Source organism: Solanum verrucosum, unplaced genomic scaffold, assembly GCF_900185275.1.
Source record: "Solanum verrucosum unplaced genomic scaffold, falcon-dt-bn FXZP01000015.1, whole genome shotgun sequence".
NCBI classification, from domain to species: domain Eukaryota; kingdom Viridiplantae; phylum Streptophyta; class Magnoliopsida; order Solanales; family Solanaceae; genus Solanum; species Solanum verrucosum.
Window position 1 is genome coordinate 2,651,939 of NW_026020070.1, and position 72,089 is coordinate 2,724,027.

Below are 72,089 nucleotides of genomic sequence, written 5' to 3' on the forward strand. Positions count from 1 at the left end.
CGTGAGTGTTCACCAAAGGTGCAATAGAAGTTGAAGATCAGGAAGGACATCCATTTAAAGTAAACGGTGAATGTCTGATATTATAATTTGGGGATTGTCAAGAGATTTATTTGGTTGAGGTGGTGTATTTGGAAGACGCCTGAAGGCGATGTTGCATTGTGCCGCGACGTTAACTAAGACGTTGTTTGAGAGGTAACCCAAAACCCCTTTTATAAATAAAAAATTAATGGTGTGTTGTTTGTACATCTGAAAGTATGAGAAGTGTTTGAAAAAGTGAAAGATGACAAGCAATAGATCCAGTCGGCGAGTCGTTGAAGGGGTCGGCGAATCCAACCTTGTCTGCCGTTTGACTCAAGACATCGTGAACATTGGAGTCTGTAAAACTTAGCGAGCTTTGGAAATTATTGGTGAGTCGTTGACCATGTCGGCGATCACGATGGAAATCGCCGTTTGGACCCTCCCTAAACCAGAGGTCCTCTAAATTTTAGCGAAGAAGCTAAACAGTCGACGTTCCACCGAGTGAGTAGGCGAGCTTGACTAATGTCGCCGAATGGGAAAAAACTGGACGATTTTTGCAAGCCAAAGGTTTAAACATTTCAACTTCATTCACTCTCCCTCACATTGTATCTATCCAAACTCACACCCAAACGTTAATTCCTATATTTTTGCATTTTTAGAATATTGTTTGTGTTGATTTATGCTTGAAGTTGTATTACATTGCCGCCTAGTATTTCAATCTTCTTTTAATCGGCACCAAAGGTTGGCTCCATGCCCTAAGCTTCTTGTATTGAACGTTGTACTCAAATGAAATGGCATTACTTTGATGATGTGTGCTGGGCCTATCTGGTAGGATTAGAATATTTGTTTCCATATTAGGTTCGCAAATTTTGCCCGTACTAAGTTAAATAGTTAATTCTTGAAAGTTGCGCTTTAAATTTGATGAAAATCGTGGGTTGTGCATGATTGTCACTGGGTTTAAGCCTAATTTGAGTTGTGCATGCCTTAATTATGTTTTCGGGGGTTGCAGGGTTGGATTCAAGAAGATGGGTTGAAATTAGGCATGTGGGCCATTTGGCGAGTTAAGTCGAGCTCGCCAAACCGCTCGGCGGTTAGCCTAACATCCACAGTTCACTGCTATTTTAATGCCATATGTATTGTTTAGTTCTGTAACTTTCGGCAAGAAGTCTTTGATCGCCAAAAGCATTCGGTGACTCGTCGAAAGACTTCTTGTTCGCCCTTGTATTCTCTATGCACTACACTCGGCGAACCGCCGAAGTAGCTGCGCACTTTGCCAACTTGTTCAACAAAGTAATTATGCATTAGAACTGCCTTGCTTTTGTCTGAAGACTTTCTAACTTTTTCTTGAAGCTTTGCTGAAATGGCTAAACCGAAAGTAGCTGGAAGAGATGCCACGCCGACAAACAAGAGCGAAGAATTTCAGGAAAAATACAAAGGCAACAAATACTCCCAAAACGGATAATGAGGACAAGAAGCCTAGTGCCAACAAGATAACAAATCCCCAAGACCCCACTATTCCCTCATGGAGATGCTGATTATTCACAGTTATCCACTCCTTTCTGGCGGCTCATGACTTGGACAATCTTAGTAAGTCAGATGTAGCTTAATCTTCTGAAGAAGCTCTGGGGGCCATTATCAAGTTCCAGGCTGACACATCGGGCACTGATACCCAGGCAGATGGAGTGACTGTGTAGATAGGATTTTTCTCTACCTCCCTCTCTGGCCATCTCTATTTTAAAGTCTAGATATTCTGTGTTAATTGCATTTGAAGACAAATTGCTTTTATGTGTGGTGGGGTGAGGCCCACATTTGTGTGCTATTTGATGTTAGTATTTGTTTATATTTGGGCTATTCTGTTTAAAATTGTGTTAAATACTGCTTTTTTGTGGATGTTGTTTGAGATTATGGCTCCTTTTATAAGCTCCTTTTATTTTAAATTGCAAAATGATTTTGACCATTCCGATTTTTTTTTGAATTTTTTGCACATTTTTGCCACCCTCTGTATGCTCTTGAATGTGGTTATTCTTTTGCAATAAAAAATTGAGTCTCGGTTCCAATCAATACCGATGACTTGAATAGTTCTCTCAATCGAACGAACATGAATGTACAACTACGATGAGGCCAAATGAAGTTGCATAGACAATATGTGAACTCTTTGCATCTCGTTGTGATTAACTATTGATCAAATCGATTCTCTTGTGATGATCATTGCACACTAGCGAAAGTGTGGAGTCTTGTTTGACTTATAGTAACAATGCCTAGTGTGATGAGCTTACATGTGAACTATGTATGGTAGATCCTAGAATTTGCCCCTTTGGTCCCGTTAACTGAGTGATGCTATCTCTTGATATGATCTTAGGCAACTTCTATGAGTGTGAGCCAACTTGACATAAACATCTTTTGTGACCTACCTTGTGAGCGTGTGATTCTCTCTTTAACACCCTTTGAGCCTTACCCTTCTTTGGAAGAAACTTGATGAAAACTAGACCTTTCTTAATCCATTACCTATAATCCTTTTGAATTGTGGTTCATTGAATAGCCAACTTAGGCCAAAATTTGGCCTAAGTTGGGGGTGTGGTGAAAAAGAAAAAAGGAGTCAAGAAGTGCAAGGAAAGTCTCCTTTAACCCATGGCGTTGAGAAAAATGGACCCCTTTATATACAAAAAAGAGATAAGAGAAAGAAAAAGAAAGTTGTGGAATAAAGTATAAAAGAGATGGGTTTCCCAAACAATCCATGGAAAGTGAAAAATAGGATGACTTATGAGCAGTAAAGAAAATGATGAAGGAAAAGGAAAGGAAATGTTGTGAGCACCACATTTCACAAGGATGAAAGTCACTACGCCTAAATGACCATACTATTGCACTCAACCCCATTACAAGCCTTGAAAAGACCATTTTGATCTTGAGTGAGCTTAAACAAATGTTGATTGGAAAATACCGGTAAACCTATGGGTGAAATATGCATTATGTTCTTCTATGTGAGTGTGAGCTTTGCATCTGATTCCGAAGCTTTAAATTGTGAAACCATTGTGTGAATATGGAATCATTCTTTGTGTGAGGGCATTTGAACACTATAGTTGAGCTTGAAATTGCATTTAAAGCAAGTATTGTGAGCATGAGATTCGTTGATATTGGTGAGTCACAACTTGAATCTTTGAGTACACATTTGATCTTTGCATAAGTAAATTGAGTCTTGCTGTGTGCATTCATGATTGAGTCTTGTGTAGCACTATTTTTCAACACCCTTTTTGAACGACTGAACTTGTTTTTGATTGAGGACAAGCAAACGTTTAAGTTGGGGGTGTTGATGAGTCCATAAATTGGACTCATTTAGGGCTATATTTAAATAGAAATTATGTCCTCAAATGCTTATTTAATCTCAATATGTGATAAAAACCCTTAATCTTCAAGTATTTCATGTTTGAAGGAAAGCATGGACACTACGTCGCAAAAAGGAGCGAAAAGACCGAGAAAAATGAAGAAATGAAGGCCTGAGGATCACCGAGTTCACTTGGCGAGTCACCGAAAGGTCTTACTTTGCCTTTTGTTCCAGTGTACTGAGCCTTGAAGGAAAGGATCAAGTCGGCGGAGATAGGGAGCAGTCGACGCATTGCCGAGAAGTTCCGTGAAGCAGTACCATGTCGCCCAATGACCTAGAGCATGACAATGCTGAAGGCTGGTGCAATACGGCGATGAACTACACCAAAGGGTGAATCGCCAAGTTGATCGGCGATTCCGACTAACGACGCCGAATGATGCGCTACAGCAAAAATTTGTGAAAACTATAAATACTAGTTAGAGTTGTTGTTTTAAGGGCTGAACAATTATTATAATTTTCATATAGAATAGTTCTTTTTAGTATTTCTGCTCTGAGTTTGAGAGGGTTTTGAAGACTTGAAGACTTGAAGAAAAAGAGGGTTTCATCTCCAAGGATTTGGAGTTGGGTCTTTTGGATTCTTCATTCTTGGCCTGTAGCAAGACTTAAATCTTCATACCCATTTGAATGCAAGATCATTTTGGTATAAATTTCTATCTTTTGTCTTGGGGTGTGATTTAGCGAATATGGGTTAAGATTATTGTTGGGTCTTGTTTGCTGATAGTTTAATCATAATTTAATTGTGATTTCGTTTAGTTGCAAATACAAGTTTATTTATGTGTTTTTGTCTTGCTCGAGAGAGAGGTCGTAAAACTAAGACCACTAGATTGATAGCCAGCAAAAGTGGGTCGACATGAGGTTCAGCTCGAGAGAGTGAACCCTAGTCCCATATCCACACACTTAGCTCGAGAGAGTGAGTGGGTTAAGGCGTAGGCTGGTCTTCATGCGGCAAGTGGGTCTCTGAGAGGAACGCATTTGAAATAGGGTAAGTTGCTCGAGAGAGAGCTTATCCCCCTTAAAGTCTAGCCTAGTCACAATTACTCTATCAATCTTCTATCGAAAGCATGTACCCAATAATCTAGCTTAACTCGTATTCCCGTCACATCCCAAGGATACCCTCTCATTATTTAGAAACCCTTGTTTATTTTGCTTTTTTTTTTACCTACTTGTGATAAAACCCCCCATTGTTAATTGACACTCTTGTGTCCCCTTTTAATTTACAATGTTTTTAATCGTTAATGTCTTTAGCTACGGCTAATTAGAACTAAGTTTTATTTTTCTATTAATTCTCAAAACCACTCTCTTGGGAACGATCCCAACCCTTGGTTGGGTTACTAAACTATTGTATGATCGTAGACACTTGCATCAGAAGTTGTGTCTTGATTACACAAACATCAGCCTTATATGGGAAGAAGTGTAGGTCATTGATTGCTTGGGGAAGCGGAGTTGCTAGGTCCCAATCTAGTCCATCAGGTGTTGAAAAAGGTAATGCTTTTTAGCGATCGGATACATATAACCGATAGTCAAAGAAATTTTATGTAGATGTTCTACCACATGACTTAGAGTTTGAAGTAGAAGATTGGGTTTTTTTTTAAAACTTCGCCTGCGTCATATGATTCAGAAAGAAAGGGAAGCTCACTCTTAGGTATGTTGGACAATATAAGATTATTTAGAAGATCAGTAAGGTGACATACGATCTTGATTTCCCTTCATAATTGGAAGGAGCCCATCCCGTGTTTCATGTATTTATGTTAGTGCATTGGACATCCTACACATATTACGCCCATTGGGAATATTTGCATTTCTAAAAAAAATTCTTACACAGAGGTACCAATAGTTTTTTTAGACTGGCAAGAAAGAAAGCTTTGAACTAATGATGTAGCTTCCGTGAAGGTGTTAAGGAGAAATAACAACATTGAGGAAATGACTTGGGAAGGAGAGGAGGAAATGAGGGCGAATTACTATTTACGATTTATGGTGAGCCACATTTCAATAATTGAAAATTATTTATTCACAACAACTTAATTGGATTTTAAGTGACTTGAAAGTGCAATTTATATCTCATATGCTAGATAGGTATGCGAAGCTTAGTAGTTGGAATTTTCGGAATTTGACTTTAGATTTGCGACTGTAACAAATATAGTGTCGCAAATAAAGTATTCATGGAAAAAACTTTAACCAAGGAATTGTTTTGATCCATTAGTCGGCGAATGTTCTTAAGGAAGGGGGGGAGAGTGTGAGATCTTATATTTTTTCTATTCTTGCATAATACATGTTGCCTAGCGTTATTATTATTATTATTATGAATAATAATAAATATAATAATAATAATAATAACAACAATAACAATAACAATAAAAATACTAATACTAGTACTAATAATAATAATAATAATAATAATTATTATTATTATAGCATCAGAAAAATAAAAACTCTCTCTCATAGACAGTTGTAAATATTTGTAAAGCAATCCCTTTGTAAGCACTGTTCCGATTATAAATAAATATCTAGCCAGTTCTTCAGATCTTGGACTTTGGTGACAACAATCTTTATAAGGTATTTTTATTTTTAAGTCTTCTTTTAGCTCTGTCTCTCCTAGCCAGGACTATGTCCGGCTAAAGATCTCATATCTATGTTGAATAACTAACTTCTCTCCTATATAGACCATGAACGATCTAAGCTTTATTAAAATATAAAGGAATTTTGTTATGGGTTCTTGACTTGGTTCTGGGATCGAGCTACAGTCGGATCTAGGACTACTCTTATTGGCTTTTACTTAGTGGCTCTGTTTGGTCAAGCGTAGTTCACAACCCGATAAGGAGTTGAAAAAGGACGCCTTATACCCGGTTAGAACTATCAGACACATGGGCTCAATAAGAAGTATGTATTAGATCCTGGACAGACCCTTTGCTCAGGTAAAATAACACCATGCAGTCCGAGAAGCTATATAAACATTCTTGTATATTTCAATTCTTATGCAGTGCGGACTACCGGTAGCTTAAGGATGCTGAGATGCTAGATCTGACTGGAGGTAGTCCGCCAGTCGCCGATCCTGTAATCCAGATCTAGCAACTCAGTATCCTTAAGCTAGCGGTTAGAAAGTTACACTGCTTTCATATTCTTGAAGTCGTGCCTTATAGTTTAGGTCTATAAGTGTCCTTTTCCTAATCCCTCTCTTGGGTTTATAGGGAATGACTACAACGGCTAACCCAAGAAGGGTGGAAGATGAGATGGTGAACGAGGGAGTTCCTTCCAAAGGTGATCAAGGTCTTCAAGGTGACCAAGTTCCTCTAGGCAATCAAGAGAATGAAGTTCCGGTGGTTCCCTTGGACATGACTAATGAAAAGACTAGGATGACTTTTCTAACCCTAGCCCGATACATGAAGGCTCAACTAAATAGAGATGTGGGCCTTATGGTGAATGCTAATGAGAGTACCCTGGCTTAAAGATTGAGAGACTTTGTCCGGATGAATCCTCCTATTTTTCTTGGCTCTAAAGTAGGAGAAGATCCCCAAGAATTCTTTGATAAAGTTTATAAGATAGTAGATGCTATGAGAGTAACTTCTATGGAGAAGACAAGAGTTGGCTTCTTACCAATTGAAAGATGTGGCCCAAGTGTGGTTCATTCAATGGAAAGCCAATAGGTCGGTTGAAGCGAGTCCTATAGATGGGAGGAGTTTAAGGGAGCTTTCCTTGGTAAGTACTTTCCCCGTGAGAAGAGGGAGTGTAAGGTTGAGGAGTTTATAAACCTTAGGCAAGGTACTATGAGTGTGGAGGAGTATTCCTTGAAGTTTACCCTATTGTCTAAGTATGCTCCATCCTTGGTGTCTAACCCTAGAGATGAGATGAGTAGGTTTGTTACTGGTGTATACGACCTAGTTAAGGAAGACTGCCATACAGCAATGCTCCATGATGATATGAATATATCTAGACTTGTTGTGTATGCTCAATCTGTTGAGGAGTCCAAACTTAAGAGGATGGGTAAGGATTTGAAGAGGGCTAGACCCGATGAGCTAGGTCAACCTAGGTTCAATAAGAGAGCTCCTAATCAAGATTCTTTGATGGCTAACAATGATAGGGTGTCTAACCCTAAAGCTCAATGAGGGAATGGAAATGGTTCTTCCTCTTTTAAAAGGCCTAGGTGTGCCAAATATGGGAACCAACATTTGGGTAAGTGCCTTGCCGGCACAGATGGGTGCTTTGGGTGTGGAAAGAAGGGGCTTAAGATGAGAGATTACCCAATACTCATGGCAAAAAGAAGGGAAGATAAACAAGATTCTCATGATCGCCCTGATCGTGATGCTCCAAAGAGAAACCATTTCTATGCCCTTCAAGCTAACAAGGACAATGGAGCTAATCCGAATGAAGGTGCTGGTAAGTTATAGTTCCTTTTTGTTGGGATGAGATCCTTATGTTGTTTCATTTTAGCCTTAGTTGGGATTTCCCTTAAGTGGGGGATAGTATGTTGAATACTAAGGTGGTTGAGAGTGTTGATATCCTTATCTCTTTCCTTCTTTTCCTATTCAAGCTTGAGACCAAGAGTTCCTTGTAGCTTGTTGCATGTTTTGGGAGTCTGGTGTGATATTGAGTTTCCATGGCCTCTTTATGCTGTGCATGTTCTATTTGAATTCTTGTTAAAATAAGAAAAATGAGTTTGCAAATTGTGTTCCTCATGTTAATATGCATCCATGATGAGTTGCCTAAATATTTCATGAGTTGACTAGTTGAGCATGCCTAATGTGTTGTTATGAAGAAGTTGTATAATGTGCTTTTATAAGAAAATTGCATAATGTGCTTAATGATGTTGTGATGAGCATGATGTGGTTTGGAGAAGGAAGTTCCTCCAATGAAAAGAAAAATGTGAAGTTGTGATGCATAATGAGTTTGTAGATGTTGTTCCTACTTTCTTGTTGTGTTTTGAGCCTATTGATGTGGAGCTGATGTTTCCTCCTATGTTTATGAATTTATACTAATGTGTTATGATTGTTGGGCTGCTAGTCTCGAGTCGTTTTCCCTTAATGTGTTTAAAGTGTCATTTGAGGACGAATGTTCCTAAGTGGGGGATAATGTAACGACTTAGAAAAATGATAGGTTGAACTAGAGCCTTAACATTTGGGTTAGTGTAACTTTTGGTTGATGTCTAGGCCATTTTAGAACTTAAATAGATCAAGGTGGAAGCCTAGGATGCAAGCAAGGGCCTAGGCAAGCAAGATAGGGTGATGGAAGCCTAGTTCCTAGAGGGGCAGTTTGGCGATGGGCTGTTTGGTCGCCTAAGGGATTGGGCAAGTCGCCCTTGTGCCCTTGCGATCGCCTAGCGGCTGCCCCATTTGGCCAAGATGCTAGAACAAAGGGTGAGCTAGGTCCAAGCTCGCCAACCAGCATGGTGTGTCGCCCTTCTCCCCTTTAGTCCGCCAAGTGGACTGCCCATTTGGTGAGCTCACTGGAACAAAGGGCGAGCCAAGGGTGCGCTTGGTGAGTCGCCTAGTGCACTTGGTGAGCCCAAGTGTTCAAAGGGTGAGCTAAGACGGGCAAGGGGCAAAATTTTAAGTTAAGACTTTGTGGGTCCTTAGTTCTTTTCCTAAATTGAGTCTACCTTATTCTATTCCTTTCCTAGCAACTATAAGACCCTTTTAGACCTAAATCCTTTCATTTAAGTCACTCCAAATAGAATAAAAAAGAGACCCACCTCCTCTCAAATATTTCTCTCACTAGAAATTCTCCATAAGAAGAAGAAGGGAGCCTTTGAAGCTAGGGTTTTGTGATTCCAAGGCTTTTCTTCATCAAATTGCTTGGGGAATCTTAGTAAAGGTATGATGATCCTTCATCTAGGATTAGCTTTCACCCTAAAGTCAATTTCAAAGAAGTTTTCAAGATTTTCAAGTTTCATAAAAACCCTAAGTTTTACTCAATCTCATGGGTTCTTGCATCAAACATTCTCAAATGATAAATTATGATTATGTTGATGTTTAATTGATGATTTAAGTTGAAAATACTCTATGAACCCATGATTTCTCTCAATTCCTAAATTTGGCCTTATGAAGTGGGTTTGATGTTTATGAATGAATGATGATGACCTTATGAAGTGGGTTTGTTGTTTAGATTATTGATTTGTATCATTATCTATGTCTAATCATGGTGAATTTTTGGTGAATTGAGGATTTGTGATCATAGCCTTGAAAGGGCAAGTTTGACCTAATTTAATGTTAATGTAGAATTGTGCTTGAATTGTTGATCCACTTGAAAGGTGGAGTTGTTTACTTACTATGTACGTTTTGATCATGGCCTTGAAGGCATAGTTTGATGAATTGAAGTATTATCATGATGTTGTATATATGAATGTGATGTAAATAATGTGCGTGATCTAAATAAATGAAAGATGATCATGTTTATAAGCTAGTTGTGTTAGGATTGAATATATCTCTATATTAACACTTGTGAATGATGGTGATTATGTGAAAGGCTATTCTCACACACACACACATAAATGACTGAATGAATAAAGTTTAATGATAATGTTAATGAATGTTGAGTCAATTTGAAAGGCTATTCTCATATTGTACTCTAATGAATGTTAATGACTTGTTGTGAAAGGATTTTCTCACAATAAGGGGGTTCTTAGGTGAAAGGCTAATCTCATCTTCGAATCTATGAGCTCCAATGAATGAATGTTGGGTTGGGATGGATGTCCATACGTTAGTTGAGGCGGGGTATCTAGTAACAATCCCTATCCTTTTAAATGAATGTTGGGCTTGAGATGGATGCCCATACGTTAGTTGAGGCGGGGTATCTAGTAACAATCTCTTATCCCTGAATGAATGAATGTAATGAATGTTAATACACCATGGGGAATAATGCTAAGCACCGAGTGGATATGGATTGAGATGGGTGCTCATACGTGAGTTGAGGTGGGGCACTTAGCAGCAATCTCTTGAGATGGATACTCATATGTTAGTTGAGGCGGGGTATGTAGTAGCAATCTCCCTATCCCATAAACTATGTGTCCACATAGGTCTAGCTAGTGGATCCACTTAAGGCTAAACAAACGATGGTCCTACCTTAGGCAAGTAGGAATCCTTGTATCCGGTGAGGGTGACAACGGGATTCCATGTGAAGCTCTCATGGTCTATGTCGGTTAAGGCTTACCCCCACAAAGAATGTTAATGAAATATGGCTTCCTAAGGATGTACTACTTAGTTTAGGTGGTGGAATGGGATGCCATCTATCCATTGCACAGGTAGGCATTTGAGAGAGGCCATGGTGTGTTCCTTATAATGATAATTGAATGAAAGGGCTCTTATGATGATGTTTATGAGAATGTTGATCTAATATCTAATGAATGAAGTTGTTCTTAATGTAATGAAGTAATGAAGAATATTGACTCTTAAATGCTTATATGCTTAAATGTAAGAATGCATGCTATACTTTGATTGTATTATGAGTACTTCCTTGTCATGACTTATTGTATATGAATGTGCCTTGTTAAGGGTGAATTCAAAGATGTACTTAGTGTGAGTAGTAGTATGGGATGCTACTTTCACATTGCACAAGTATGACTTAGAGTTGTCTTAGATGTTGGTCTTAATGTGAACATGTGATTCATGTAATGTTTATGTCTCTTAAATGCTTCATTGTGTAAAGGTGGAAAGGATGAATGGTAAGTTCACTTTTGGTGACCTTAAGGTGGTGCCTTAGTGTGGGTGGTGCTATGGGACGCTACCCATACATTGCACAAGTTATAGCTTGAGCGTTACTTGAGGTGGAGGTTCATGGTGAAGGTAAAGGGTTATATGTGATTTTGCTCAAATGTGAATTATGTGACTTTGTATGTTGGTTGTGATTTGTATTATGCCTCTTGTATCAATGTTCATGAAGTTTTACAAAAATGGCATAAAAGCTTGGCTTTCAACAAAATTCCTTTTTTAAGCATGTTTTTGCATGGTCATCATACTTAGTACATTTCTGTGTGCTAACCCATATTTCTTTACTATTATGAAGTGTAGGGTTTGGCATGCACTCGATTTGATTCTCCATAGTGAAGCTTGGGTTATAGTTCTCTCAAAACCTCTTTTGGTATGTCCTCATATGTCGAGGACAAGGACTTTATGTTTCTAGTTTTTATGTTTTAAGACTTTTGTCTATACTTCGATTGTAAAAGGAAGTGACCCTATCCTGTTAAAGTTTGTCTAAAATGGCCATGTGAGACTTAGTATTCCGCTGTTTTATAAATGAGTTTTTGATAGTATGGTTTTGAATAAAAAGTTTTTAATTCCGCACTATTTCTCTTGTTATGCAATGAATGAGCTAAAAGGCTTGTATTAGACCCCTTCGGGGTCGAGCACACCATGTTATGACTAGGGGTGTTCTCGGGTCGTGATAGTAAATCCTAAAAATTAAAGCATGTCTATCATCCTCGAACTATGAGGACTCACTACTAAAACTACTGAGTACAGACTGGAAGTCGAGCTAAGAGCGGTCTGGATGGTGGGAGCCTGAACCTATATCATACAATGATGTAGCACAAAAGTATGTGTCGGTCCTTTGAATGTACTGAGCATGCGTGATATGTGCTAAACTTAATAATATAGAAAATGAACATGGAAATAGATATACCGAAGGATAACTAAAAGCTGAGCTAGATGCAATGACCTAGTACTAATCATGAAGATATAACATGCCGAACTGAATACTAAAATAAATACTGAATACATGGTCAATGCAACACGAATCTAATTGTGGAAGATCCTAATAACCGATAGACCCTAACATGAACTAGCTGTGGGGGAAACTTTTAACCCCGAATGGAAGGGTGTTCATACCTTGCCAAGGGTACGAACGAGTGTGACGTGATCCACTAACTGATGTTCACAAGGGACAAGGGTGTCAAGCCTAATATGACGGATGACTCCTTCAAAAACTACGGTGGTGCTGTAGTTCTGGGACATATGGATTTGCTACTAAGGGTCTCAACATAAACTGACGGGTGATCCTTCAAACCTTTGTTCGCTCGGTGCTAAGTTTACTCCCAATTGAATATAAAGCTAAAAATGCAACTCAAATACTATATAGATCAAAATGTTGATAGTTGTCTGAGAATGCATAATACATATACTAAAAGATATGTCATTCAGATTTTGAAGCATGATTTTTTGACTAATAAGCCTAGCAAGTATAATTAATGAAATATGAATGATTTACACAAGCTAGGGTTTCTGAGCTTTATACATGGGACTATACTAGTTCTCCAAGAAACATATAATTAATATCATAAAAACTATAAAAGCTAAATTACAATGAATCCCTAAGATTTAGGAACCCTAGGTGTGAAATAATTATGGAGAAGCTGAAGAACTAACTGAATTCTATGGACCTAATGGGTGACAGGAACCCACTAGTGATATCCCACATACCTAGTGATGTAAACTGTGGAGAAATCATTTGGATTTTGGGGCTGAACTTGAAGGAGAGCTTTGCTTGTTCTTGAGAGAAAACTGTCTCTTGTTTCTCTTCTTTACTTACTAAGTCTGACGATTTTAGGAGAATGAAGGTTTTAGGTAGTTTTTGACTAATTAATTAGGCGTAGTCAAAGTAAACAACGTAGTTTAATGACCAAACACATAGGGGAAAGACCAAAATGACCCTCACTTAAAACTAGAGAGGTGCCTCTAACGAGAGGCTTCACAGGCCATTTAAAGAATCATGACCCGTCTAGTGGGTTGTGATGTTGCCCTTCCCAATAGGGCTTCAGTTACACAGACAACTTCTTAATTTAGGCTCGGAATTAGGCAAACTTGATGGCGTTGGAGAGAGGACTCAAAGACCTTTAATTTGATAGGTCATGGGCTACCTAATTAATTATGTGATGAAAGATATGATCGTTTGAAGTTGACCAAAAACTCAAAATCTGATAAGTCCCTTTCAAGGAAGACTTCACGGTTCGTGTGAAGATTCACGGACCGTCTAGACATCCTTGTTCCTTCATAGTGGCCTTAGGGGTTTTGTTCCACTTTCATGGATGACTTCACGGTCCGTGTGAAGTTTCACGGACCATATAGTCATCAATGGTCCTTCCCAGAGTCTGGGTGCAACTCCAAAAATCGCCTAGTCATCGTGGACCTCTTCACAGCCCGGGGACTACCCTTTTCCCTTTTTCATTCCAAGTTTAAATTTCCATGTTGTTACACAAGATATCGTTATTGGACAAAATCGATCCTCGAATATTAATAATGAATACACAAGAAACAACAATCATTTCACCAATCCAAAAAATCACGAGGCAATTGATAGAAAAACGAAAAATGAAAACAAAAAATTAAAAACCAAAAAAGACAATAGCTATGTCTTCAATGAGAAAATAAAAGTACGAGATTGAAAATAGGTGAAAAGTCCCCATATTAGGCTATGTCTATGAAGAACTCTGGCTTCGTGTCTTGGTAGGAGTAGTATCAGCTCGGGCATCTATACGCGACACAGCTAGAGGGGGAGTCAAGAGTGTAGCATTAACTGAGGTATCAATTCCCGACACCTTGGAAGAGGATGAGTGGAATCCAAAGGAAAAACTCCAATAGTGCCTATCTTAGAGGTCTCCAGATGATATCTCTCCAATGTAGCATGCACAATTAAATCCTCGACACTCTATAGCTCTGCCTTTGCCTTAACACTCACCTGGTCATCAGCCCTCATCGGTCTTAGTATTTTAATAATCATCAGTCTCAAAATCTATATCCTCATCAGCCTCATCATCATTGTGCTCTTCCATCTGATCAGAACCATCAACAACTAGCAGTCCAGCTGCCCCTAAAGGACCATCTTCTCTAGTCTCGGTCAGAGGCATAACTATGGGCATCTTGGGCAATTCTACATCACCCCATAACATAAAGATATCTTTAGATTTCAACTAATCAATGTCCACCCTCAAAGCATCTATATTACCCTTCAACTTAGCGAATGCGGCAGAGCTACCCTCACTCTTTTTACAGTCCTCAACCCAAACATTAACGTTATCCAACCTATCCCTAGAAAAAGTTAATAGAGTCGTATGACTCAACAGATCAACCCATAGGGGTGGCATAGCAGCCTCAATCGATGTAGTAACCATACTCAGTACCATCTTCTCAAGTAGAGATGCCCTAATATATGCAAAATAGGCAAGGTTGCCCATTAAGTGTATCGAGGCCCGTGTAAATAGAGGCTGAGGTATAGGGGAAAGTTACATAGATTGAGGGGGAGAAGTAGACCTAGAGCTATAGATAAAGTATAAGGGATAATTCAAGGCTCCACAGTAGGAGTATGATGAGCAATGTGTGACTCGAAGGTAATAAGTCCCACTATTAGTGTGGTATCATGTAGTGGCAGTTTTCATTTGCTCGCTTCATCTCTCAAGTAATCAACCTCGATCCTCCAGATATCGTTGGATGATGCAGGGTTCACTCTCATATTCGTGCTCTCCTTAAATGGAATTCCTGTCACCTCACATAATTGAGTGATCAAAACAAGAAAGGGAAGTGAACTTTGCTTCTACTTAGTCCGCATGAGCATTTCCTCCTCAATAATCAGACCCACATGCACCTCTTCTTGATCAATAATCATCCCAACCAAGACTACTTTTGGGAGCTGGAGGATCGAATGATTCTTTGATTGTATGAGGTTGCTACGGATAAATCCAAACCAAAAATGAGTCACCACATTCATTTCCTTCTTTTAAATTTTTACCCCATCAACCAACCACGGGGGAGTAATGTCAGAAATCAAGGGTGCCAACCACCCTTTCAAATCATCAAGCTTATATTTCATCCAAAGCTTGTATAGATCTTCCTTCTGCCCTTCAATTCATAAAATATCGTTGATTGTTACCCGACCACACTTCACCATTTTGCCCTGGATTTCAGCTTCCTCTAAAGGCCTCCAAATCACACTCTTTCTCTTCTTTTGGATTGCCTTAACGTAGTCCTCGTAGAACTCACGGAACCATGACAAGACATAAAGAGGTCGAGCTCTAGTGAATTTCTCGAAGTTGTGAAATTTAATAATGTCCCAAATCGTTGGGTAGTCAGTCATGACCCCATCTGTAGACAATCGACACTCCTTCTAAATAGTCCTCTCATTATCCATCAATGGTGGAGAGATGTCAGATATGAGCGGTCCACCCATCCTTTCAGTGCCTCTAAACTTTTATTTATTCAGAGCTTGAAATATGCAATACTAGTGCCTTATGTACACAATTTCTGCTTTACTTTTCCTGCATGGCATTGCGGCATCTTTCCACAAACATTAACTTCTTCCAAGGGCTTCCAAATTGTACGCTTCCTCTCCTTTGGCAAAGTTTCTGTGTAGGCTACATAGAACTCCAGTACCAATGCAAGCACATTAGGAGGCCTGGCTCACATGAACCTCTCAAAACCATTAAATTTAATCATATCCCATATGGCCGAATACTCACATATTACCCTCTTAGTACAAAGTAGTCTCTCCTCTAAAATTTTGTGTTCTCTAGGAACCATAAGATTTTTGAGGGCCCTTGGAGCATTAATCGGGAGAACTCGAGAAGTATATCATTGGTCTTTAGGATGCTGAACCAAGTTGGACAAAATATCAGTCATTTTTCTAACATCCACTTTCCTTGGTTGCTCACTCTCACGCATAAAGGAGCACAATGTGGTTTGTTGTTGGCGTGGAGCCTCAGATGGCTTGTTTATGAGTATTCATTTTTGCCTTATTTGATGAAGAGGTGGAGAGGATTCTCTGTCATAATCTGTATCATAGGTCACAACTCATTTTTGTTTTGTTTTAACCATTTCCTGCAAGGCATAAACATTCAAACATAAATTCACTTAAGGTTAATTGAAATCAAACCGAAAAGAGATACATCTCAAAATTATGTTGTGAAGCTCGCCTATTGGGAAGGTGGTACACTTAACAGGTTAGGCAAGCTCACCAAAGTTAATAGTGCAAAATGATATTGAACTCAAGCAAGATTAGCAGAGTCATCTCCAACTCAGCGACACACATAATTGGTTTTTGCGATGTCACAACCCAGGGTACCCCTAGATGTAACAAGGTGTATAAAACCCCGAGAGGCCTCATACAAGCTACTTAGCATATCATAACATAAAGTAATAGAAAATGGTGCAGAAGTTTAAAACCTTTTCAATAAAATCAAAGTCTTTAGAAAACGAGTGGAAGTCTAGTACAATTGTCTCAAGCCAACTAACCAACATTAATAAATCTCGGGACACAACCCACACAATAGTTCAAAACATAAAATAAAGATATAATGTAAAGTGGTGATCCGATCCTCGAATGTTATGAGGACTCACCAAATCTTAACTCCTTAATCAACTATAAACCTAGCCATGAGTGTGAGAATCAATATTGCCGGACCCTACATTATGATAAGAAATGTAGGCAAGAGTATGCGTTAGTACAATCATTTACTAAATACGATAGCTTGCATAAACAACATAAACATAGTTAGTCAACGTTAGGCATAAAGCATAATCAATACATATAAAGCATCATAATAAAAGAGGAATACTTCCTTAAGTAATCTCACCTGAGCTTAGCCAAGAATTAGGTCATCCGCCTCTAGTAAAACTTACATCATGGAAGGCACATGTAGCAACACTCCAAGCTAATCATCTTCATAACATAATCACATTATTCATACTTACTCTTAAAGACATAGGGATTCACCTCCTTAACTAACTTATATAGGCTAATGGGTATTCACCTCTTGCCTTACTTACTTTAAGATCATGGGTACTCGCCTCCACAATCACATTATATGACACGAGTAATCTCCTCCACATCATTTCATAAGGATCATGGGTATTCGCCTCCATGTCCTTTAATCATGATAGGAACATGGGGAATCATCTCTTGTTCTATTCTAAGAAGTATGGGAAATCACCTCATATCCTTATCATATGAGGTCAAGTGTAGTCGTCTATAGCCTCATCATTTACATAGCCTTTTAGTCTAGATTCATTTTAGGTAAGCAATGATTTCAACCTAGAATCGTTCATTTGAGTAAACCTTTCACATTCATACAATCATGCTTAGCAATTCATTGTGGGAAGTATCTGTTCCATGCTACAACATCAACAATCAATAATTCGTAGTCTAGACTTTACTCTCAAAGCACTAAATCTTATGATCATCATCTATGCTTTACTCTCAAGAAATTAACATCATATTCATCATATATGCTTCAATCGCAAGCAATTCTAATCATAATTCATCAATCCTATAGGTAGATATCTAAACCCATAAAGTTTCTCTTCAATGCATCAAACCCAATTGCATCAATTCTAGGTTAGATACATGGAATAGGCATAGGTACATGTAATTTCATCCTAAAAACATGTAATTCTACCAATTCAATCATAAAAAAATCATAATCCACTCAATTGGATAAAAAATCATCATAACCCACAACATTGATAGAAACCCTAACTAGAATTGGGGATTTAGACTTCACAATTGGGGAATTCAAGGGGCTCCATGGAAGAAAGGATACCATGGATGAAAGGCCATCATACCTTAGTCACAAAGCCACAAAAGCTTTAAGATTGGGCGACTTGATCTTGACCTATCTTCAATCTCTTCCTTCTTCTTCTTCCTTCTAGAGATAGAATATTGAGAGAGAATTTTGGGTTTTCTTTTGGAAGTTGAGAGAATGACTTAAAATGAGTGAATTTAGGGGTCTAAATTACTTATATAGGTGGTGTAGGATTGGGTAAAACGACACCACTTTGATTTAATTAAAACCAGAAAAGACCCTTAAGTCTCTTAAATAACTTCTAGCTTAAGACCTACGGACCCCCCACCGATGGACCATAGATAGGACGACAAACCATCCTGCACGGCCGTCGTTCGGTGGTCAAAGACTCGTTCTGAGGGCTTGACAAACAGACCCTAGACCACGGACCGTTGTCTGACTGATGGTCCGGTTGTCAGGCCATGGTCCTGAGGTGTGAGTCAAGTTGAGGTGCTTGATGAGTCTGAGATTTTGACTCAATTACAGCTTTGTTTATATAGAAATAGTACCCTCAAATTCTTAATTTGTGCCAATAACTGATGTAAAACCCTTGATTTTCAGGTATATGGATTAAGGAATAAAGAAAGGACACTAACAACCAAAAAGGAACAAAACAGCTGAAAGGATGCATAAAGGCAGCCTGGTGATCGCCAAGTTTCCTTGGCAAATCGCTGAATGGCTATTTGACTACCTAAAGTTCCAGTGTACCAAGCTCTAAAGGAAAGAACCAAGTTGGCGATGGAAAAGAGCAGTCAGCGGGTCGCCGAGTGATTCCGCGAAGCCAAGATAGATCGCCCAAAGTTACAGACCTAGAGGATGTTGAGTACCAAGGCAAAAGAGTGATGTAATAGACCAAAGGGCGGCCCGCCGAGTGGTTTGGCAAGACCGGCTTACTTTACCGAGTGACTCTTTGCAACACATTTTTGGCGACTATAAATACATTTTTTAACATTTAGTTTAGTATGTTATATCATATATATATTTAATCTATTTTTGAGTTTTGAACTGTGAGATAATTTTCTCTAGTTTTTCCTAATCTTTGAAGAATTGAAGTTTTTCACTTTTGAGAAGTTGGAAGTGGGTCTTTGAGATTCTTCGAATTGGAGCATTGTAAGGACGAATCTACTCTTAACTAGTTGATTGATAATCAATTTGGTAACATTTTTACCTTTTTATGATGTCTAGCTAAAACCCCAATTATTGGGGTGTGATTATGGGATTATTTAGTTTATGGGTGTTGCTAATTGTTAGTCTAAATGCTATTTAGAAGTGAGTTTAATCATTAACTGTGGTTTAATTAGGAATTGTAGTTGCAAATGCAGTTTCGGGTTTGTGTTCTTGGCCTGCTCGAGCGAGAGGTTTTAGAACTAAAATTATTGGTTGATGGTCAGTAGGTATTGGGTTGACTAAGGTTCAGCTCGAGAGACTGAATCTTAAACCCAATCTCACACATTTCTCTCGAGGGAGTAAATGGACTAAGTTGTGGGTTGTTCTTATTTTGCCTACTTGTTGATGTTCGAGAGAAATCAACCTGATTTGGGGTAAATTGTTCGAGAGAAAGTTTACCTCCACTATACCTAGCTTACTCATTAATATCTATCTAATGACTAATAGTTGCAGTTACCCATTTGTCTATATTAGCCTATAATCGATCATATCCCAAGAACCCGTCTCATTATTGTTAATTTTCATTGATTGTGACTGTTTGTAGCTGTTAATCAAAACTAAAAACTCCCATTTGACATTTGTGTCATCCGTTAATTTGAATGATGTATTTTTGCGATAAATGTTATTCCTATGATTGATTTGACCATGTTCATACTTCCCAATTGAATCTGAAAAACGTACCACTCCCAGTGGGATTCAATCCCAACTCATTTAGTTAGGTTTTATACTGATTAGGGTTTGTTGACACTAAGAATTGGATGAAGTGCCTTTGAAACGTTAAAATAAAAATGGTGCCGCTACCGGGGAATGGTGTTGTTTGAAATTCTTTTGGTGAAGTTGAATTTTGTTTTTGTTAGTCATCGTTGAATCTACTTATTTTTAGTTTTGGTTTTTTTTGTTGCTGTTTGAGACAGAGGAAATAAGTGTTAATGGAAGCAATGATAGCCAAGTGGGTCACCAAGATGACATCGGAAATCTTAATGATGTCAATGAACAAAATGTAAATGACCCAAATTTTGTCGGTTGAGTTGGTGCCATTCGCTTGCCGCCAACTGAAGGGAACACTGTGTTCCACATTACATGCACCATGGTGTAGCTCTTGCAATTCAAAGCGTTGTTTGGTGGGTTGTCTCATGAGTATATCCATGAGCATATAAGAAACATTGTTGATGTTTGCGGGCCGTTCTCCTTTAAGAACATATCCCAAGAGTCGGTCCGGTTGAGGTTGTTCCCATTTTCTCTAATGGGAGAAGCATGTAAGTGGTTGGTGGAGTTGCCAATAGATTCTATTACTTCGTGGGAAGAGCTTGTCACCGCATTCCAAGTGCGATTTTCACCTCCTTAGAAGACGATGACTCTTTGGGACAACATCCAAAGCTTCAGGAGTTTCGAGGGAGAGCCAATCCATGAGACTTGGCTACGATTCAAAACGTTAGTGCTGCAATGCCCAACTCATGGTTTGCGTGACAATATTTTGCTGCAATACTTTTACCGAACCCTTGACTCGGTGAACAAGGGAGTGGCTGATCAAATTTCTTCGGGAGGTTTAATGCAACATCCTTATGTGATATCAACCCAACTATTGGATGGCATGACCAAAATTAACCGGGCATGGTACACCTGTGAAGATCAGGTCTCCCCTCTCACTTTTAAATTGACCAAAGAGCATATTGAAAAAGTTCAAGAGAGGGACCAAAACATGGAAAAGATGATGACTCTGCTGGACATTTTGACCAAGAACGTCATGGGTGCTGGTACTAGGAGTGTTAATGCTATTGGTGTTAGTGGTGTAAACCCTGAAGAAGCCTTGTTAGAAGCGCTGTACACTGAGGAAGTAAGCTTCTTATCCAACCAAGAGATGGTTATCGTGCAAACTACCAAAGGCCAGGTGGTAATCAAGGTTGGAATAGAGATGAAGACTGGCGAGATCGTGATAGAGAGTAGAGGGATCGTAAGCCCACTTGAAAGGAAAAAGATGGGGAGAAGGATATGTATGTTCCTCCAAACAAACGTCCACAGCCCAAAGATTATGAGGATAGCTGGGCTGAGGATATGCTCTCTCGTATTCTCAACAAGGTTGAAGGGTTCGATAAAAATTTGAAGGAGATAAAGGAAGATATATCGACCCTTAACCAGACGGTTACCTCTCATTCCGTCTCTATCAAGCAGTTGGATACCCAAATGGGTCAACTTTCTTCACATTTAAACCCGAGACAACAAGGGGGGTTGCCTAGAGATACTATGGAAAACCCTAAGAATGAAGTTTGAGTGAGGACTTGCATCATGCCAAGACATTAATTAAGGCGCTTTTTGAGAGGCAACCCAAGTGTTTATTTGCTTTCGTTTTGTTTTTGAATAAGGTGTGTTGATTGTTCAAGTTGAAGTGTAGAATGTGTTTCAGAATAGCGAACAAAATGACTAGTCGGTGACTTGCCAAAGAGGCCGGCCAGCCCAACTTGGACCGCCGCCGGGCTCAAGAAATCATGAAGATGGAGTCTGTAAAACTTCGCAGGCCCATGGATAAGTCTGCGGATCACCGAACAGGTTGGCGAGCCCGACTTTGTCCACCATTTGGACCCCCAAGTTAACTAGAGGTGATGTAAAACTTGGCCAGATGAGTAACTACTCAGCGTGTCGCCTAGTGGTTCGGTGAGGTAGACTAATATTGCTGAAAGGGCTTGAATTGGACGGTTTTTAAAAGGCCAAAGGTTTAAAATTTCAAACTCTTTAACATTCCCTCACTTTTAACTTCAATACAATCACACCAGCACTTCAAATCTCCTATATTTTTGCATTTTCTTGCTTTTGGTCGTTGATTCTGTGATTGGAGTTGGAATTCTTTGTTGTTGAGCATTTCAAATCATATTTCGGCTTAAAAGGTTGGTTTTCCGAACACAAAACTCGTAAATAGCGATTGAGCTCAAATGCTTTGTTATAGATTGTATTGATGTGCGTTGAGCCTCTCTGAAATATTATATGTGTGCTTGTATGCTTATTTTAATTTTTATATCGTATCTTGATTGCCTAGATTGTTGATTCCCTGATTTTCATGCTTTAAATTTGATCGTTATCTTGTGGGTTGTGTTTAATTGTGGTTGAGTCTAGTTGGGTGAAGTCTGAGTAACCCAATTCCCAATGATGTAGCGTTTGACGTCATTCTTAAAGGCTAAAGTGGTTAAATGGCCAATTTTGGCACATTTGGGGAAAGGCGGAGTACCCTGGTGGCATGGGTGATATGGAGATGAGCCTAATTGAGAATGTGTGTTGTTTGATTTAGTTGTCGGGGGATGCAGGTTTGATTTTTGAAGATGGGGTTGAAAATGGCACGTTGGTGTCACGACCCAGGGGTTCCCTTAGTTGCAACACGGTGTACTCGACCCCGAAGGGGTCTAATACAAGCCCTTAGCATCATAACATAGGTAATATAAAAATATGGAAAATTTAAAACTTCTTTAAGACCATACAAACGAAAACATTTTCATAAGCAAACAAAAGTCTTTACTAAAACCTGTCTCAAACCATCTATTTAAACTCATGAATAAAAGTCTTGGGACGTAGCCCATACAAAGTCTAAAACATAAAGTAAAGAAATAAAGGGGATAAAGGTTTGTCGTCAAAGCTATGAGGACTCACCAACTCTTCAACTCTTCTAGATCATTGAAACCTAGCCTCCAAAGCAACTCAAGCCTCTCCAACCCTACATTTGGTTAGAATGTAGGCAATATGCGTTAGTACAAAATGTACTAAGTATGAAAGCTAGCAGAACATCATAAGAGCATCTCAAATGGTTAGTGAACATAAGACATAAGCATAAGAGACAATAACATAATCATAACATAATCATCATAGTCATAGCATGGTCTCCAACACAAGCATCATATAAACATAGGTCAACATAACACATAGTTAATGAGCATAGGAGATAAGTCATAACCATATAAGCATAATTGACCCTTAGTCATCTATACCATAATAGCAGCATTCTCAAGTAACCTCAAAAGCATACAAGAGCAAAGCAAGAATAGCATCCCATAATACTACCCAAGCAAAGTATCCCTTTTTGGTCCTCTTAATCATAGTCTATATACATGGTTATGTCATAAGCCTTTCTACCATAAGGGTACTATACTTCTAAGGATCCACTTGTGCAATGCATGAAAGGCATCCGATACTACTCTTCATACTAAGCATAGCCTTGAAGTAACTTTAGTCAAATTCACCCTCCTTTGGTCTTACTTAATAGCTTGCTTCATAAAGACAAGGAATCACCAACTTAGCCAATCATATCTTGGAAGGAATCTATGGCAACAACCCAAGCTAATTCATACTACATAAGGGAACCCTTCACAACTAGCCTCAAGTCATACTTGTGCGTTGTATGGATAACATCCATACTACTACCTACACTAAGTACTCCTTTAGACTATCATGAAGGTTCACTAGTTGGGGCCTAGTCCTTCTATTCTATTTACCTCTTCAAGGCTACCAAGGAAGAACCCCATATTAGGCTAGACCATGCTATCATTCTACTAATATAAATAGGTTAAGCTAATCTAACTACCTTGGAAGACACACTAACATGAAAGTCCAAGCTACTCTAGGAAAGGTACAAGTGTCCTATCCTAGCTACCATGAAATAGTCCTAAACCAAATAAGTCATGCTATATCTACAAGTGTACTAGAATACAATTGCAAGCTATCCATAGGGGAGTATGATTCTCAAACCTAAGCTATCCTTAGGAGAGTATGAGTACTCAATTCCAATCTACCATGACTAACCTAACTCAAGCTACCCTTAGGAGTGTATAGATCCTCAATCCTAAGCTACCCTTAGGAGAGTATAAGTCCTATATCCCAAAACTACCATGAAATGGTCTTGGCCAAACCAAGTCAAGCTACCATGAAAGCATCGTAGCAACGCTAGTTCCAGCTACCCATAAGAGAGTATAAATTCTCAATCCTAGGCTATCATCACTACACCTAACTCATGCTACCATGACATTCATTCTACAATGAGTCAAGCGACCCTTAGGAGAGTATGGGTCCTCAATCCTAAGCTATCAACCTTAGTCTTATCCTACTAAGCCAAGCTATAAATGAAGGAAACATATGCCTCAACTTCAAGATATTCTAGACTAACATGATTTGATTCATATTAGGTTCTTAATTTAACCTAGAATCATTCTATTTGAGAGAACTTGAATCTCCTAGCATATTCATGTCTAAGTGTGTAAGAGCAAAGCTATACTATACATAATCGTACAATAATGGCTTTACTCCTGAAGCCCTAACAGTGATGGGTACAAGCCCTACTATCAAGCTTCACTTCATTCTATCATGATGCATGTCTAAATTACAAGCTATTCAAGTACATTATTTACTACTAAGTGATTGTAGTCATAATTGATTCATACAGGTTCAATTCTAACTTCTTAATTCAAGATCCTTCCAATTCAATCAAGTGTAGTAAAATTCATATTTAGATGATCCTAACTTTGAACAATTACTATACAAGACATTGAAATAGGAAGATCGCTTTCGAACCTTCAACTTTGCCTCTAATGGCATAAACCCACAAAGATCGCATTCATCAATTTAGATTAGGGTTTATAATAGAAATAACATGAATTCATCCTAATATGACTAAATAAAGCTAAATTAGTCATAATTGGGTGATATCCACTAGATTGGAATCACACCCAAACCCTACCCATAATGCAAGCACAACCCTAGCTATAATGGGGTTTTTGATTTCACAAGTGGGGCAAACTATGGGGGACTCCATGGGTGGAAGAACCCATGGATGATTAAGATTCACATACCTTGCTTCAAAGCCCTAAACAAAGCTTGAATCCATGGAGAAAACTCGACCTAGGTGCTGCCCCAACTTCCTCTTCTTCGTTGCTTCTAGAGAGAGAATTTCTTGAGAGTAACTTGGGAGTTCTAAGATGAATGGATTAATGAGTTAGTTTTGGGGGCCTAATAAGCTTATATAGGAGGTAATTTAACAAACTAACCGACCTCCCTTAACCCCTAATTAATAACTAACTTAATCCCCAAACACCTAACTTAAAACTGGCAGCGCCTACACCCCTCCACCTACGGACAGTAGATGAATCTACAGGATGTCACTCACCTCCGTGGTTTGCTTCTGAGGATCAGCTTTACAGGACTAGTGCAGGTCTTGACCAATGCCCATAACCTACGGGTCGTGGATTTGTCTATTGGCCGTAGATGGCCATCTGTAGGTCACAAAAATTTCCAGATTTAGGGTCTGTTTTGGGGTCCTCCTCAAGGACCCCTTGGGTGGTCCTTAGGGGGTTGTACCTGGACGTTTAAACCCTAAAACCCCTATTCTAAGTACGGGAACCATTTCTTTTGATTTTAATCCTCATACGATACTCCAAAACTCTTACGAAAGGCTCTAGAACTCACTAGTTCAACTTACTAGTTTTTGGGGTGTTACAATATCTCCCCCTTGGGATCATTCGTCCTCGTATGATAATCCTAAACACTTCTTAAAGTCATAACTCTAAGCTAATAGCCCATCATGCATGCACTACATCTAAATGCACACATCCCAGGAAGAAAAAACTTCAATTCCAAGCTAAACATATTCAATGCAACACAAGGGAGTAGGAACTACTTCTACTAACCCAAAATGCATGAAACTCTATATCTACTCATTTTCAAGGAGGAACTAACATCTCCTAGATAAAACATGCCCATACTTAGGGAGCCTAAAAATGCAATTTACTCACAAAAGTCATTTATTCAAGGAGGAAATCTGTAAACTCCAAACTAAGGCATGCTCAAAACTCATCTCGTGAAGTCTATATGCAAATCTACTCAAATGCATTACAACATAAGGAAAACAATGCACATACGTCATTTCTAACAAGACCTAAGCATTTTCATGAACATGCATCACATAAGAAAATCATGGGAACATACTATTCACACATGACTTCACATAAAAGCAATTCAAGAGGAACCTATCATCTCAAGCTTGAATGAGAGCAGAAGGAAATGATAAGGACATCGGGACATCTCATTGGCCCTTGGCCTCTGAAGTAGCACTCTTAACCAAATTCCTTACCAAAGAACAATCCGTACCACTTTATGGAACAACTTCCTTGGTCTTCTATTTCTTAACTTACCGGTCTAAGATCTCTACCAGTACTTCTAAATTAAAGAGGTTCTCCTTAAGCAACTATAGCTCACAAGCAACCTTACTAACACCACTCAAGATCTCACATGAGCCTAACAAACCGGGATTAAACTTCTCATACTCACTACACCTTCAAGGTGAAAATTTCTAGTAACCCTATTTCATGAACATCAAGGATACTCAACATCCTTGCTATTTAAGCATATTATCTCCTCCTTGGGAGCAAATCTATACAAACTCTTTTAAGCATCAATTCTTTCATTTCTAAGGTCGGAGCAAGTCATCACTAGGATTTCACATCATCACACCAAATGATTCTAAACCATGATGAATTACACTTCTACCCTTCTTAGAGGAGTCTATTCACTCAACTCATCTAGGCATTACTATAACACCCTATTAAACAAATCTATCAACATACCTCAAAACTCATCAAAACTAAGTCGGGTTCTACCAACAACTAAACATAACCACAGAATAACCTTACTAGGTAGGCACCCTATCTCCCCTTTGGGAGTAAGCCTACACAAACTCTTCTAAAGATCTTTCATCACATAAAGGAAACTATAAAGCATCATTCATACTAAAGGTAACATCACAATCTATCATCTCAAATCCAAGTCACCTAGCCATAATTGGCATCACAACCAAACTTTCTCCCTCACTCCTTGTAGCATAAACCCTTCTAATAGTCACATGCTAAAGACCATCAGATAAGGGATAAGGGAGAGAGCTTATAGATCTATGGCACGACTTGGAGAATGAAGAAGTGAAGTTTCCTAAGCATCCAATAGCATCCTATTAATAAATATGGCGCGCTTCATATTTATGAACAAGACTCCATTAGACGTGGTTTGAGATAATCCTAGAACCATTCTAAACCTTGGGCTCTGATACCAAGTTTCTCACAACCCAGGGGTACCCCCTAGACGTAACACGACATACTCGACCCTGAAGGGGTCTAATACAAGCCCTTAGCATCATAACATAAGTAATAGAAAAGTATGGAAAATTTAAAACTTCTTTAAAACCATACAATCGAAAACATTTTCAAAAGCAAGCGAAAGTCTTTACTAAAACCTTTGTCTCAAACCAACTATTTAAACTCATGAATAAAAGTCTTGGGACGCAGAGCATATAAAGTCTAAAACATAAAGAAAAGGCATAAAGGGGATACGGGTTTGTCCTCGAAGCTATGAGGACTCACCAACTCTTCAACTCTTCTAGATCCTTGAAACCTAGCCTCCAAAGCAACTCAAGCCTCTAACCCTACATTTAGGTAGAATGTAGGCAATATGCGTTAGTACAAAATGTAGTAAGTATGAAGGTTAGAACAACATCATAAGAACATCTTAAATGGTTAGTCAACATAAGACATAAGCATAAGAGATAATAACATAATCATAACAGAATCAGCATAGTCATAGCATGGTCTCCAACATAAGCATCATATAAACATAAGTCAACATAAGACATAGTTAATGAGCATATGAGATGAGTCATAATCATATAAGCATAATTGACCCTTAGTCATCTATACCATAATAGCACCATTCTCAAGTAACCTCAAAACCATACAAGTGCAAAGCAAGAATAGCATCCCATAATACTACCCAAGCAAAGTATCCCTTTTTGGTCCTCTTAATCATAGTCTATGCATGGTTAAGTCATAAGTCTTTCTACCATAAGGGTACTATACCTCTAAGGAACCTCAAGACACACTTGTGTAATGCATGAAAGGCATCCCATACTACCCTTCATACTTAGCATAGCCTTGAAGTCACCTTAGTCAAATTCAGCCTACTTTGGTCTTACTTAATAGCTTGCTTCATAAAGACAAAAGAACTACCACCTTAGTCAATCATATCTTGGAAGGAAACTATGGCAAAAACCCAAGCTAAGTCATACTACATAAGAGAACCCTTCACAACTAGCCTCAAGTCATACTTATGGCATGTATGGATAACATCCCATACTACTACCCACACTAAGTACTCGTTTAAACTATCATGAATGTTCACTAGTTAGGGACTAGTCCCTCTATTCTATTTACCTCTTCAAGGCTACCAAGGAATAACCCCCTAATAGGCCAGACCATGCTGTCATTCTACTAACATAACTAGGTTAAGCTAATCTAACTACCTTAGAAGACACACTAACATGCAAGTCCAAGTTACTCTAGGGAAGGTACAAGTGTCCTATCCTAGCTACCATGAAATAGTCCTAAACTAACTATGTCATGCTACCCTTACAAGTGTACTAGAATACAATTGCAAGCTATCCATAGGGGAGTATGATTCTCAACCCTAAGTTATCCTTAGGATAGTATGAGTCCTCAATCCCAAGCTACCATGACTAACCTAACTCAAGCTACCCTTAAAATGCATCTAACAATGCAAAGTTAATTTACCCTTAGAAGATTATGGATCCTAAATCCTAAGCTACCCTTAGGAGAGTATAAGTCCTCTATCCCAAAGCTACCTTGAAATAGTCTTGGCCAAACCAAGTCAAGCTAACATGAAAGCATCCTAACAGTGCTAGTTCCAGCTACCCATATGAGAGTATAAATCCTCAATCCTAGGCTTCCATGACTATACCTAACTCATGCTACCAGACATGCATTCTACAATGCTAAGTCAAGCTACCCTTAGAAGAGTATGGATCCTCAATCCTAAGCTATCAACCTTGGTCTTGTCCTACTATGACAAGCTATACATGAAGGAAACATATGCCTCAACTTCAAGCTATTCTAGACTAACATGATTTGATTCATTTTAGGTTCTTAAGTCAACCTAGAATCCTTCTATGTGAGAGAACTTGAATCTCCTAGCATATTCAGGTTTAAGTGTGTAAGAGAGAAGCTATACTCAACATAATCACATAATAATGGATTTATCCACAAAGCCCTAACATTGATGGTTACAAGCCCTACTATCAAGCTTAACTTCATTCTATCATGATTCATGTCTAAATTACATGCTATTCAATCACATCATTTACTACTAAGTGATTCTAGTCATAATTGATTCATAAAGGTTCAATTCTAACTTCTTAAGTGAAAATCCTTCCAATTCAATCAATTCTAGTACAATTCATACTTAGATGATCCTAACTTTGATCAATTACTATACAAGACATTGAAATAGGAAAATCACTTTTGAACCTTCATCTTTCCCTCTAATGGAATAATCCCACAAAGATCACATTCATCAATTTAGATTAGGGTTTATAATAGAAATCACATGAATTCATCATAATATAACTAAAATAATCTAAATCAATCCTAATTGGGTGATATCCACTAGATTGGAATCACACCCAAACACTACCCACAATGCAGGCACAACCCTAGCTAGAATGGGGTTTTTGATTTCACAAGTGGGGAAAACTATGGAGGCTCCATCCGTGGAAGAACCCATGGATGATTAAGATTCACATACCTTGCTTCAAAGCCCTAAATAAAGTTTCAATCCATGGATAAAACTCGACCTAGGTGCTGGCCCAACTTCCTCATCTTCGTTGCTTCTAGAGAGAGAACTTTTTAAGAGTAACTTGGGAGTTCTATAATGAATGTATTAATGAGTTCTCTTAGGGGCCTATTAATATTATATAGGAGGTAATTTAACTAACTAACGTACCTCCCTTAACTCTTAATTAATAACTAACTTAATACCCAAACACCTAACTTAAAACTAAATTACTTAAAACTGGTAGCACCTACGCCCCTCCACCTACGAACCGTAGGTGGAGCTACTGGACGTCACTCACCTACGTGGTTTGCACCTGAGGCTCAGGTTTTCAGTCCTGCTGCCTTGACCTATGCCCATTACCTATGGAGCGCGGATTGGTCTACATGCCATAGATGGCCATCCGGAGGTCAGCAAAATTTCCAGATTTAGGGACTATTTTGGGGTCCTCCCTAAGGACCCCTTAGGTAGTCCTTGGGGGTTTGTACCCGGACATTTAACCCCTAAAACCCCTATTCTAAGTACGGGAACCATTTCTTTTGATTTTAATCCCCATACGACACTCGAAAACTCTTATGAAATGATCTAGAACTCACTAGTTCAACTTACTAGTTTCTGATGTGTTACAGTTGGGCATTTTGTTGAGCTAGGTCGACCTCGCCGAACCACTCGGCGGTTCTCCTAAATTCCCCCAGATCCCCTTTAATTTCATGTTTTGGTTGATTTTGATTATGTAATTTTGGGTGAGAAGCCTGGGCTCACTAAATGCACTCGGTGACTCATCGAAAGTCTTCCTTGTTCACCTTTTCTGCGCCCCTAACCCTTAAAACACACTGTAACTTTTGGCGGGCTAGTCGAGCTCGCCGAATGAGGTCGGAGATTCACCGAAAGGCCCTTGTCATCGCAGACATGCCATTTCTCTTGAATTTTTTTGATCCAGTCCTTTCGGCGAGACCGATCTGACTCGCCGAAGTGACTCGGTGACTCATCGATCCGTTCAGCGACTCAACGATTTATTCGGTAAGTCTGTCTGCAAACTATTTTCTATTTTTTTTATTTATTTGTTCTAACTCATTTTGGTGTATTTTGCAGATATGGCTAGAACCAACCTAGATATGCTGTCCCACAAAAGAGCACGGGGCATAGTTTTTAATGAAGGGGCAGTTACTGATGTTTAAAGACGTAATCAACTGACACTAGTTCGGTTCAAGTGTTATACAATCCAGTGTAGTGATATAACCGAACCAAGGGTTGGGATCGTTCCCACAAGGAGTGGTTTTGAGAATAAATAGATAAAATAAAATTTAGTTCTAATTAGTCATAGATAAAAACATTAACGATTAAAAACATATTAAATCTAATGGGGTAACGCAAGCGTCAATTATCAATTGGGGGGGGGGGTTGTATTAAGCTAATAAACAAAAACAAACAAAAATATAAGAAATCAAGATATAGAGACGAGATTCTTGGGATGTGATAGGAATACGGGATAAACTAGACTATTGGGTACATTCTTTTGATGGTAGATTGTTGAACATCTGTGACTAGGCAACACTATAGTGGGGTTAAATACTCTCTCGAGCAACTTACCCCGAATCAACTCGATTTCTCTCGAACACCGAGTTGCCGCATTAAGAAAAGCCTCCGCCCCTCTTGAGCTGAATGTGTGGGAAAAGGACTAGGATTCACTCTCTCAGGCTGAACTCATGTCGACCTAATACCATCGGCTATCAATTTAGTAGTCTTAGTTTTACGACCTCTGTCTTGAGCAAAAAAAAAAAACTAAGATGAAATCGTATTTGCAACAACAATCCTATTAAGTTTATACACAACTACTAAACGAAATAACATTTAAACAACAAATAAACCATTAACAAGCAAGACCCAACATATAATCTAACCCATATTCACAAAATCACACTACAAGTATTGGGGTTTTAGCTAGACATGTAAAAGAGGTAAAAAATCAATGCCAATATAAATTTCCATCAACTGGGTATTAATAATTAAGTCTTAAAACACGTCAAGAGTGAAGAATCTTCGAGACCAACGTCCAATTTCTTGGAGTTGAAACCCTTTGAATCTTCAATGTCTTAGAACAAAGTCTCCAAAACCCTCTAAAACTTGGAACTGAAAATATTCTAGGTCTGAATAATAATTGTCTATGACTTCATTTCTTTTCTTTTCTTGATTGATTACAACTTCAACAAGTAGTTATAGTGTTTGAAAATTTGTGCTGTAGCGGATCACTCGGCACAGTTAGTCTGGTTCACCGATACACTTGGCAATCCACCTTTTGGTCGATTTCATCACCTTCTTGCTTTAACCTTCAACCTCGTCGCGCTTTGAGTTGTTGGGTGATATGGCACTGCTTCGCTGAACTACTCAGCGACACACCGACTGCTCCATTTCATCGCCAACTTGATTTTTCCCTTCAAGGATCAGCACACACTACACCATTTTAGGCCTAAGACAACACTAAATTTGGACAACACTTGTAAAGTGTTGCCTAAAACATTTTTGGCTAAGCTTTTAAAGCATATCTTTAATTTTTACCATTTGGCTACGGTAATTTTGGCAACACTTATAAAGCATTCTCTTTAGTATTATAGGCCACACTTTATAAGCGTTTCCACATGATGATATAATTAGCAATGCATATTAATACATATGACTACACTTTTAAAGTGTGATAATTTTATAATTCTTAAAACAACACTTTACAAATGTGGCCTTACAATTTTCCTATATTTTTCACCAAAGTAATGTATTCCCCCCAATATATTTAACTCTACCTCCAATTTCTAATTGGCAAAAAATAACTTCAATATAAACATAACTCTAAAAACGTTTTGCCCCAAATTAAAATACTCTCCTAGTTTCTCTTTGCCTATATCACTGCTCAAAAGTTAAACCCTACCTTCTCTCCTTCTTATTTCCACCCCAAAATTTCTCCATTGTAACTTTATCGATGTTTGGTTGTGTTTTCCTTAATCATTCTTCACCTTTATGGGAGAGACTAGAGAAATTATTCGAAGAATTCCAGATCTGGAGGAATCAGAGACTCTACATGTTGTGGTGATGGAGATAGATTCAGCCACTCAGCTCATATATGTTAGTCTTATTCTCGATATCATTCTCGCCCTATTGTATATCGGTTTTTGCTAGAATTTTGCATGAACGTCAGTAATTTTGAACTATGTTCTTCGTCTTTTGCTCTATTTGTTGGTCCTGGTGTTGATTACTGCTTTTGACATATTCATTCTACTTCTGAAGTTCTTAAATTTATACTTTGTTTTCATTCTACTTATGAATTTTTGAATTTTTACTTTGTTTACCTCTTGGGCTTCTTAATTGTAGTTTGTTAATTTTGACGAATTTGATTGTTTTATCACACGCCTCTTATAAGAATTCATGTGCATCGGTGTAGGTTCTATTTTATGTAACTGATATGTCGATCATTGAATAGAACAAGAGTTACATTATTTATTACTACTAGACAATAATTGTAAGCAATATGTCATAACATTAAAAATGATTTTTGATATAATTTCAGTTTCCAATCTTGTATATTTCTATTGTGTAATATCATTGTCTAATACCTAAGAATAATCCACCATAAAAAACAAAATAGCTAGCAGAAAACAATGAAGAACCTGCACAAATATAGTAAAAGTTTGCTTGCAAAATTTATTAAGAAGAAGCCAACATTTATACGGTATAAAGAGATTTTTTATGTGCATCTAATGCAGTCAAATTGTTTGATAATATGCTTGAAGAATTGAAGTAACTGAATTTTATTTATTACTTTTCTTACTTCTTTTCATAGGAATTCTATCACTTAGGTATGAACTTAATTATGAGAACATATAGTTGTATATATCCTGAAAATAAAAATATATATATTTAGACTTTGAATATAGTTGGTCTCAGGCTATGCAGTTGTTAAAGTGTATTATATTATTCACTATCATATTTTGATCATTTCTAAGTTGCTTTCCAATGAGCAACATATTTGCTGGTCAACGCTGATCTAAAGTTAGGATGTCTATATTCCTCTTAAAGTATAGTTGTTAGCAATTGAACATGCCATCAAGTGAGATCATTGCATAGAGGTCGATTCTTCGGAACTTAGTCATTCTTTAGTTATGTAGGTTAAATATATAGAAGAGTTTTATCCAAATTTATACAAGCCTTTGTTGATTCACTCCATTTTTGAGGAAATGAGCAACTTGATTATGTTTATTCATGACTTTTGAGAGCTACCAAATGAAGTAAGAGGTAAAATGAAGATATCCTAATTTTCGAGTTAAGAATGAAAGATGCCTGAAAGTAGATTTGAAGATGTGGTGTGATTATTCTTTAGTCCTCTGTTTCTACTTTCTGGAAATTGAAAGGAGGGAAAACTCCATTTATAATCATTTAACATACTTTATGCATTTACATTTTGAGAAAGCTATAGCTTAATCAAGAGTTAATTTTAGGAAAAGATTGGACATGTCCAATCTTGAAACTCTTGAATAGGGTAGGCATTGTATACCTCTTATACATGTGTTTTGTTATTGTTATGTAGGGGGCATTCCTAATCCCCCATCTTGAATGTTTCTTTAAGGGAAAAAACCCATTCGTTGTGCATTTTAAGAATTTAAATCAACAAATACCTTTGATATAATTTGGAATTGTGAAGAGTTGTATAGTTCAATACCATCATTTTGGTCTTATCCAAGCAAAGGATATGTTGTGAGTATCTTTGGAGTGTGCTGGAAACATAATCTGCTACATTTGATGTGGTCATTTTATTACAGATGTTAATAAAGGCTGATGTTACTCAATCCATCGAGTGAGACAGAGGGAGTGATAATTTTGGCATTTCATTAGTTTCATCATGAATGTGGCTCAATGTTTCTCCATAAATTATTGCCACTATTTTTATAGAGTCTGATATACAATTGTTCAAATTTCGAATGTACAACAAGAGTAGATAATGTTTTTCCAGGTAACATACCTCTTTTTTTGGTTCGGACTGGGAGAGTTGCATGATCAGTTATGTATCCTGTTTGTTTGCTAAATGCGGATGAATATATCTTTGGTATTGTTTTCTTTATTTGTTTGGTTCTGTAGTTTGTATTTCCTCTAAAACCAGAAAATTGGGTACACACAAATCTGAGCAAGTTATGTATCCTGTTTGTTGTTCTCTTTTCCAATGTTTTCAAGCAAGTAAATTTTATTAGATAATATACATTCGTAGGTTACTTCTTCCGGAGTAATGGACTATTCTCACCTTAAAAAAACTCCTTCCATCATGTGTATTTAACAGTTCAAATAAGGGAGATAAATAAGAAAAAACATGGCAGCAACTTTAGAACATGTGTTAAATTCTGAACATTATAAGTCTATATAATTGTTTCATTCCGTTCACTACTTTCTCAAATTTTTTGGGTGTTAATGTTTGTTTTGTTTGTCTCAGGTATGCCTTTTATTAAAGACTACACTTTTACCTTGATTTTTGTATAAATTGTATCTTGGTTTTAGCTAATGCATACAACCATACACTTGACAAATTAGTACCAAATCTATATTGGGTAATTCCCCTAATCCTTCTAACCAAACTGCCCCATAGAGGATAAAATGAAGTAAGGTTGCTTGGTATGGTTTAGTCGTGTCTTATGTAGACTTTCATGTTCACTAGTGTTCCTTAGATGTGACAATAAGATAGTTGAAGATAATCAAAAGGGATACATAAATCACATGAATTTAGCTATAGAGCCAAATACATTATTAGTAAAGTATACATAAAAGTGAGTTGAGATAAGTATTAATATTTAGTTCTAATTTCTAAAGAACCTTAATTTGCCTTAAATTATTTACTAATGATATGAAATTTACCTGAATAGAGCTTAATTGATACAGAGTTCTCATGTAACTTGCTCTTTCCAATTTGAGATTAGAGCATAGTTCATTGATTGTGTACTCTGACGGACCAACTAACTTTTACTGTTTATAAATAGTTAGATACCAATAAAATGTAACATGAGAGTTGTTATTTTATTAGATATAAACTTGATAGAGTTGAAATGATAAATTTATGTAGATGAAAAAAAGTTGTGAAGAAAGAAAAAGTTCACATATATAATATTGGTTCAAAGGAAAATTCTTGTTGTTTCTAGTAAATTAAATTACACTAGCTTCTGTTGGTTAATCTTCATATCTGCAAATTGTTGTTATGCACAATTCCCTCAAGATTAGTGTTTCTTCTTTTATTGCTTTCTTATATTGTTACTAGAATGTAATTTATATATTTCCACCTTGTTCATATATTTTTGCCGAATATAAATAAACCCTTGCTTACAATCACTCTCATGTCCCATTTCTCTGTATAAGTTGTCAGGTGTTCCTCTGTAGCATGCCTCTCCATTAGCTCGATTAGTGCCTCTGTTTAACTTTTGTTTTTGCATGAAACAAGTATCTCACAAGTTAACTGCATATTGCAGCCTCTTCTCTATGAAATTGCAAATAACTGCTTTGCAATTGCTACCCAAAAAAGTGGGTGCTGTGTGATATAGTCATGCGTAGAATCTGCTGGTGGAGAACTCAGAGATTGTATAATTACTGAGATATTGATAAATGCAATGCAGCTATCAGAAGATCAATATGGGTATGGCTTGTTTTCTTTTTCTTATGCTTATGTAATGTGTGAAGGTGAAGTTGCTATATAAGTCTAATTGCTTTTATGTTTCATTTCATGTAGCAACTATGTGGTGCAACATCTTTTGGGACTGAAGTTACCAAGAGTTACATATATTTTAATTGATAGGCTTCAAGGAAACTTTTTGACTCTCTCATGCAATAAGTACGCTAGTAATGTTATTGAAAAGATTATCCTCGATTCAAGAGAAGAGCACTCCACAAGAACTATCACCGAGCTGCTCAGTAATCCAAGTGGTTCAATGCTACTGATGGACCCTTATGGTAACTTTGTCATCCAGTCATCACTGCAAAGAGAAAAGGTAAGTTTAGTTAACTTAAATTCTTGGTCTTTGAGCCTGCTTATATCGTATAAGCAACAAAATGAGCCATTTGGAGTTGCTAATTCAACTTGGACTGAAATGACCATCTAGGATTTCTTTTTTCTCTGTATGCTTGCATGGTAAAAACAACCTCAAACCATAGGTGTGGCTATTTTGACCTATTTAGACTGAATATTGCAGAAGATAATATGAAAGGAAACCGTAGAATCAGCTACGACTAGTACCTGTACATACCATTGAAAATAGAGAAGGTTGTTGTTATTGGTGGTGGTTTAATGGGCTTTGGTATTGCCACAACTCTTATACTCAGTTCTATACAAGTCATTCTTAAAGAAATTAACTTCGACTATCTGCAAAAGTCACTTAAATCAATAGAAGGTACCTTTCCCATTTTCGGAATGTCTTTTTTATATTACACAGATATAAGTTGTAGAAATTTACACTTTTTGGTGGCAAAGTGAAGCTTTTTTGTTAATAGCTTGGTGTCCTACTACCATGGATGTAAAAAGCAAGTATCATTAATGAGTGAATATTATCTGAGAACTGATTTATTGATCTAGAAATATGGTTGCATCTGAAATGACTAAAAACGTCAGAGAGTTGTATCTTACCTTAGGTTTACTTTTACAATTAATTAGTTACCAAAACTTAAGTTGATAACTTTGGAACCTATCAACAATGTTGTTGAAAGAATTCAGATACATTCCAATCCAACCATATGACAGAGCTGGTTTGTGTACGAGTAATGTAGTTTCAGTGATTGTTTGGGAATGGAAATAGTAATGTAGTTTCAGTGATTGTTGGACCTGAGCTGGCTTCAACACCTGTTATTTTTATCTCAAAGGTGGTTATGCATCTAATTTCTACTATTTTCCTTAACAAAAAATAGGGAATCTTTTTTTGATAACTGAGAAATATTTGTTGTTGTTGCTGCTAATGAGGTTCATTTGAGCAGCTCTTGTGTGTCAAAAAGTGATGGGAATGGAGACAAGTTAAGCATTGTTGCTTCAACCATGGCTCCAAGTTTGAGTTCTACTGGTTCCACAACTACAAGTACTACATAGATACTTAGTGATTTTTCATTGGAGATTTATGACAAGAGAGAGTATCTAAAAGTGCCATAGAGGATGAAAGCTCTTAATATTGTTGCTACTTCCCATTGTCTGATATATTTTTGTTTCTCATTTCTTTTAAAGTTATTGCTACCTGTCCTTCCTATTTGAATTTCTCAGTGTGCTGGTGCTCGGGATGACAATGGGAATCCTTTCTGAACTGCTGCAGTGGCAACACTCACAATGATATATTACTTGCCAAACTTGAGACTGTCAATACTAGTTCTGGTGAACCTGGTTCTTCAGTGGTGAGTTTCATAATATTCTGCTAGATTCCTTGTCTAGTAAATGTACAGATAGAAATAATTCTTGAGGCACCCGTTCACTATTTCTCCTTGCTGTTTTGCAGTTTGTTTTCAACATGGATCGGGGCTCTCCTGTGTGGTCAGAGTGGTTAGTTTTTAACAGAGTCAATGCTCGTGCTAGAAAAGGATTGGTATTAGGTCCTATGCGACTTCTCCTAAGGTACATTCTCCATCTTTTATGATGATTAGCTCGAAAGATGCTGAATTTGTTTTTTCTTCCTTCAACTGTATCTCTTAAAAGTTCTTGAAACTTAAATTGCTGGCTATTGTGAGTCTTTTAGCAGCTTCTCTGGTGGTCATGTGGTCGGTAATTTTCCGCCTCATGAAGCATTTGTACTTGGTGGAACCAATAGTTTTCCTTGTATGAACATGTGGTCTGATGGTGAAAATGATCAAACTTCCTCTTCTAAATCCTGATTAGCATCTAGCTGTAGTTTTTCAAAATATTATTTTTGCCTAATTCATAGTTGCTTTAACATTTTACTAATTAGAATAACTGTTATGCAAAATGTCAATTAATAATTGCTTTAACATTGGATTTAAAAATATTTGGTTTGCCTAATTAACATTTTTGCCTGATTTCAAAAGATTCTTTTTGCCTGATTAACATTGGAAAGGAAGTTGCTGATTAATATAGGTCAATTTTCAATGTCAAATTGCTGTTTCGTTAGTTTTGGAGAGCTTTGCTGAGACTTTATTTTGATGACTCAATGTTAGATTTGTTAGTTTTGGAGAGATTCAGTTTATGGTGGCGCTACTGTGACTTTATTGTTACGAATTAGTTTGGCTTACTATGAATTTAAGCATATTAAATACATGATTTATTTCACTAACTTATAATTTTATTTTGAATGTGCAGGAAAATGCCAATAATTGAATTTGAATTGTGGCCAGAAGTAAACTCGATCTATTGTAGTGAACGATGAAGAGTTTTTGTACTATTGTCATATATGTTTGAATGCATTTGGTTTTGTGGAATTTATTGATAGTAGAGATCTTTAAGCAATCAGTTTCTAAGTATTGGTTGTACAAGACATGTTTCTCAAATTTTATTTGAAATATATAGCTTTGATTTAATTATTAGTTAATTTTGTGATTTAGGTCACTTGTATATTTAATTATGTGATTATTGAATATATGCAAATAAAAATTATTATTCTTAAAAAATAATAATTGTGGCTACAAAATTCTACACAACATTGCCACACTTCAAAAGTGTTGCTTAGGACGTCCAATGTTATCTTGTACATAAGAAAAGTTACACTTTATAAGTGTTGCTCTAGATGAGATATAAAAGGCAACACTTTTTAAGTGTGACCAATAACAAAGCAAAGGCAATGCTTTTAAGTGTAGTATAATAAAAAAAAAGGTGTCGCTAATGCATCACTACAAAGCATGCCCTTATACCTCCTTGGCTATGCTTTATAAGTGTAGCTATGATGGTGACATTTAAAAAGTGTTGTCTAATGTCAAAGGTTACGCTTCTTTAGGCCACCACCTAAAAAGCGTTGCTTAAAGTCCAAAAGTGTAGCCTTTTATTAAAGGCCACACTTTTTGCTAGTTTAGGCTACACTTTACTGGGGTGGCCGTAGGCCTAAAATAATGTAGTGACACTGGAACAAAAGGCAATTTCCAGGCCGATCGGTGACTCGCAAACTGGGCTCGGTGATCCTCAGGCATTCATTTCTTCGTTCTTTTTAGCCGCTTTGTTCCTTCTTGCCAAACAGTGTCCATGCTTTGCCTCAAACTCCAAATACCTTAAAGTTAAGGATTTTCATCAGAAATTGAGATAAAATATGCATTTGAGGACACTAATTCTATCAAAATATAGCCCTAAATGAGTCCAATTTGTGAACTCATCAACACCCAACTTAAACTTTTACCTGTCCTCAAGTAAAACTCAAGTTCAGCAGTTCAAAAAGGATGTCTCAAACAGTGCTACACAGGACTCGATCATGACTGTACACAAAAAGACTCAATTTACTCAAGTAAGGATCAACTGCACCAAAGATTTTAACGCTCGCAATACTTGCTTCAAATGCAAGTTCAACCTCAACAAAAGAATTCGAATTCCCTTACACAAAGGATGATTCCATACTCACACACAATGGTTTAATCATATAAAGCTTCGCAATCAAATGCAATCTTCACACTAAAAAAGAAGAACACTATGAATGGTTTCACCCATAGGTTTGCCCGTATTTTCCAATAGACATTTGTTTCAGCTCACTTAAGATCAAAAAGGTCTTTTCAAGGCTTGTAACGGGGCTGAGTGCAAAGGTATGGTCATTTAGGCTCAATGACTTTCATCCTCTTGAAATGTGGTGCTCACAACACTCCCTTTCCTCGTCTTTCATCAATTTCGTTAGTGCTCATAAGTCATCCCATTATTCACTCTCCATGGATTGTTTGGGAACCCCATTTCTTTTGCATTTTATTCCACATCTTTTCTTTTTTATTCTTTTCTTCTTTTTTTCTCTTCCTTTTTTTTTGTATGTGGGGGTTCCATTTTTCTCAACACCATGGGTTAAATGAGACTTTCCTTGCACTTCTTGACTTGCGCTTATCTTTTCACCACATCCCCAACTTAGGCTTTTGGCCTAAGTTGGCTATTCAATCTACCACAAATCAAGAGGATTAAGGGTAGTGGATTAAGAGAGGTATAGTTTTCATCAAGTTTCTTCCAAAGAAAGATAAGGCTCAAGGGGTGTTCAAAAGAGGTTCACACACTCACGAGGTAGGCCACAAAAAAGGTATATGTCAAATCGGTTCACACTCTTCACAGTTGCCTAAGATTATAGCAAGAGATAGCCTTACTTAGTAGACCGGACCAACGGGGTAAATTCTAGGTGTTGTCATGCATGGTTCACAGTAAGCTCATCACATAAGGTATCGACACTAATGTCAAACAAGACTCCACACTTTCGCTAGTGTACGACGTTCATTGCAAGAGAATCAATTGATAATTGGCTAGTCACAACGAGATGCAAAGAGTTTACATATTGTCTATGCGACTTCATTTGGCCTCATCGTACCCGCATATTTATTTTCGTTAAATTATGAGCACTATTCAAGTCATCGGTATTGATCGAAACCGATACTCAAATTTTCCAAGGAACAACCACATTCAAGTACATAGAAGAGGTGTCAAAAATTTCTAAAGGGTCAAAATCATTTGCAATAAAAACAAAAGGAGCCACAAGCTCAAACATCTGCAAAAAGCAGTGTATAGCATAATTATAAATTTCAACCCAAAAATAACAAAAAAAATATGCACAAAGGTGGGCCTCACCCCACCACAAATAAAAATCATTTTTCCTCAAATGCAAATAACACAAATTGCAAAAGTCAAAATAAAGTAAGACAGAGAGGGAGGCAAAGAGGGGTTCCTGCCTATGCAGTCACTCCATTTGTCGAGGCTTCAGTGCCCGGTGTATCAATATGGACTTGGGCTTCAGTGCCTAGAGTAACCTCAGAAGGAATAGCAGTGCCAGATCCACTAGGAGCTGCTATGGACGTCTCAGTCGGCGATGTTTGGATCACCAGCTAGACAATCGTCTCCACCAGATCTGGAAAATCTCTAAATATGCTCTCCTCTCGTCTCTCTATCATCTCATCATCATGCATTGCCATCTGCTCCTTGTCGGTCTCTGCATCCGACTCCTCATCTGCTATGCCATCCCCTTGTAAATCTTCGGTGGTAGCCGGAGGAATCATGGAAGTCTCTAGGGTATCTTCATCATTAGCAGCCCCTATTAATGAATTGAAGTCCATAGACTTTAGATAGTCTACGTCCTTCCTCAGATCTGCTACTTCGGCTTTTAAGGCCGTCATCTCAGAGGTCTCCCCCTGTTTTCTCTCACAAGCTGTGACTCTCACAGTCAACTCATCAACAGAAGTCTGGAGAGGGAGTGAGTGCAGCAAGTATGGCTCTGTCGATCGTCCCAGGGATGGATCTCTCGAGTCGGGTTACCCGCATATCGGTTAATTGGGCCAAATTCCCCATCTTCAGGATCATGACCTAAGTAATCCTAATAGGCTTGAAAGAGAAAGAAAAAGCTGGGGCCTGCGAAAAAGAGGAAGGAGACGGTGTACTTGAAGGCCCAGAGGCCGGAGTAGGCGAAGATGCCTATGTAGGTAACGAGTCAACATCAACATCTAGATAAATGTCGGCCGGAGCAGCTCTCCTTCTATCCACCTCCTCTCATGTGAACTTAGCCTCAATACGCCGTTGGTTAGTGGAGGATAAAGGGGTGACCTCAATATCTCTCGCAGTGTCTAGTGGTACTCCAGCACTCCGGCACAATTCAATTATTAGGACTGGGAATGGCAGAGAAGTCTATTTCTGTTTGGCTCTCATGGCCATCTCCTGTGAAGTCATTAGTCCCAGGTCGATGTGTCTCCTAGACATGATAGAACCAAGGCAAGCTGCTTTCGGATAGTGCAAAATGGTCTTGTTTTAGGATGCCATTATGGTGCTACTAATATAGCCAAACAAGAACCTAGCAGCAATGCTCAAGTCCCTCTTCTCAATAGGTCCCCCTGCATCCATCCACCTCGGGGTAGTTTCAGAAATCAGAAGAGCCAACCAACCCTTTAAGTCATCCAGTGACGGAGAAATGGGCAACCCCTCGTAAGGAAGTGCAGAGTGCAGCGGTCTATTCAAAATAGTGTTAATATATTCACTGTCGCACCCAACATCCTTGCCTCTGACCATGACCGACTTCACTGGTCTGAATTCGCTCACCTTTTTCTTGCTCTTGGTCACAAACTGCCCATAAATTGTATAGAATTCCTGGACCCATGTAGGAATATAAGGGCCTCGGGGCCTGGTGAACTGCTCAAATTCATGGTAGTGGAGGGTCTCACCCACTTATGAATACTTTCCATCTAAACCTTTTGTTGAAAGTAGCTTTTCCTCAAGGATGGTTCGTAAACCATCGGCTTTCAATCTGTTCATCAGTCTAGGTGGAGGAGTGATAGGGAGTGCAGGGGTCACTGGAGGTGCCTGAGTTGGCACAGAGTCTGTTGCCAGAAGAGTTGCAGTTGAGGAAACCCTGGTGGATGTGGATTGAGGTCTAGCTCGGAGCTCATTCCTTCAGTTCACCAAGGGCTGGTCGTCTTCAGGTTATGACAATTCAGCCTGGTTGTCAGCGTCTCCTTTCTTAGCTACGTGCTTATTTCTTTTTCCTTTGTATACCGGTGGGAGTTCTTGCCTTCTTTTCTTTGGACGACCTCATCCCCCTTCATTTATAGTGATGCCCCGTGCTTTCTTCTGCGGTGGCGTGCTTAGATTAGTCCGAACCATATCTGCATGTTAGATAATATTCACAGTGAAGGACAAAAAAATGATTTCAGACGGACTTACCGATCCAGTCGGCGAGTCGCCGAACCTCTTTGGCGAGCTAGATCGGGCTCGCCGAAGGGATTGGTTAAAAAATTATTGCAAGTCAGCGATGGGAAGGCCCTTTCGATAAATCGTCGACTACTTTCGGCGATCAAAGGTTTATTCGCCTAAAGTTACAGTGTAGAAAAGGGTTCAGGGGTGAAGATAAAGGGCGATCAAGAATACTTTCGGTGAGTCATCGATTGCTTTTACCGACCTCAGGCTTCTCACCAAAAGTTACAGAATCAAACAACACATATAACATGGAAGTTAAGGTGATCAGGGGTGGTTTGGTGAACTGCCGAGTGGTTCGGCGAACTCAACCCAGCTCTCCAAACGGCCCAACGTGTCTATTTTCAATCCACCTTCTCGAATTCAACCCCACAACCCCCGAAAACAAAATCAAATCATTCAATAACTAAATTAGGCTCAAACCCATAGAACCCATCACCCCGGAATACTCAGACTTATTTCAGTTTTGCCAAATTTGGTCATTTGACGATAATTTCCCTTAAGAAGGGTGTCACCCGATCTATTATTGAGCAATATACGTCCATTAGCGCAACCACGGGCTACTTAGACTTCACCCAACCAATCTAAACAACATGTAAGCACAACCTCATAAAATTTCATTCATCTAAAAGCACAAATTGACAGGCATTTGACGATCAAAATAATACAGGCAAGATTATTAATTTAAAATTGGCATTTAAACAGTCTAATACTATCAGAGACGCCCAACACATGAGAAGACGATATGATCATTGCAAATGACTACAATTTTTTTTAAAGTAAACTCGGGATTCGTAAACGAACCTTAGATGCCGATTAAAATAGGATTGAAATGCTAGGCGGCAAAGAAATCCCAGTTTCGAGCACCAATCAACAACCAAAATACTTATTGAAAGCAAGAATATTGAAAACACTAAATTGGTGTGAGTGTGTGAAGTTTAAAAGCGAGGGAAAGTGAAGAGTTTGAAACTTTAACACCTATGGCCATATATAACTGCCAAGTTCGCGTCCATTCGGCGACGTTAGTTGCGTCCACCGATTCATTCGGCGACGCGCCAAATGGTCAGTTACCCTGACAATTTCTACAGGACCTTCATTTTCTTGGGGGTTAAGAAGGCAGTCTTAATCGTGGTCACTGACCTGGTTGGAGATTCGCTAAATAAACTTTTAGTTTGCCAAATGTAATTTCCACACACTCTGCACACTTTGACATGCACAATCAACACACCATTATATATAAAAAAACAAAGCATTTAAGACCTTGGGTTACCTCCCAATAAGCGCCTTAATTAACGTCATGTCCCGACGCAACTCTTTCCTCACTCTCCATGATTGGGGTTAGCCCTAGTGTTACCAGGTATGCCCAATAATTCATTCGGGTGGAGAGGAGACACTGCATAACTCATAAGTGTCTTGATCAGTTGGATAGATCTAGAATGAGAGCCAATCATCTAATTCAACACTTCAATATTATCCTTCCTCTCTTCTAGCAATTGATCTTATTCAGTAATCTTTTGGAGAATGATTTGTAGTGTGTTCTCGACACTATTGTTCTTCCCGTCTCTAGACCTTTTCCTCTGATGAGGGGGTATGTACCTCTCTTGACTTTTGCACTGGTGTTCCACCTCTGATATTTTGGTGGCCAAATTGTTCAGCTGAGTTACTAGTGCGGTTAATTTGAAGTCCCTCTCGACTTTTTGATTCGTCTCAGCCAATTTTCTACCTTTTTCCATAGCCATTCTCAGGGTATCTACCTACAACAACAACTCAAAGAAAAACAAAACTAAAAATAAAGTTAGTAAACTACGACTAACAAGAACAAAAGAATTTTACCAAACTAAGAATTTTGAAATTACACCACTCCCCGGCAGCGGCACCATTTTGATCAGTAGTTCAGTTCAAATGCCATAGGATCGCGTGTAGTGATATAACCCAACTAAAGGTTGGGATCGTTCCCACAGGGAGTGGTTTTGAGAATTAATAGAAAAATAAAATTTAGTTCTAATTAGTCATACCTAAAAACATTTACGATTAAAAACATATTAAATCTAATGGCATGACGCAAGCGTCAATTATCAATGGGGAGGGGGGGGGGGTTGTATTAAGCTAATAAACAAATACAAACAAAAAAATAAGAAATCAAGATATAGAGACAGGATTCTGGGGATATGATAGGAATACGAGATAAATTAGACTATCGGGTACATGCTTTTGATTGTATATTGTTGAACATTTGTGACTAGGCTAGACTATGGTGGGGGTAAATTCTCTCTCGAGCAATTTACCCGGAATCAACTTGGTTTCTCTCGAACACCGAGTTGCCTCATTAAGCACAACCTCTTCCTTAGCCCATTCACTCTCTCGAGCTGAATGTGTGGGAACAGGACTTGGATTCACTCTCTCCAGCTGAATGTGTGGGAAAAGGACTAGGATTCACTCTCTCGAGATGAACCCATGTCGACCCAATATCACCAGCTATCAATTTAGTAGTCTTAGTTTTACGACCTCTCTCTCGAGCAAGCCAAAACACTTAGATGAAATTGTATTTGCAACTACAATCCCATTAAGTTCATACACAACTACTAAACGAAATCACATTTAAACAACAAATAAACCATCAACAAGCAAGACCCAACAAATAATCTAACCCATATTCACAAAATCACAGCTCAAGAATTGAGGTTTTAGCTAGACATGTAAAAGAGGTAAAAATCAATACCAATATCAGTTTCCATCTACTAGGTATGAAGAATTAAGTCTTAAAACATGTCAAGAGTGAAGAATATTCGAGACCCACGTCCTATTTCTTGGAGTTGAAATCCTTTGAATCTTCAAGGTCTTAGAACAAAGTCTCCAAAACCCTCTAAAACTTGGAACTAAGAATATTCTATGTCTGAATAATAATTGTCTATGACTTCCTTTCTTGTTTAAGTGATTGATTACAACTTTAACAAGTAGTTATAATGTTTGAAAATTTGTGCTGCATCGAATAACTCGGAGCACTCACTTGGGTTTGCCGATACACGGCGATACACCTTTTGGTCGATTTCATCACCTTCTTGCTTTAGCCTTCAACCTCTTCGCACTTTGAGTCATTGGGCGATATGGTACTGCTTTGTGGAACTACTCGGTGACACGTCAGCTACTCCATTTCATCGCCAACTTGATCTTTCCCTTCAGGGCTCAGCACACTAGAACAAAAGGCGATCTCTCGACCGATCGGCGACTCGCCAACTAGGCTCGGCGATCCTCAGGTCTTCATTTCTTTGTTTCTTTTCAGTCGCTTTGTTCAAGAACCTTTTTGCCAAATAGTGTCCATGCTTTGCCTGAAACTCCAAATACCTGAAACTTAAGGATTTTCATTTGATATTGAGACAAAATATACATTTGAGGACATTAATTCTATCAAAATATAGCCCTAAATGAGTCCAATTTGTGGACTCATCAGTTTCCCTTTTAAAAAAGGGGAATAAGGCACCTCTCTAGGGAGGCAAAGGCAAGGGCAAGACGCCCACATTTGAGGTACCAGATCACAACTCTCGCAGTGAGGGACAATTCTTTTATTCATAGGATGCTTTCTCTCTGAGCCTAAGGATGACCAGCCTGAAACGACCCCAAAAAATGCCCGAAAATGTGCTTCGGAAACACCTATAATTGTAATTTCCATATATCTCAAAATCCGTTTCGTTTTTCGAAAATCCGACTTCATATTCTTGTTTAGGGGGTCAAATTGAGTGGGAAATGGGTCTAACCCAAATTTTAGAGCAACCGTATCAAAATCCAAAATTTCCAAGTGAAGCCTTTTTCGAGGGTCTACTTTGGAGGGTCATATCTCCTAGCACACAAATTATTTGGTGGCCAATAATATATCCATGGAAAGCCCTTTGAGTTAGCTATCTAACGCACTTCGTTTCACCTTATTCGGAGTTCGGACGAAGAAGTTATGCCCATTTTCGTAAAGTCTGTCCGGCAGAAAATCCAAATTCCAGTAGCTGATTTTACTGTTCATCTACTGTTCACCCGCCTGTTTTTTTTTTCTAAGTGTTGGACCCTTTTTTTCAAAGGACTTATATTAATTCCTAGATACCATAATCCAATTCCCATCCCAAAAAAAAACATTTCCCTCTCTACAATCCTCCATTTAAGAAGAAGAAGAAGTGGGAGCTAGGGCTTTGGATTCAAGGCTTTCTTCATCAATTTTTGTGGGAGATCATAGCAAAGGTATGGGGGTCTTGATCCTTGTCTAATTTTCCATACAAGGAGCCAAATCCAAAGTTACTTCAAAATATGAAAAATCTAGGTTTTCACTCAATCTCATGGGTTCTTCCATCAAATGGTTTTAAAAGGTTTCTAATGGCACTTTATGGTTATATTGTTGTTGTATTGACGATTTAAGATGAAAATACTCCATGAACCCATGATTTCTCTCTATTCCTAGTTTATGCCTTTATGAAGTGGTTGCTAGATAATGAATGTATATGAATCAAACTTGTTTAAAGGTCTTTAGATTGTTGAAGTATGTCATTACCCATGCTTATTTTATGGTGTATTGTTGGTGTATTGGTATGTGAGGCTTATGGCCTTAAAGGCATAGTATGAGAAATTGGAGTGTTATCATGACATTATATGAATGAGAATCCAATGAAGATAATGTGACCATGTTATGAATGTAAAGGTGTTGTTGTAGGTTGTTCACTGTTTTGGTTGCATAATTACTACCCTAATTTCCATGCTCTTTGATTTCATTACATGCCTTCAAGGTGTTTGACAAAATGTCCAACTATGGAGAATTGATAAATTGATGTTTTAAAGCTTGAGTTATGAGATGTATGGAACTTCAAAGATGTGTTGATAACAAACTAAGCTTGTGTATATGTTCATTCCATACGTGAGATTGCATTAGAGCCTAATGAGAATTTCCTATATAAAGTGTTGCATGACCATGCCCGGTCCGGGGGAAAAGAACCGAACAACCATGTGAGAGGTTTATATCTCACCACCTAGGATGTTTGGGGTGTGACCAACATCAACCATGTGAGAGGTTTATATCTCACCACCTAGGATGCTTGGGGTGTGACCAACATCAACCATGTGAGGGGTTTATACCTTGCCACCAGGGTGTCCGGGTGTGAACGGCATCCCCCATCCTAAGTTGGGGTTATAGATTGGTTGGATCATGCATACACATATGATATCTACTATTAGTATAGATTTACTTAAACATGTTTTGACTTCACTTTGATCATGCATCCTCATATTGTTATTCATAATGCCTATGAAACTATTTCTTGTATTTCGATTGTGTCCTTGTTTATTGTTGTGTTGCACCCCGCATACTTAGTACATTCCAAGTACTAACGCATATTTTGCCTACATGATGTCACCATGTAGGGACCGGAGCTACTCTTGATCCTTCTCTCCATTCACGTGGCTAGTACGACGCTTATCCGAGTTTGTTGGTGAGTCCTCAATAATTCGAGGGCTATGTTATGTTTCTTACTCCTATGTTTTGAGACTTTAGCTTGCAATTGTATTTTAACTATGAGGGGAGCCGGTAATATGTCATGGCCCCCGTCCTATCTATGTATGTAGAGGTGTGAGTCGGACAAGTATTTTGTAAACGAGCTTGACTCTTATTCTATGATGTCATTTTGAAATGGTTTGCCTTAGTCCCTATTTCCCGTTAATTAATGTTGAATGTACTTCCGCGACCGATGAAGTGTGATGACAAGTTTGAGAGGCTTGTTTGGGGTTCCTTCGGGTTCCTCATTCGCCATGTCACGTCTAGGCCCTAGGCTTGGGTCGTGACAAGCTTGGTATCAGAGCACTAGGTTGTTAAATCCTCGGAGTCCAACACACCGCGTTGAGTAGATTCCTAATCATGGTTGTGAAGCGCGCCACGACTATGAATGGGAGGCTACAAAACGTTTTAGGAAAGGTTTCCCTTCTTCATGTTCTATGTCGTGCTTAGAGTGTGATAAGGTGATTCCTCCCTAACGCTTGTTCTTTGATTGCTAGATCATCATGCCAAACATGAGGGGAAGACGGGCCCGATCACCGGAAGAGCCACCCACCAATGGTGAGCTCCGTGATGCACTCACCATGCTTGCACAAGTGGTATCTAACCAAGTGCAACAAGGAGCCCAAGCTCCTCGAACTACCACCCCGGGGGAAAGGGTGAGAGATTTCATGAGGTATGCAAAATCTTGACCATTATGGATGTTGGTGCTTGTGAGAAGGCGGAATTGGCGGCTTACCAACTCAAGGGGGTTGCTCAAATTTAGTTTGATCAATGGAAGGGTGAGAAAGGTAATGGCTATGTGGTGTTGTGGGAGGAGTTTAAAATTGCTTTCCTTAATAGGTTCTTCCCTCTTGAGCTTAGGGAGGCAAAGTTGGTGGAGTTCATGAACTTGAAGCAAGGAGCTATGAGTGTGAGGGAGTATGCCCTCAAATTTGTCCAACTCTCCAAGTATGCACCTCACTTGGTGGCCGACTCTAGGTCGAGGATGAACAAATTTGTGATGGGTGTATCCGACTTGGTTAGTGAGGAGTGTCGGTCCGCTATGCTCATTGGAGATATGGATTTGTCTCGGTTGATGACTTATGCCGAGCAAATGGAGAAGGAGAAATTGAGGAAGAGAAGGGGGCACGAGGCCAAGAGGGCCCGATTGGAGAATAGGTTCCCTAAGGGTGCTAGATTTCATCAAGGCCGAGGAAACCCTCATGTCAACCGGGGATTTGCTATCAATGTTCCTAGACCTCAAGGGGGAGGTGAAGTGGGTTCTATGGATGTATGCCCTAAGTGTGGGAGGAAGCATGGTGGTCCTTGCATGAAGGGTTCGGGTGCTTGCTTTGAATGTGGAGAAGTGGGTCATAAGAGGTTTGAATGTCCCAAGATCCGCAACAAGGTCCGAAGTGCTAACACTACTCCTTTGGGTAGAGGTGCTTCTCAAAGTGGTGCCCCAAGGAACAATCGATTTTATGCTTTGCATGGTAGACAAGGTGTTAATGAGACCCCGGATGTGGTGACCGGTATGTTGCAAATCTTTGATTTTGATGTTTATACTTTGATTGATCCGGGTGCCACCCTTTCCTTTGTTACCCCCTTAGTTGCTAGAAAATTTCATGTTGAGTCGGAATTGTTGCATGAGTCATATGAAGTATCTACTCCCATTGGTGTCTCTATTGTTGCTAGAAAAGTGTATAGAAATTGTCCGGTTTGCATATTGAATAAGTTGTTGCCTTGCGATCTTATTGAGTTGAACATGGTGGATTTTGATGTTATTCTTGGGATGGATTGGTTGCATGCATATTATGCTTCTATTGATTGTAGGACTCGTAAAGTCAAGTTCCGATTTCCTAATGAACCCGTTCTTGAGTGGGAGAGCCGGGATGTTGTGGTGAAGGGGAAATTCATTTCTTGCATTAAAGCCCATAGGTTGATTTCCAAAGGGTGCTTGTACCATATTGTGAGAGTCAATGATGTGGAGTCTAAAGTCCCTCCTGTTGAGTCTATTCCGGTTGTTAATGAGTTTCTAGATGTCTTCCCAGAAGACCTTCCCGGTGTCCCTCCCGAAAGGGAGATAGATCTTGGTATAGACCTCCTTCCCGATACTCAACCTATTTCTATCCCCCCTTACCGTATGGCCCCGGCAGAGTTGAAAGAGTTGAAAGAGCAATTAAAAGATTTGTTAGAGAAGGGATTTATTAGACCTAGTCATTCTCCCTGGGGTGCTCCGGTTTTGTTTGTGAAGAAGAAAGATGGGTCTCTTAGAATGTGTATTGATTATCGACAACTTAATAGGGTCACCGTCAAGAATAGGTATCCTCTTCCAAGGATTGACGATTTATTTGACCAATTGCATGGGGCTAGTCACTTCTCTAAGATTGATCTTCGGTCAGGGTATCATCAAGTGAAGGTGAGGGAGTGTGATATTCCCAAGACGGCCTTTCGTACTAGGTATGGGCACTATGAGTTTGTGGTGATGTCTTTCGGGTTGACTAATGCTCCGGCTCTCTTTATGGATTTGATGAATAGGGTTTTCAAACCCTACCTTGATTCTTTTGTGGTGGTGTTTATAGATGACATCTTGATCTATTCTCGGGGTGAGGAAGAGCACAAGGGTCACTTGAGGGCGGTACTCCAAAGATTGAGGGAAGAGAAGTTGTACGCTAAATATGAAAAGTGTGAGTTTTGGTTGAAGGAAGTTGCTTTCCTAGGCCATGTGGTGTCGGGGGATGGTATTAAGGTGGATCCTAAGGAGACCGATGTTATTAGGAATTGGCCTAGACCTTTGACCCCGTCGGATATAAGGAGTTTCTTGGGTTTAGCGGGTTATTATAGGAGATTTGTAGAAGGGTTTTCTTCTCTTGCTTCTCCTATGACTAAGTTGACTCAAAAGAAGGCTAAATTTGTGTGGTCGGATGAGTGTGAGGAAAGCTTCCAAACTTTGAAAGAAAGGCTTGTGTCCGCTCCTATTTTGTCACTTCCGGATGGGTTAGAAGGTTTTGTTGTTTATTGTGATGCTTCCCATATTGGTTTGGGTTGTGTGTTGATGCAAAGTGGTAAGGTTATAGCCTATGCTTCTAGGCAACTTAAGGTTCATGAAAAAAATTACCCAACCCATGATCTTGAATTGGCCGCCGTGGTTTTTGCTTTAAAGATTTGGCGTCATTATTTGTATGGGGTGCATGTTGATATCTTCACCGACCATAAGAGTCTCCAATATGTGTTCACACAAAAAGATCTTAACTTGAGACAAAGGAGGTGGTTAGAATTCCTTAAGGATTATGATATGAGTGTTCACTATCATCCGGGGAAAGCTAATGTGGTGGCGGATGCATTGAGTAGAGTGTCCATGGGTAGCTTGGCTCATGTGGAGGAAGGTAGTAAAGAGTTGGCTAAGGAGGTCCATCGGTTGGCCAAATTGGGAGTTAGGTTAGAAGGGGTGGATAGTGGAGGAGTAGTTGTTGTTGATGGTTCAAGATCTTCCTTGGTTGATGAGGTGATAGTCAAGCAAGATCTTGATCCTTCTTTGGTAGAATTAAAGGCTTCGGTGAGTAGTGGTAAGGTGGAGGTTTTCTCCCAAGGGGGAGGTGGTGCCCTTAGGTACCAAGGTAGATTATGTGTTCCTTGTGTGGATGGTGTGAGGGAAAGAATCCTTGATGAGGCTCATAATTCTTCTTATTCTATTCATCCAGGGTCAACAAAGATGTATAGAGACTTGAGGGATGTGTATTGGTGGGGCGGTATGAAGAAGGACATTGCAAAATTTGTTTCGGGTTGCCATAGTTGTCAACAAGTCAAGGCTGAACATCAAAGGCCGGGTGGCCTAACTCAAGACATTGAGATACCTACTTGGAAGTGGGAAGAAATCAACATGGATTTTGTAGTGGGCTTACCCAAGGCTAGAAGAGGCTTTGATTCGGTTTGGGTGGTGGTTGATCGGATGACAAAGTCGGCTCATTTCCTACCGGTTAAAACTACTTACGGGGCTGAAGAGTATGCCAAGTTGTACATTCATGAATTGGTAAGGTTGCATGGGATTCCTTTGTCTATCATCTCGGATCGTGGTGCCCAATTCACTTCTCACTTTTGGAAGTCATTCCAAAGGGGTCTTGGTACAAAGGTAAAGCTTAGCACGGCCTTCCACCCTCAAACGGATGGCCAAGCCGAAAGAACAATTCAAACCTTGGAGGATATGCTTAGAGCTTGTGTATTGGAGTTGAAAGGTAGTTGGGATGATCATCTTCCTTTGATTGAATTTGCATACAACAATAGTTATCATTCTAGTATCGGTATGGCTCCTTTTGAGGCACTTTATGGTAGACGGTGTAGGTCACCGGTTGGGTGGTTTGAAGTCGGAGAGGTGGCCTTGTTGGGTCCGGATCTGGTCATGGATGCTCTTGAGAAGGTAAGGATGATTAGGGAGAGGTTGAAAACAGCCCAAAGTCGTCAAAGGTCTTATGCCGATGTGAGGAGACGGGATCTTGAATTCAAAGTGGGTGATTGGGTTTATTTGAAGGTTTCTCCAATGAAAGGTGTGGTTCGTTTTGGTAAGAAGGGGAAATTAAGTCCTAGGTATGTCGGTCCTTATGAGATAATAAAAAGGGTTGGTAAAGTAGCCTATGAGTTGGGGTTGCCCAAGGAGATGGAATTAGTTCATCCGGTATTCCATGTATCGATGTTGAGGAAATGTGTTGGTGATCCTAACGCTATTGTACCTCTTGAGGTTGTGGGTGTTGTAGAAGATAATTTGACGTATGAAGAAGTCCCGGTTCATATCTTAGATAGACAAGTTAAAAGGTTGAGGAACAAAGAAGTGGCGTCCGTTAAGGTGCTTTGGAGAAATCAACAAGTGGAAAGTGCTACTTGGGAGGCCGAAGCGGACATGCAAAGACGTTATCCTTATCTATTCAACTCCACTCAAGCCTAAGGTATTAAATCAAGTCCTTTGTACTCCATCGAGTCCTACATTTCAGCCTCTGAATCATTAATGTGCATATATGTTTAAATTGATGAGTTATGGATGCTTTACACTAAGTTTTGAAATCTTGAAGTGATGTTTAAATAAAATTTTTGCATTCATGTTGGGGCTGATATGTTCTTACTAAGTCTTGCCTTGTACGTCTCTTCCACATTCGGGGACGAATGTTCCCAAGGGGGAGATATTGAAACGACCCCAAAAAATGCCCGAAAATGTGCTTCGGAAACACCTATAATTGTAATTTCCATATATCTCAAAATCCGTTTCGTTTTTCGAAAATCCGACTTCATATTCTTGTTTAGGGGGTCAAATTGAGTGGGAAATGGGTCTAACCCAAATTTTAGAGCAACCGTATCAAAATCCAAAATTTCCAAGTGAAGCCTTTTTCGAGGGTCTACTTTGGAGGGTCATATCTCCTAGCACACAAATTATTTGGTGGCCAATAATATATCCATGGAAAGCCCTTTGAGTTAGCTATCTAACGCACTTCGTTTCACCTTATTCGGAGTTCGGACGAAGAAGTTATGCCCATTTTCGTAAAGTCTGTCCGGCAGAAAATCCAAATTCCAGTAGCTGATTTTACTGTTCATCTACTGTTCACCCGCCTGTTTTTTTTTTCTAAGTGTTGGACCCTTTTTTTCAAAGGACTTATATTAATTCCTAGATACCATAATCCAATTCCCATCCCAAAAAAAAACATTTCCCTCTCTACAATCCTCCATTTAAGAAGAAGAAGAAGTGGGAGCTAGGACTTTGGATTCAAGGCTTTCTTCATCAATTTTTGTGGGAGATCATAGCAAAGGTATGGGGGTCTTGATCCTTGTCTAATTTTCCATACAAGGAGCCAAATCCAAAGTTACTTCAAAATATGAAAAATCTAGGTTTTCACTCAATCTCATGGGTTCTTCCATCAAATGGTTTTAAAAGGTTTCTAATGGCACTTTATGGTTATATTGTTGTTGTATTGACGATTTAAGATGAAAATACTCCATGAACCCATGATTTCTCTCTATTCCTAGTTTATGCCTTTATGAAGTGGTTGCTAGATAATGAATGTATATGAATCAAACTTGTTTAAAGGTCTTTAGATTGTTGAAGTATGTCATTACCCATGCTTATTTTATGGTGTATTGTTGGTGTATTGGTATGTGAGGCTTATGGCCTTAAAGGCATAGTATGAGAAATTGGAGTGTTATCATGACATTATATGAATGAGAATCCAATGAAGATAATGTGATCATGTTATGAATGTAAAGGTGTTGTTGTAGGTTGTTCACTGTTTTGGTTGCATAATTACTACCCTAATTTCCATGCTCTTTGATTTCATTACATGCCTTCAAGGTGTTTGACAAAATGTCCAACTATGGAGAATTGATAAATTGATGTTTTAAAGCTTGAGTTATGAGATGTATGGAACTTCAAAGATGTGTTGATGACAAACTAAGCTTGTGTATATGTTCATTCCATACGTGAGATTGCATTAGAGCCTAATGAGAATTTCCTATATAAAGTGTTGCATGACCATGCCCGGTCCGGGGGAAAAGAACCGGACAACCATGTGAGAGGTTTATATCTCACCACCTAGGATGTTTGGGGTGTGACCAACATCAACCATGTGAGAGGTTTATATCTCACCACCTAGGATGCTTGGGGTGTGACCAACATCAATCATGTGAGGGGTTTATACCTTGCCACCAGGGTGTCCGGGTGTGAACGGCATCCCCCATCCTAAGTTGGGGTTATAGATTGGTTGGATCATGCATACACATATGATATCTACTATTAGTATAGATTTACTTAAACATGTTTTGACTTCACTTTGATCATGCATCCTCATATTGTTATTCATAATGCCTATGAAACTATTTCTTGTATTTCGATTGTGTCCTTGTTTATTGTTGTGTTGCACCCCGCATACTTAGTACATTCCAAGTACTAACGCATATTTTGCCTACATGATGTCACCATGTAGGGACCGGAGCTACTCTTGATCCTTCTCTCCATTCACGTGGCTAGTACGACGCTTATCCGAGTTTGTTGGTGAGTCCTCAATAATTCGAGGGCTATGTTATGTTTCTTACTCCTATGTTTTGAGACTTTAGCTTGCAATTGTATTTTAACTATGAGGGGAGCCGGTAATATGTCATGGCCCCCGTCCTATCTATGTATGTAGAGGTGTGAGTCGGACAAGTATTTTGTAAACGAGCTTGACTCTTATTCTATGATGTCATTTTGAAATGGTTTGCCTTAGTCCCTATTTCCCGTTAATTAATGTTGAATGTACTTCCGCGACCGATGAAGTGTGATGACAAGTTTGAGAGGCTTGTTTGGGGTTCCTTCGGGTTCCTCATTCGCCATGTCACGTCTAGGCCCTAGGCTTGGGTCGTGACACAGCCTCTACAATCTCAGGGTCCCGATATTCGTTCCAGAGTTCGCCAAGATTCGTCTAGGATCCCAGATGCCATACCTCTTACTGCAGTTACAGTGTCAGCTCTGGCATAGACAGTGGCTCCTATGCCACCAGTTCAGGGTCTCCCTCTTTGACTACTCAACAGGCTAAAGGCCGAGGGGTTGAGGATGATTCTTGAGGAGAAGCTTCTATCCATATAGGGCCTAGAGGAAAAGTATCCTAGTGTGTTGGACACTAGTACGTTCCATAGGTTTGAGAAGTTCACTAGGTCTCGTGGACCTAATATTCCCTCATGGGTCCAGAAGTTCTACCCAGCTTATGGTAATCTTGTACCAAAGGGAAAGAAGAACGCCAGTGCCTTCAGATCCAGAAGAGTCAGTCATGGTATGCAGTAACAAATATATTAACGTTGTCTTGGATAGAGGACTAGAGGCTGATTATCCAATTTCAGAAACCATTGTGTCGACGGTGGATGACCTCAAATGATGGCTAGCCTTCTTATTTCTTACACCACCCCGAGGTGGATCGAGGTTGGAGCTCCAATTGGGAAGAAATATTTGAATATAGAAACCCGATTCTGGTTTGGGTTCATTAGTTGTTTCATAATGCCTTTGCAAAATGAGTCTATCTGGCGCCACCCAAAGGCGGCCTGTCTCGAAACTCTCATAGCCCGAAAAAGCATTAATTTGGGACTCATCATTGAGCATGAGATGGACACGAGGGCCAAGCAGCGCTAGATGTACCTTCCTTTTCTGGTCCTGATTACAGAGTTGTGTCGACGTGCTGGAGTTCCTCGTGATGAGAAAAGGGACATCCAGATCACTCCCACATCTTCCATATATATCCGATATATAAAGGCTGAGTACACTCGGGAGGAGGCAGACAGGAGGAGAGCGGCTCCGGTGGATGAATCCTTAGAGGTGGATGTTGAGTCGATACCTGTAGAGGCATCCTTTCCTACTCCAGCCTCTGGGCCTTCAGGTACTTCCACTTCCACTTCCTCCTACGTTCCTGGTTCATCTACTACTTCCCTTCCCACTAGGATTACCTAGGCCATAATCCTGAATATGGGGCACTTAACCCATTCTGCCGATGTGCGGGCTACCCGATTAGAGACCTAGGTACCTTGAATGATCGAGCGGGCCGTCCTAGCTGCATTGATACCCTACGAACAACTATTGATGTTTTTATGACGAGAGTAGAGACTTGTGAGAGTCGGTAGAGTGATACATCAGAGATGACGACTTTGAAAACTGAGGTTGAAGACTTGAGGAAGGACATGGACTATCTAAAGTCTACGGACATCACTTCTTTATTTGAGGAAGCTGAGACTGAGGGTGTTTTGAAATGCCTCCGGCTACCACCGGAGATGTGCCTGTGGAGGATGTGGCAGCTGATGCATCAGAGGCAGAGACTGATTAGGAGCAGCTTGGGGAGCGAGATACCGCCGTATATGATGATCTGGCCAATGTAGATGATGCGATGTTTGAGACTGCCCGCTAGACCTCCTTGAGAGACACCACCATGACTGGCCTTAGTGGAGCCAGTGTCGCTGATGTGACCCCGGGCACTGATGCATCGACATATGGAGTTACTGTGTAGATAAGACCCTTCTTTACCTCCCCCTCTGTCACTTTGATTGACTTTTTATTATTTGGTTGCATTTGAGGACAACTGCATTTTTATTTCTGGTAGGGTTAGGTATTGCCATACCTACCTCTTGTGACTATCTTTTCTATATATTATTCAATTTTTGTGTTTAAACTGTGTTTTGATATTGTTTTGTGGATGTTTAAGCTTGTGGCTCCTTTTGATGAATGTAAATAGTTTTAGACCCTTCTGAAATAAAATTTCCACCTCTTGTGTGCGATTGTGACTATTCTTGTGCAAATTTGAGTATCGGTCATGATCAATACCGATAATTGGAATAGTGCTTTTAATCAAAAAAGAATGAATGAGCAACTAAGATGAGGTTAAATGAAGTTGCATAGACAATATGTGGACGTTTTGCATCTCCTTGTGACTAGCTGATTATAGAAGGAGTCTTTTGTGATGAACATTGCACACTAGCGAAAGTGTGGAGTCTTTTTTGATATTTGTGCCAATGACTTGAGTGATGAGCTTACCGTGAACTTTCTGTGATGACACCTAGAATTTACCCCGTTGGTCTGGTTGACTAATTGATGCAAGCTCTTGAAATGATCTTAGGCGACAATTTTGAAGAGTGAAACAATTTTACAATATACCACTTTTATGGCCAACCTTGTGAATGTGCGAACTTTGCTTAAACCCCTTTTGAGCCTTATCATTTTCTTGGAAGAAACTTGATGAAATGTAACCCCTCTTCATCCATTCACCCATAATCTTCATGAAGTGTGGTTTTTGTGAATAGCCAACTTAAGCCAAAAGCCTAAGTTGGGAGGTGTGGTGAAAACTGGAGGAAAATAAAAAAGTGTTAAGAAGTCCCCCCTTGATCCATGGTTTTGAAAAATATGGAACCCCTCCATACAAATGAAAGATATAAATAAAAGAAGAATGAAAAAGAATGAAAAAGTTGTGAAATAAAGTTTTGCAAGTCGCAAAAGAAATGGGGTGTCTGGTATTCCATTTGAAGTGAATAATGGGTGAATTATGAGCATAAGTGAAAATGTTGAAGAAAAGGAAGGAAACATGATGTCCCTACCACATTTCATGAGAATAGCAGCCACTGATCTTAAATGACCATACCTTTACACTAAGCCCCTTTACAAGCCTTGAAAATACCTTTTTGTTCTTGAGTGAGCTGAAATGAATGTTGATTGGAAAATAAAGGGAAGACCTATAGGTGAAGTCATGCATGTGTTCATCTTTGTGAGTGTGAGAGTTGCATATGATTCCGAAGCTATAAATTATTGAAGAATTGTGTGTGAATAGGAAATCATCTTTGTTGTGAGGGCATTTGGGTACCTTTGTTGAGCTTGAACTTGCATTTGAAGCATGTATTGTGAACTTGAGAACCGTTTGATAATGGTGAGTCATAGCTTGAATCTTTGAGTGCACAAATGATCCTCGCATGAGTAAATTGAGTATTTTTGTGTGTATTCATGATTGAGTCTTTTGTAGGACTTTTTGAGACATCCTTTTTGAACTACTGAACATGAGTTTTACTTGAGGATAAGCAAAAGTTTAAGTTGGGGGTGTTGATGAGCCCGAGTTTTGGGCTCAATTAGGGATTTGTTTATATAGAATTAGTGTCCTCAAATTCTTAATTTGGGCCAATAACTGATGTAAAACCTTTGATTTTTAGGTATATGGATTGACGAACAAAGCAAGGACACTAATAAGCAAAAAGGAACAAAACAAGCTGAAAGGATGTATAAGGCAGCCTGGTGATCGCCAAGTGAACTTGGCGAATCGCCGAATGGCTATTTGACCGCCTAAAGTTCTAGTGTGCTAGGCCCTGAAGTAAAGAACCAAGTTGGTGATGGAAAAGAGCAGTCAACAGATCACCAAGTGTTTCTTCGAGGCCAAGATAGATCACCCAAAGTTACAGACCTGGAGGATACTGAGTAACAAGGACAAAATGTGATGGAATAGACCAAACGGCGGCTCACGGAATGGCTTGGCGAGCCCGACTTACTTCGCCGAGTGACTCTTCGCATCAAATTTTTTGGCGACTATAAATACATATTTGAACATTTAGTTTAGTATCTTAGATCAAATATTTTTAATCTATTTTTGAGTTTTTAACTGTGAGACAGTTTTCTCTAGTTTTTCCTAAGCATTAAAGAATTGAAGTTTTTCACTTTTGAGAAATTGGAAGTGGGTCTTTGAGATTCTTCGAATTGGAGCATTGTAAGGACGAATCTACTCTTACCTAGTTGATGGATAATCAATTTGGTAACAGTTTTTACCTTTTTATTATGTCTAGCTAAAACCCCAATTCTTGGTGTGTGATTATGTGATTATGGTCTGATTTAGTTTATGGGTGTTGCTAATTGTTTGTCTAAATAGTTTAATCATTAATTGTGGTTTTATTTAGGAGTTGTAGTTTCAAATGCATTGACGGGTTTGTGTTCTTGGCCTGCTCGAGAGAGAGGTTTTAGAATCAAAATAATTGGTTAATGGTAAGTAGGTGTTGGATTCACTTGGGTTCAGCTCGAGAGAGTGAATCCTAAACTCAATCCCACGCATTTAGCTCGAGAGAGTGAATGGACTAATATGTGGGTTGTTCCTATTTTGCATGCTTGTTGATATTCGAGAGAAATCAAACTGATTTAGGGTAAAATGTTTGAGAGAAAGTTTACCGCCACTATAGCCTAGCAAACTCACTAACATCTAGCTAATGACTAATAGTTGCAATTACCCATTTGTATATATTAGCCTTTAATTGATCACATCCTAAGAACCCACCTCATTACTGTTAATTTTTGTTGATTGTGACTGTTTGTAGATGTTAATCAGAACTAAAAACCTCCATTTGACATTCGTGTCACTCCTTAATTTGAATGATGTATTTATTCGATAACTTTTACTCCTATGACTAATTTGACCATGTTCGTACTTCCCAATTGAATCTGAAACACGTACCACTCCTTATGGGATTCGACCCCAACTCAGTTAGTTGGGTTTTATACTGATTAGCAATCGTTGACAGTTAGAATTAGATGAAGTATCTTTCAAACGTTAAAATCAGTGCTCCAACCACGAACGCTACCTATGATCTGTAGTCCTCACCACGTCTGTGGGTGGCCACCGTTGGTTTGCACCTACAACTTTTTCAAAAGCTGCTAGTTTTGCCTCTTTTGAATCTGGTGTGTTACATTATCTTCCCTTTGGGATCATTCGTCCTCTAATGAGATTGTAGACAAATTTCTTAAACGAAAAGACTCAAGACTAGCAACCCAACATGCATGCACCTCATCAAAATGCGCACAACCAAGGAGGAAACATCAACTCCAAGCTAAACATACTCAATGCACCATATGGAAGTAGGAACTACATCTAACAACCCAATACAAATGAAATTTCAGATTTATTACACTTTAAGGAGGAACTACCATCTCCAAACTCAAAAGAAATGCTCAACAGAATATCATGGAGCCTAAATGCAACTCCAAGCTAAGGCACGTTCAAAAACTCATACTCAATGAACAACAACATGAGGAAAATAAATCATAAAAGCCATTTTCTTTCAAAACTTAAGCTTTTTCATGAACATGCATAAAACAAGGAAATCTTGGAAATACATAAAAACACACATGACTTCAAGAAAGAGCAAACCAAGAGGAAGTCATTACCTCATGATAGGGTAGGAGGAAAAAGATGAGGATACCGGGACATCATACCAGCCTCGGCCTCCCAAGAAGCACCCTCAACTAGATGGTTTCTCCATAACACTTTCACAGAAGCAACCTTTTTGTTCCTTCATTTCTTAACTTGCCGGTCTAGAATCTCAATGAGAAATTCTTTATACGAAAGGTTCTCTTTCACTTCCAACCCTTCTAGGGGGACTATGGATGTCGGATCTCCAACATACATTTTCAACATTGAGACATAGAAAACCGGATGCACCGATGCCAACTCATTTGGAAAATCAAGCTCATATGCAACTATACCATGACGCCTCAAAATTTGATATGGGCCTACTAAATGGGGACTATGTTTCCTTTTCTCACCAAACCTCATTACGCTTTTCATGGGTGAGATTTTCAAGTAAACTTAATCAAGCACATCAAATTCAAGGTCTCTTCTTCTAACATTGGCATTGTTACTACCCAGGAGTACCCTAGACATAAGACCGTGTACAAGACACAGAAAAGTTTCATACAATCCCTTAGCATCTCATGAGCATGAGATAATTGAAAAGTACGGAAAAATTTAAAACTTTTTACAATCGAAGTGATTTTCATAAAAGCAAGTAGAAGACTTTCTGTGCTTTGTCTCAAACCAACTAATACAACTTTAGAATAAAAAGCTTGGGTCACAGCCCATACAATAGTCTCAACATGAAAATAAAAGACATATAGGAAAGGTGGGTTTTGTCCTCGATGCTATGAGGACTCAACAAGATCTTCAACTCTTTGCAACTTCTAGAAACCTATCTCTAAGAGTAGCACTCCCTACATTTGATTAGAATGTAGGCAAAGTATGCGTTAGGACAAAATGTACTAAATATGTTATCTAGCATAATCATAAGAGCATAAGACAAGGGTTAGTCAATATAAGACATAATCAAAAAACATATGAAATACTTCATGAAACATCAATAATAAGCATAAGAGACAATATTATCATAATAAGCAAAGTCTCAAACATAAGCATCATATAAACATTCTTTAACTCTTAGTCATCTATACCAAAATATAACCATTCTCAAGTAACCTCAAAAGCATACATGTGCAAAGCATGAATAGAATCCCATAATATCACCTTAGCCAAGTTTCCATTTTTGGTCATCTGAATCATACTCTATGTACATGGTCAAGTCTATAATATTTTCTACCATAAGGGAACAATACTCCTAAGTAGCCTCCAAACACATTTGTGCGATGTATGGAAGGCATCCCATAGTACCCTTTCACACTAAGCATAACCTTGAAGTCATCTTAGTCATACTCACCCTCATTTGGCCTCATTAATATCTTAACTCTCACAACTAAGGGAATCTCTCACCTTTAGTGAATTATAGCTAGGAGGGCAACTATAGCGCAATACTATCTCAAGAATTCTCCATAATAACCCTAAGTTATACTTGTGCAATGCATGCTTAGCATCCCATATTAATATTCATGCTTAGTACCACTTTTAGGTCCTCATACTAATACTTCTTGGTTTGGAACCTAGTTCCTCTCTTTACTTTAGAACACTATGAGGTACTCTGTTAAGCCCATCTTAGTTCATCTCTCTTTTGACCTTGGAACACTATGATGTACTTGCTTAAGCACATATTGGTTTGTTGTTAGGTTGAACCCTATAATCTACTTCTTTAAGCATTTCTAAGTTCATTCGTAACATGGATCTTATGCGATACATACTTAAGTATGTCTAATCTATTTATACTTTGAACACTATGAGATACTCCTTTAAGTATGTCTTAGTTCTCTATTTAAGATGGACCCTATGAGTTACTACCTTAAGCATGTCTATGTCCACTATGCTCTTGAACACTATGAGATTCTTTTTCAAGCATGTCTTAGTTCAATTATGCTTTAGAACACTATGAGATGCTTCTTTAAGCATGTATTAGTTCATTGGATAAGAAAATTGCTACTATAAACCTTGATTCCACTATGTGAAGTCTTCCATCTCATGAGACCTAACTTTGGGAATACCCACACTTTACTACGTAAGTGTTCCCCCTTTTACTTGGATAGTTCTCACATCAACTAGGTGTGGTTCTCCTTTGTACTTGGAGCCCGGACCTTCTCTTGTGTGACACTCCATCTCACTGTCAATATCCACTTGGGGCCAAGCATACACCCCAAGATTTACTTGTTAAGCCTTTCTTAAAAATCATGTCTCATTGAAGGATGTCCTTGACAATCAATCCATCTTCAACTGATTCTATCACTTTACACTTCCAAGCATTCATAAGGTAGGTTAGGTGAGTATAGGCCTTTCGCCACAATTCTACCTATTAGACTTCTATTCTTATTTAGACTTTACTCTCACAGCCTTAACATCTATAGTTCATCATATTAGCTTCACTCTAAAGCCCTAGTGATCAACATTTACAACTTTGAGTCTTCACTCTTAATAAATCTACAACATGAAAGCATTCTTATGAACCTAGATTACAAGGCATTCAATCACCTTATTCATTACTATGTTATTCTAGTCATAATTGATTCATAAAGGTTCAATTTCATCTATTAAAGTCAAGATCAATCATATTCAATAATGTGTAGTTCAATTCATGATTATATGTTCCTAACTATGAACAATTACTACACATTACATTGATTTAAAAAGATCACCTATGAGCTTTCAATTTCTCCTCTAATGGCATAAACCCACAAAATATAACATTCATCAAATAGACTAGGGTTTTCCACATAAATCACATGAATTCATCATAATATCACAATTCAATTTTAATACAATCATAATTAGGTATTATCCTGTAGATTGGAATCATACCTAAACCCTACCCACAATTTATGAAGGAAACCCTAACTAGGTTAGGTTTTTTACTTCACAATTGGGGGAAAACAAATGGGGCTCTATGGGTGGAAGAAACCATAGATGAATAATCTAAAATACCTCAATTCAAAGCCCTAATCAAGCTAGCATCATAGAGGAAACTCTGCCCTACTCTCTTCTCTTCAGAGAGAGAATATCTTGGAAGGAATTTGGGGTTCTTTGATGAATGAGTTAATGACTTAGTTTAGGGGTTTTATTAAGCTTATATAGGTGGTTAAATAACTAACTAACCGACCTCCCTTAACCCCTAATTAATTAATGACTTAACCACTAAGCCTCTCACTTAAAACTAAATTTGAAAACTGCCTTGACCTACGAAACCCCCACCCACGGACCGTGGGTCGGTCTACGGGGCGTACTAGCAAGTCGTGAGTGGGGTAATAGAGCTAAGAATTACAGGCCAACTCAGGCCTTGACCCACGACCACAACTCACTGGGTGTGGATCCACCTACGGCCAGTAGGTGCCAAGCGTGAGTGGACTATTTTCTTTGACAACTTTTTGGGTTGTTTTGAGGTCCTCCTCAAGGACCCCTTGGATAGTCCTTGGGCGGGTCATATCTTGACGCCATAACCCTTAAACCTCCATTCTAAGTACATGAATTGTTTTTACGACTTAAACCCTCACATCAAACTCTAAAACTCTTACGAAAAGCTCTAGAACTCTCTAGTTTCCGAGGCGTAACAATATCTCCCCCTTGGGATCATTCATCCTTGAATAATGATTCTAAACACTTCTTAAAGTTACAACTCTAAACTAGCAGCCCGTTATGCATGCACTACATCTAAATGCACACAACCCTACAAGAAAACTTCAATTCCAAGCTAAAAACATTCAATGCAACGCAAGGGAGTAGGAACTACATCTACCAAACCCATATGCATGAAATTCTATATTTTACTCATTTTCAAGGAGGAACTAACATCTCCTAACTAAAACATGATCAATACACCCTCAAGGAGCCTAAATTTAATGTACTCTCAAAAAGCTTTTATTCGAGGAGGAATCTTTCAACTCCAAATCTAAGGCATGCTTATATAATCATCACATGAAGTCTATATGCAAATTTACTCAAATGCACTACAACATTAGGAAAAACAATGCATATATGTCATTTCTAACAAGACCTAAGAATTTTTCATGAACATGCATATTAGGAAGTCATGGCAACACACAAATCACACATGGCTTCATATAAAAGAAAATCACGAAGAATTGAAAATCTCAAGATCTTAAATCTTAAAGGAGGAATACAAGGAAGAAGAATGAGGATATCAGGACTTCTCATTGGCCCTAGGCCTCCCAAGTAGCACCCTAAACTAAACCCCTACTGAAAGATCACTCCTACAACTTCATGAAACAACTTCCTTGTTCTACTATTTCTTAACTTGCTAGTCTAAGACTTCTAATTTAGAGAGATTCTACTTAAGGAATTCTAGCTCATAAGAAACCTTACTAACACCACTCAAGATCTCTAATGAGACTACCAAACCGGGACTAAACTTCTCATACACACTACACCTCTCAAGGTGAATATTTCTAGCAACCCTAATTCATGAACATCAAGGACACTCAACGACCTTGCTATCTAAGCACATTATCTCCCCCGTGGGATCAAAACTATACATACTTTTTTAAGCATTACGTCATTCAATTCTAAGGTCGGAACAAGTCATCACTATGTTTTCACATCTATCACACAAGGTGATTCTAAACCATGGTCAATTACACTTCTACCTTTCTTAGAGGAGTCTACTCACTCAACAGATCTAGGCATTACTATAACACCCTATTCATCAAATTTATCCACAAACCTCAAAGATCATTATGACTAAGTCGGGTTCTACCATCAACTAAACATAACCACACAATAACCTTTCTAGGTAGGTACACTATCTCCCTCTTAGGAGTAAGCCTACACAAATTCTTCTAAATATCTTCCATAACATAAAGGCAACAATGAAGCATCATTCATACTAAATACAACATCAAATCTATCATCTCAAATATATCAATTCACATAGCCATAATTGGCATCTCAACCAATCTTTTCTCCTTCAGACCTTGTAGCATAAGCCTTTCGAGTAGTCATATCCTAAAGATCATCAGATAAGGAATTGGAAAGAGACATTATAGATTTTAACTCTATGGCACGACTTAGAGAATGAAGAAGTGAAATGTCCTAAGCATCTAATAGACTCTTATTCATAAATGTGGCATGCTTCGTTTTTATGAACAAGAGTCTACTAGATGTGGCTTGAGACAATCCTAGAACTATTCTAAACCATCTGCTCTGATATTAACTTTGTTACGACCCAGGAGTACCCACTAGACATAACACGACGTACAATACTCTGAAAAGTCTCATACAAGCCCTTAGCATATTATGAGCATAGATAATAAAAAAGTACGGAAAAATTTAAAACTTTTGACAATCGAAGTCATTTTCATAAAAGCAAGCGGAAGACTTTCTATGCTTTGTCTCAAACCAACTAATACAACTTTAGAATAAAACTCTTGGGACACAGCCTATACAATAGTCTCAACATAAAAATAAAATACATAAAGAAAAGGTGGGTTTTGTCCTCGATGCTATGAGGACTCACCAAGATCTTCAACTCCTTGCAACTTCTACAAACCTATCTCCAGGACTAGCACTCAATCTCCAAACCCTACATTTGATTAGAATGTAGGCAAAGTATGCGTTAGTAAAAAATGTACTAAATATGTTAGCTAGCATAAGACAAGGGTTAGTCAATATAAGACATAATCCAAAATCATATGAAATACTTCATGAAACATTAATAATAAGCATAAGAGACAATATCATCTTAATAAGCAAAGTCTATACCAGAATATAACCATTCTCAAGTAACCTCAAAAGCATACATGTGCAAACCATAAATAGCATCCCATAATACCACCCAAGCCAAGTATCCCTTTTTGGTCATCTTAATCATAGTCTATGTATATGGTCAAGCCTCTAAGATTTTCTACCATAAGGACACCATACTCCTAAGTAACCTCAAATCACACTTGTGCTATGTATGCAAGGCATCCCATACTACCCTTAACACTAAGCATAACCTTGAAGTCATCTTAGTCATACTCACCCTCTTTTGGCCTCATTATTATCTTAACTCTCACAACTAAGGGAATCTCTTACTGTTAGTCAATTATAGCTAGAAGGGCAACTATAGCACAATCCTATCTCAAAACTTCCCTTTAATAACCCTAAGTCATACTTGTGAAATGCATGCATAGCATCCCATAATACTATTCATGCTAAGTAGCACTTTTAGGTCCCTATACTAAACTTGTTGGTTTGGAAACTAGTTCCTCTCTTTATTTTAGAACACTATGAGGGACTCTCTTAAGCACATCTTAGTTCATCTCTCGTTAGACTGTGGAACACCATGAGGTACTTCATTAAGCACATCTTGGTTCATTGTTAGGTTGAACCCTATGAGATACTTCTTTAAGCATGTCTAAGCTCATTCTTAACTTGGATCCTATGAGATACTTACTTAAGCATGTCTAATCCATTTATACTTTAAACACTACGAGATACTCCTTTAAGTATATCTTAGTTATTTATTTAAGATGTACCGTATGAGATACTACCTTAAGCATGTCTAAGTCCATTATGCTCTTGAACACTATGAGATGCTTCTTCAAGCATGTCTTAATTCATTAATACTTTGGAACACTATGAAATGTTTCTTTAAGCATGTCTTAGTTCAATTCTTCTTTAGAACACTATGAGATGCTTCTTTAAGCATGTCTTAGTTTATTGGATAAAAAGATTGCTACTAGAAACGTTGACTCCATTATGTGAAGGCGTCCATCTCATGAGATCTAACTTTGGAAAAACCCACACTCTACTATGTAAGAGTTCCCCCTTTTACTTGGATAGTACTAACATCAACTAGGTGTGGTTCTCCTTTCTAGTTGGAGCCCGGACCTTCTCTTGTGTGACACTTCATCTTATTGTCAATATCCACTTGGGGCCAAGCATACATCCCAAGATTTACTTGTTAAGCCTTGCTTAATACTCATGTCTCATGGAAGGATGTCCTTGACAATCAATCCATGTTCAAGTGATTCTATCACTTTACACTTTCAAGCATTCATAAGGTAGGTTAGGTGAGTATAGGGCTTTCACCACAATTCTACCTATTGGACTTCTATTTTCATTTAGACTTTACTGTCAAGGCCTTAACATCTATAGTCAATCATATTAGCTTCACTTTAAATCCCTAGTGATCAACATTCACAACTATGAGTCTTCACTTTTATTAACTCTACAACATGAAATCATTGTTATAAACCTAGGCGATTCAATCACATTATTCATTACTAGGCGATTCTAGTCATAATTGATTCATAAAGGTTCAATTTCATCTTTACAAGTCTACATCAATCATATTTAATAAGGTCTAGTTCAATTCATGATTATATGTTCCTTACTTTGAACAATTACTACACATGACAATGATTTAAGAAGATCACCTATAAACTTTCAATTTTCCCTCTATTGGCATAAACCCACATAATATCACATTCATCAAATAGACTGGGGTTTACCAGATAAATCACATGAATTAATCATAATATCACAATTCAATGTTAATACAATCATAGTTAGGTATTATCCACTAGATTGGAATTATACCTAAATCCTACCCACAATGTAAGAAGGAAACCCTAACTAGATTGGGTTTTTGACTTCACAATTGGGGGAAAACTAACAAGCTATATGGGTGGAAGAACCCATACATGAATAAGCTAACATACCTCATTTCAAAGCCTAATAAAGCTTGCATCAATGGAGGAAAATATACACCACTCTCTTCTCTTCTTCTTGTTCTTCTTCACTTCTAGAGAGAGAATTTCTTGAAGGGAATTTGGGGTTCTTTGATGAATGAGTAATGACTTAGTTTAGGGGTCTTATTAAGATTATATAAGTGGTTAAATAACTAAATAACCGACCTCCCTTAACACCTAATTTATTAATCACTTAACCCCTAAGCCCCTCACTTAAAACTAAACTTGAAAAACTACCTTGACCTACGAAACCCCTACCCAGCTTTTTGGGGTGTTTTGAGGTCCTCCTCAAGGACCCATTGGGTAGTCCTTGGGGGGGTCAAACCTTGACGCCCTAAACCTTAAACTTCCATTCTAAGTAAGGGAATCATTTGCACGACTTAAACCTTCTCATCAAACTCTAAAACTCTTACAAAAAGACGTAGTACTCTCTAGTTCAACTTACTAGTTTTCGAGGGATTACAAGCATAAGACTTTTGTTAACTTTGGACCGTTCTCAACCTCTTTATATTGACTGAATCTTCTCTATAGCCTCATGAACTAACGCAAGCCCTAGCAAGGCAACCTCACCTATCTCATATCAACCAATAGGAGATCTAGACCTCCTACCATAAAGAGCCTCAATCGGAGACATACCAATACTAGAATAGTAGATTTTATTGTAGGAAAATTCAATCAAGGAAAATGTTCATCCCAATTTCCCTTGAAATCAATCACACAATCTCTCAACATGTCATCCAATGTTTGGATTGTTCGTTTTGCTTGCCAATCAGTTTAGGGGGTGAAAAGTTGTGCTAAGCTTAACTTTCGTACCAAGACGCTTTTGGAAAGACTTCCAAAACATAGAAGTAACTTGAGTACCTCTATTAGAGATAATGCAACCTTACGATCTCTCTCAAATACAACTTAGCATAATCTTTCGCCAAATAGGAATCCTTGATGGGAATGAAATTGGAAGACTTCGTCATTTGATCTACTATAACCCAAATCGAATCATATTAGTGACGAGTACGCGACAATCCCACTGTGAAGTACATATTCAAATCTTCTCACTTCCAAGTAGGAATCCTTATGTCTTGGGATAAACCTCTCGGCTTGTGATGCTCAACCTTCACTTGTTGCCAATTAGTACACTTAGCCACAAATCCTGCAATGTCCTTCTTCATGCCATTCCACCAATAGATCTCCTGCAAGTCACGTTACATCTTGGTTGCTCTCGGGTGAATAGAATATCTAGTGTTGTTGGCTTCTGATAGGATCTACTCCCTTAAGTCATCAACATTAGGAACACATAAACGACCTTGATATATAACGACACCATCTTCCCCTTAGGAGAAATCCTCAATAGACTTTTTAAGTACCGCCTCTTTCAATTCTACCAAAGTCAGATCAAGACATTTCTTTGCTTTAAGATCAGCCATAAAAGATGACTCTCAACCTTTATGAAGCATAACACCACCATTGGTGGAGTCTACTAATTGAACACCCAACCAGGCCAATCTATGGACATCTAGGGCCAACTCTTTTCTATCATTATCATCATGTGCAACACTACTCATCAATAGTAGACTAAGAGTATCTGCTACTACATTCGCCTATCCGAGGTGATAAACAACACTCATATCATAGTCATTCAATAATTCTAGCCACCTTCTTTGGCAAAGATTTAGATCTTTGTGGGTAAACATATATTGTAAACTCTTATGGTCGGTGAAAACATCAACTTGGATCCATACAGATAATGCCTCCAAATCTCTAAGGCAAATACCACCGCCGCTAATTCAAGGTCATGGGTAGGATAGTTCTTCTCATGATTCGTTAGTTTCCTTGAAGCATAGGCAATCACCTTACCATTTTGCATAAGCACACATCCCAATCAAACTTTAGAGGCATCACAATATACCACAAAGCCATTCGTACCTTCCGATAAGGTCAACACCAGAGTGGAAGTAAGTCTATCTTTCAACTCTTAGAAACTCTTCTCACAAGCATCTGATCATATAAACTTGGCGTTATTTTGAGTCAAAGCTATCAACGGAGAGGCAATTGTTGAAAATCCCTCAAAAAAATTTCTATAATAGCTGGCCAAACCCAAGAAACTTCTAATAAATGTCAGTGATAGAGGTCTAGGCCAACTCTTGACCGCATCCGACTTCTTTGGATCTGCCTCAATACACTTGCTTGAAACTATATGGCTAAGAAAAGCTATGGACCTTAACAAAAATTCACATTTGCTATACATTGCATAAAGTTGTTGGTTCTTGAGAATTTGCAATACGATCCTCAAATGATCAATATGCTCATTCTCATTTCTCGAATAGATCAAAACATCATCTATGAACACAATTATGAACATGTCAAGGTATTGTGTAAACACCCTATTCATTAAATCCATGAATGTCACCGAGGCATAAGTCAAACCAAAGGACATCACTAAAAACTCATAATGACCATATCGGGTTCTAAAAGTGATTTTCAGGATATCTTCTTCTTTCACCCTCAATTGGTGATAACCTGACCAGAGATCAACTTTGGAGAAATACCTTGCACCTTGAAGTTGATCAAATAAATCATATATTTTGGGAAAAGGATACTTGTTCTTAA

General features: G+C 38.6%; 1 protein-coding gene, 2 long non-coding RNA genes and 1 pseudogene across 3 annotated transcripts; 2 read left to right on the forward strand and 2 right to left on the reverse strand.

Moving 5' to 3' along the window:
- The first annotated feature begins 36,245 nt into the window (after positions 1 to 36,245).
- On the forward strand, positions 36,246 to 36,526 carry LOC125823850 (uncharacterized). Its single transcript, XR_007442740.1, has 2 exons — positions 36,246 to 36,390; positions 36,484 to 36,526. It is a non-coding gene; the product is annotated as an uncharacterized LOC125823850 (long non-coding RNA).
- A 1,583-nt stretch (positions 36,527 to 38,109) lies between these two features.
- LOC125823845 (uncharacterized) lies at positions 38,110 to 38,534 on the forward strand. The gene is made up of 3 exons (XR_007442739.1): positions 38,110 to 38,123; positions 38,225 to 38,340; positions 38,465 to 38,534. It is a non-coding gene; the product is annotated as an uncharacterized LOC125823845 (long non-coding RNA).
- Positions 38,535 to 41,726: 3,192 nt separating this feature from the next.
- Positions 41,727 to 42,186, reverse strand: LOC125823827 (uncharacterized). Its single transcript, XM_049503207.1, has 2 exons — positions 42,154 to 42,186; positions 41,727 to 42,080 (listed from the first exon to the last, which is right to left on the reverse strand). Exons 1-2 carry the CDS (start codon positions 42,184 to 42,186, stop codon positions 41,727 to 41,729), a joined length of 387 nt encoding a protein of 128 aa, XP_049359164.1.
- A 15,788-nt stretch (positions 42,187 to 57,974) lies between these two features.
- LOC125823828 (uncharacterized) overlaps positions 57,975 to 72,089 on the reverse strand; it is a 116,026-nt pseudogene continuing 101,911 nt past the window's right edge.

What these genes read in the sequence shown, in the direction of transcription:
- LOC125823827 (XM_049503207.1), bottom strand. Translation starts at nt 42,186, where the DNA reads ATGGGGAATTTGGCCCAATTAACCGATATGCGG. An exon ending in CCCAATTAACCGATATGCGG is followed by an intron (nt 42,081 to 42,153) that starts GTAACCCGACTC and finishes CTCCCTCTCCAG; the next exon opens with ACTTCTGTTGATGAGTTGAC.